Below are 72,089 nucleotides of genomic sequence, written 5' to 3' on the forward strand. Positions count from 1 at the left end.
CATCATCATCTTTGCTTTCGATGGTTGCCATGCGCTCTACAGTCGAGCATCTTCAATTGCTTGCATGTGCCTGACCGCCTCCTGACGCTGCCCAGGGTTTGCAAAGCATGGAGGCACTTCCTGTAGGACAAGCCCATTCCTACGAGGGCAAGTTGGAGGACTCGTAAGGTATTCGAGTACTTCAGATGCCATATAGTTTATAAGTAACGAAAGAGTGTCTGCGGAAGGTCGCTCTATGCTTGTCTCACCTTTACTCATCCTCTTCACGATTTGGACGACCCTTCCCATGGCAACAAACTCCTCTGACTACACGATCTTGGTGGCCACCCTAAATTACCATTTCTCACTACCACACCTTCACCATGGCGAAAACTGATAAGTTCGGTAAGGTTTATGGACATATGGAAAGAATGCTTTGTGAAGATTGTACTGACCACAACTGAAGATTGAAGGCTATAAAGAACGTGAGAAATCTGATCAACACGATGTGATGTGCGAGTAAAGGCAACGGTGGACGGTGTTATGGGCTATGGAGATCATCTAATCTTGGGAGAACACTCTAATGAAGCACCATGAACAACTGCAAAAAGTGAATGATAGATTTATCTTGGAGGTGATGCCTACTACAAAGTGACACTAGACTATGGTTTAATGAAGCTATATACTATAGTTAAAATATAGGAGATGAAGATGGCAGATGACAACACTGACATGATGTAGAAATCAAGGAAAGATGGCTAGGATTGAATGAGGTCTATGTTAAACTTAAACTATCCTTCTAGAACCAGGACATGATACATTAGTACTTAACTTGTATGAAAAGGATGATAAAGGAAGATTAGCTCTACATGTGCCATTGCAAGGTGGTGACAATGTCAGCTTGTTTGTGAGAAAGATGTTCTAAAGAAAAGTTGACGGTATGCTAAGAGACATAATCAATATGTCTTAAGAAAGAAGTCAATCTCAACCTTGGAACTTTATCAACATTAATACTTAGACTTTCAATTCGCTTCTCTTTCATGTATATCCATGACATATGATGGTCTCTTGTGATCAAACTTTGAAGATCTCTTGTGATTTGATTCATTGAACTTAACCATTCTTTTATTACAAGTATTTATCTTGACTCTCATCTCAAAGAGTCCATGCAGCGAGCGACTTTCATGAACCCCCGTGCAATCCCATGAGACATCTGGTGAACCCGTCGTGAAATAGTTGCTTCTAATTGTCGAGATGGGAGACTCCTTGAATACTCCATCTACTTCATCATCAAGTGCTTCTTCCTTTTTGACCGATGAGATGAAGAATTTATTGCAAACTCTTTCTTTGACTATTATGATGTAGAATCAACAGATGCAGCAGCAGCAATAGTTACACCAACAACAATTGGATCAACAATGAATGTTACATCAAGAACAAGAGCATACGCATGGTGCAACCAAAGCGATCGAGGCCGAGGTAAGTGAGCACAAATTATTTTATGGCCACAATGTCTCAGCCTATCTTAAAGGTTTTGAAAGCCAATGCGCTTCTTCAGAGTTCCGACCAATTGGAGTAATTATTTCTTACGACTTGTCATGCTGCTTCGATGGTTAGAGTGACTGATTTATTTGTGCAAGACTCAAACTAGAATAATTTCAAGAAGGCACTCAAAGATGAATATTTCTTGGAGGATTATGGTATTGCTATGCAGAAGACGTTTGGGGAGTGGGTCTATCAACCCAATAAAGGACTTGTTGCTTCCGAGTTATTACGCGAGTTTGAAGAACGTTACAACCAGTTGGATGCACTTGAGCAAAGAGCCCTAAACTCAAAGAAAGTGGAGTTGTTTTTACAGGCGGTTGATCTTGCACTTCATGACGATTTGGGAGAGTTTCTTGAAGACCGTACGCAGCCTATGGGATTGAAGACGGATTGGCAAGATGCTATTTATGCAGTTTCCACATTGACGAAGAGGTGAAGATGGAAGGCTCGCTTGCAGAATGGTATGCAAACACCTCTAGCGATGTCTTCTCCTACATGGACTTCTCCTACTTCTCATCCTGTGTGTATGCATACTCCTATGCCTATTCTTGATGCGATTGTCAAAGCATCTGCCAAACCGACTGTCGAAGGTATGGTGGAGGAAATTTCAAAGAACTTGAAAGATCTTCAAATTAACATGACCAGAAGAGAACAACAACCACTTAACCTAGCTCCAACTTCTATCCCAACCTCTTATAATCCTATGAATTCTTTTAGAAATGATCGTGTTTGCTGTTGCATATGGTGTGATAGTCCAGCCCATGAGTGGAAGGATTGTCAAGACTTTGAAGAGGCGAAAAGACTGAAGTTGGTGGTCTGTAATGACAGGAAGATATGTTTCGGAGATACAAAGCAACCGCTTAAAACAAATTTTAACAAAGGAGGAATGAAGACATTATTGGAGAAATCTCTTTTACGTTCTTCTTATGTGAAGCAAGAGAGGTAGCAAGAGAAGTTGCTGCCTATGATCTTCAATTGGAGCAATTGCCGAAAGATAAGTCTCCTTTATGGTCCTATGCACTACATGCAGAAAAGAAAGGTAAAGCTTCATCATTCGAACTTTCATCTATAAGATATGGAATTGGAAGAGGGACTGGATGGAATGATTGAGTAGATGTCTTTTCTATCTATGCTTACATTGCAAAATCTCAAGGATTTGAAGCACTTGTTGAAGAAAAGCGGAAAAGAGATAATGATCAACTTGAAGGATTAAAGAGGGCAACTAGAAGGAGTAAACAAGTTCTTCAGCCTTCTTCTTCAGGACACCAGAGCAAAGTATGGCTGGAGTACAAAAGACAAAAGTACAAGAAGATTAAAAGGCCCTAAAGATAAAAGGATCTAAAGCCGAAAAAGCAACTTGGATTCAAGCTACTATCCAACATGGAGACATCCATGGACTTGAAAAAGGTACTTGAGGATCGAATTCTTAATTGTAAAATTGAATTTACTCTTGGGGAAGTTTTGGAGATTTCCAAAAGAGAGTTTCATGATGTTATCATTGACATCATAAAAAGAAAATGATAGGTTATTGAAGAGCCAACATAGGATATGATCCATTGAGAGGTTTTAGTTGTTGCTGAGGCTATTCTCTATGGGTTGAAGATTGAGAAAGTTGATTTTGATGAGGAGACTATTGAGGAGTCTACAAATAAAGCTATATGTATGCAGTCCAAGAAGTATCTTCATCCTTTGCTTCAACCCCGTACAGTATGATGAGAGCCGCAAATGCACCTAGATTGGTGCCTCATAGCCATTTTTCTCGTAGTCACTGGGCTCATGCGACTACAGAGACTGTAGTCAAGCTTGGCGAGACAGAGACTCCTTGTGTTGCTCTTTTGGATCATGGCTCCGAGATTAATATTATTGTGCAAGGTTTATGTGAGATTGGTAGATGGCTAGTTGATATGGATCATGGTTGGCGCATGTGTGCAGCCAACAACATTGTAGGAGATTTGTATGTTGCTTGTCCAAACCTGAAGATTTCTATTGGAGATGTGGGTGAGTCTTATCATTTCTTTGTGCAAAACTCTTGTTCTTATCCTATTCTTTTGGGGAAACCATTTATTGCTGAGTCTCGGATGGAGACTAAGGTTATGGATGATGGGTTTGCCGATGCATGGATCCGAAGCAAGGATGAAAAGAGAGCTATCCAGTTCATGACTGTTTGTATCAACCATCAACAAAATAAAGATTCTTTGAGGGATTACCTGTAGGAGAGCCGGATTTCGGTTAGGTACCATTGTCTTGTGAGATGATTGTGATACAATTCAAGGAAAGCTTTTGCGTTGTCGAAGGGTTTTCGAAAGCAAAGTCACGACCATAGAGGACCTTGACTAATTTCAGGATAGAAGATCAATCAAGCATATTCAAACTTCATTCAATGTACCCTCAAGTCAGAAGTGAACTATTCTTATTTACTGTTGTCTATTGTTGTTAAAACAGAGTAGCCAAAAACAGTGTCTCTGTGTGATTTTCTTTTAATAAAGAATTACAGTCCTGTCTGTGTTATGAAACAGTCCTTCTTTTGAACACTCCTTCAGCAGGCCACCTTCTTTTCTCTGTTGTATTATGCTCCAGAAAAGTTATGATGTTGAAATTCTTCTGTAATTCTTGAATGAACACAAATATTAGTAGTGGAAACATGGAATATTGCAAAGAGGAAGCTTGCAGCCCATTGGGACAGTTGGCATCTTCCCTCATTATATAGCAATGATTATGAAAAGTCCACCTCAAACAGCTCAATTTCACCCCTGATCCATGGTAGAAGAGTCATTTTGAGGTGATTTATCTGCAGGCTCTTCCATCATGACCACATCCTCTTTGCTGCTGCCCATTGGTACTGCTTCTGTACCACTTGACATATTTGAAGCACCATCATCATCAACTATCTTTACTTCCGCTGGTAGTTGCCCTGATTTAAGTGCCTTTTCAAGCCTGGTAACTTCCTCCAATGTTTGAGAGTTTGCAATAGCAGCCTTGATAGACAGAATCTGCTCCTTGGTTAGACCAGTTTGTTTAACTTCTTCAACTTTAGGAGGAGATTTTTCGTCAGGTATTTCCCCAGGCACAAATGTCTTTGCAGGAGGCGGTTTCACGTTTAGAGGTTTTGCATCCTTCCTACTTGAGAAGAATCATTATCAGGTTGCTGATCATGCAGTTCGTAAGGTCCCTGCTCATAGTAATTTCTACTATAATAACCTGACGGTCCAAAACCCCTAGATGATACACTCTCAAAATCTACTGAGTCATCCAATTGCTTCATTATCCCTTGACTACGGCTTCTTTCTGGTTCAAATTCTCTCGAAAATTCGCCATCTTCTTTTTGGAGAGAGTGATCTGATTCATCATCAGCATAATCAGGAGGTATATTATTCCATTCCCCAGCTGTCATTGAACCATTCTGCTTCCTATCTTCTCGCGCTAAACTTTGCAGCAATCTCTTATCAGCAAGCTGAACCTGCTGCAGCACCTCGTCCTCAAGTCTTTGCTTTCTTTCACCCTGCCATGACGTATTATTTAATTCCAGTGCCAGATGCAGTTTACTCCCTTGATCAGTACTTTTCCTTCCTTTCCCATCTTCAACTGTACTCTCCACCTTCCTGGATCTCTCTGTATTGTTCTGGACTATTTGATGCAATTTCAAAAATGCATTTGACTGTGGATTCAGAGGTTGAGAGTGAGAGACAGTTTTCCTTTGGGAAGGAGCCTGCACCTCCTCCTCCTTTCGTCACATCCCTTTACTCCAGGAACGTTCAGCACAGTTTCTTTGAAAGAAGCAAGCACAGAATCTGGAACTTTTCCCCATCCTTCTGGCGTGATCGCTGTGCAGTGCATGTCTCTGAATTTCCTCCACGCTCACAGGGCGCCATCATTCTTTTTTTTCCCTCCAAAAATCCCCCATTTGAAAATAGTCATCCCCTTCTTGCTTTTTTTTTTCCTTCGGCTCCTCTCACAATAGCCTCAGAAAAGCGGCCTTCTCCCAAATTTTTACATGTCCTTCAGGAGGTGGTTGTAAGATTCCAGTTGGATGTGCATTGTCCCAATGAGCAGACTGTCCACTGGCACTGTTGTATGTGAATGAACCTCTTGAAGGACCCAATCTGCGAAGTGGTACCACAAACTGTGAGAGAGTCTCGTAGCTTGACAACCACTCCTTTTGCGAGTACTTAGGAATCACCACCAGTAGTGTAGTTAAATGTTCAGTAACGATAATGTCTTCAGGCTTTACCACAGAAGATATGTCATGAACTGCCAGTCTTCCAGTTTGTTTTCGAAGTATCGCATTCAGCTGACTTTTGACATTGTTGTATTCAGCAACCCTGACCTTGAGATCATCTTCGAGCTTTGTAACATTGTCCTGTATTGTATCAACAATCTCCCTTAATGGGGTCATTAGAGTGTTTATGTTTGATCCCATGTATCCAAATCCCAAATGTTTGAATCCACCAAGGGTTTCTTATAGCCTAGCTTCATTAGTGGTGTCATCCAACTAAAAGAATCCTTGAAGAGCTTCAAGATCTAAAGTAATCAGGTTAATGATATAGCCAGAAGCAAATTTCTTCTTTCCCTCATGAGTCAACCGCAATGTTTTACGGAATACAGCAGCAATCATAGAAGATCTAATGCGGAAGCTAACATGCATGACATTCTGAAAATATTGAGCTTCACAAAGAACTCCACCAACCACACCTACGAATATCAAAGCACCACATACATAACCAATCTCAGAGTTTGTGCTAGTCTCAGCCACATCTCCCGAAGCTCCTGTGAGCTGTTGATCAAAACCTCCTCGTCTAGGTTGACTGACCACTTGGCAAGACATGCCAACTAGAGCATTACAGACAAGTTCCTCTTGCTCCAAACCCCTCTTCACTATACTACACACACATAACAAAAATGCAAACACGACGACTAAGTATGTACAAAATATCAACTCCCACACACACAACTTTTGGGTGAATTTCACACCTCGGATGCGCAGCAGTACGACATCCACCCCCTCTAATCTTGCGCATCCTCTGGATGGGCCAACTACCCATGATCGTTATCATCAAGATCCACAAACAGATCAATCTCTTCATTGTGCATTTCCGGTATATGAACAAGATTATATGTCATATCATCTATCTCTTCCATTGGAGTTTCTTCTCGTTGCTCTTCTCTTGCAAATTCTTCCAATGCATAATCCTCATCATCTCTTTTCTTAAAAATCTTGATTCTTTTTCCTGCAATAGGCACTCTAAGCACTGTCCCATCCAATTCGGTCAGCTCATATGTTGCATTGTCAAGGACATGTCTGACTATGTACGGCCCAAACCATCTTTTCACCATCTTCTGAAGTGCAGTATGCTGATTTTCAAGGTTACTATCAAAGACTAATACCCAGTCTCCCTCTTCTATTGCTCTAGGTTGCAAGCGATGCCTGCTGTCAAACCTGTCCTTATTTCTTAGTCTAGCAACCTTCAGCATGTGAATAGCTACCTGAATATCCTCTGGTCTTCTCTCCAACTGCCAAATCCGAAGAGCTAAGAGCTCCTCTCTTGTCAAATCCTCTTGCCAAGGTAAAACTGACCAAGTTAAAACACAAGTCTTAGTCGGCATAACCGGTTTCTAACCATACATCAACTCTGCAGGCATATATCCTGTGGTAACACTGTGAGTCGTACGATCAGCCCACAAAGCAAATGGTAGAAGTCTTGGCCATTCACCAATCCGTCCTCTGCATGCTTTGGCTAATGCTTTCACTATCGGTGGATGCCCTCTTTCACTCTTCCCATTTCCCTCTGGATTGTATGCTGTGGTTAGAGCCAACTTGATTCCTAGTTGAGAGAAAAACTCCCTAGCTTCATCTACATCCAATTCACCACGATCCGCAGTGATCTTACCCACACAGCCATATCTCCAGAAAATTTCTTCCAATAAGAACTTACACACTGCACTACTGGTCTTCGTTCTCAAAGATCTGCCTTCAACATGATTGGTAAGATCCTCTCTAGCCAAAACAATATACCTCATCTGCCATAGACCCATAGGCATAGTAACCAAGTCAACTACCCACTTATAATGAATGCATAGCGGATAGGTCGGATGAAGCTCATCTCGATGATGCACTACCGAATACATCTGGCAGTCTCTGCAAGTCTCTACAAAGTGAGAAACATCTCTATACATGCCTTTCCACCAATATTTCTCCTTGATTTTCTCATAAGTAGCCCACACTCCTCTATGACCAGTCCAAGGACTCTCATTTAACTCCCTCATCACCTGTAATTGTGTCTCTCTATCGCAAACAACCCGCAAAGGTAATCCGCCTCTTTTCTTTGGATGCTTCCAAAGAAATCTGTCCTTGAGAAAATAACCATAGGCTTTCCTTCTGATCTTCTTGAACTCTTCATCTGTCCATTCATCTCTTTTGCTTAGTGTACTAAGGTACTTGCCAATCTACAACCAATCTCCAACATAGAGTTCTTCTATGAAAGCCACAATATCATAGACATGACAAACATGATCAACCATAGCGGCTGAAATTTCTGCATTATCCTCTTCTGCAAGTAGTATTTCCTCATCATCATATCTGGCTCTAGACAACATATCTGCCACTGGATTATCCTTCCCTGCTATGTGTTTAAATTCGGTATTTAATGACTTGATGTATGCAATCCATCTCAGCTATATCCGGAGTAGAGCAACTCGTAATCATACCAATCAATGGCAAGCAATCTGTCTCTACCACAACTGAAGCTCCAATAAAGTACTCCTTGTCACATTTGAGAGCCGTAACAATCCCCAGTAACTCCCTCTTGATTTGCGGATATCTCCTCTGTCTCTCATTTAGGACTTTCGCCCCAAACCGAATAGCATACATGTTTCCATCTGCATCATCTTGACCCACAGCCCAACCTATGCCAATTGGACTAGTGTCAACTGTCAATACAATAGGCCTTCTGCAATTATAATCCGCTTTTCTGAGAGTAGGAGCAATCTGCAATAACTTCTTCAATTTCTGCATGGCTCTAGTGTGGCTCTCATCCCAATAGAATTTCTGCCCCTTTCGAAGCAGCTGATATAAACAATCTGCTATGTGTGCAAAATGGGGTATCCAAATCATATAAAACACACAAGCTCCAATGAATCTCCATACCTCTGAAGTGGTAGAACAATACTCCGTAATCTTGCCTATAGCATCCACCTTACCAGGTGAGGGTTTCCTGCCATAATATCCACACATATGTCCAACAATGACAACCTCATTTACTCCAAAAACAAATTTTTGCCCTGATAGTGTTAAGTTCACTTCTTCTAACCTGGCCAAAATCTTCTCACAAGCTGAAATATGATTAGCCACAAAGTATCTGCATCCCCGCTCATTTAGACTCTCATTCTTCTCTTCTTCTGCACACCCCTTAATGGGCACATCATCCAAGAAAGGCATGGTAAGCTGAGGTATGTAATCACGAAGGACCTTATGCATGGCATTCATCATATGCACAACAGAATTAGTGGCACCTTGAGGCAAGGTACACATCTTGACAAGCCCAATAGGAGTTCTCATAGTGGTTATGTCCCTGCTTTCCAAAAATGCTTCTGCAAACTCATCCACAACTGGACCTATACCAACATTCCTGATAGTAACTCTGTTTACTGGATGCATGTCCTGTATAAATCGGAGAGTACCATCCTTCTTTGGAACTGTAAACCACCTGTTTGAGTATGGTGCAGATGAAGGCTCGAGAATTCCCATCCTGATTTTCTCATTCAACAAATCAATCAGCTTTGGTAGGTGTGCCTTAGGCACTGGAATAGGTCGGAGGTTCCATGGAATATGAGGAATAGTAAAGATCACCATAGGAGCAACAATATCTGGATTCACACATCCAATCTCATGCGAGAAAAAAGCAAACCCCCTTCCATATCGCTCAAGCATCTCCTGAAAGCATTGCTTCTCTGTGGCTAGCAAGAAATCACCATTTCCAATTTTCAATTCAGCAAGAGTCTCTGCTGAAAATTTATGGCCTATATGTTCCGGATTTCTCAAAATTTGCTGTTTGGCATCCCTCTCTATTTGCTGATCACTGTCAGGTGGAAGCGGTACAGCTACCGGCTTCACCTTCTTATCCACAGTCTTGTATTTCGTGTCAACCCTGGCTTCATTATGATCCTCTGCATTACTCAAATCTTGCTGTAAATCAGTAATTCTGCACTCCATTGGGGCTGACTATCCTTAGCCCCCTGCTCTATGGACTGCATAGGAACAGCCATAAACTCTGGATGCTGAAATATTTCAGCAGTAAACTTTGTTGGCTGAAAGTTTTCAGCCCTCTGTGTCTCTGTAAGTTGATCATTATCAGCCGGAAACTTTGTTTGCTGAATTTCTTAAGCACTCAACACTTTTTGCTGAGCCACCTCAGCCTCTGACTCAATCTGTGACACAAAATGTGCAATTTCATGAAACATGTCCAGGGATTGCACTAATACATTACTGTGACAACTCTGCATATCAGTTTTCAGCATATTTTCCATCTCTATCATCGTATCTGCACAAATCATACTGTCATACATCTCATCTATATGCTCATCATCCTCTAAAATTCATGCATTTTTCAAATTTTTCTCCTTCCTGCATATGTACTAGCTGGCAGCTCTAGGCAACTTAGAAGTCTTCTAATAACTCATCGAACTGTTTGCTGAAATCCTAACAAAAATGGAGGAGAAAACACTATTCCCAGGAGGCGAGAACTCCAATCTCCTCTCCTCTGTACCGCCGTCGTCTCGCGAAACGGCGGTACCTAATGAAAACCCGAATCCCTCACAGTGGGCAAAGGTGCATCTCTGAGAGTATCCATGTTTCTAACATGGTTCACACACACAGTCATAAACTGAACTGCTCTCATGCCATCTTTACTGTGAATCTGTGCATAAGCAGATCCATCGTCCATTACCTTTGTTTCCATGCGCATCTCTGTGATGAATGGCTGTCCAAGAATAATGGAATAAGAGCATGAATCCTGCACAAAGAAATGGAAATCCTCCTCTACATCTCCAATAGAAACCCTGACACTGGGACAAGCAGCATACAAATCACCTGCAGTGTTATTGGCGGCTCTCATACGCCACCCATGCTCTACATCCATAGGCCATCTGTTACTCTCATAAACTCCACAAACTATGAGATTAATCTCTGAACCATGATCCACTAAAGCAACATAAGGCACCTGTTTCTCTCCAATTTTTACCATCGTCTCTGTAGTTGCCCTAGCCCAATGACTCCGCGAAAAGTGACTACGCGGTATCAAGACAGGCTCATCAGTTTCAGCATAATGCATAGGCTGAACCCTCTTCTCTATCTGTGGAAAAATAGAAGCATTCTCAACCAAAACCTCATTCTCATCCTCATCCAACTCCCCAATCAAAACTCCCTGTGTATCAGTAGTAGGCAATGCATGTCTTTTCCTCTTCAGAACCTCTTGAAACTGATCTTGAAACTCTCTTTTCGAGATGCCCAAAACCTCAGAAATAGTAAAAGTCACCTCACTGCCAAGTATCTTGTCATTAAAGATTTTCTTCATGTCTATAGATGTCTCAATATCGGACATCAATCTAAACCCTGGCTGCTTTCTCTCTCTAGGCTCTTGCCTCTTTTCTCTCTTTTGAGCATCTTCCATCTGTCGTTCTGGCCCTGGTCTCAAAGACGGTCCTGCAGTAGGTGGAGTAACAAACTCACCCCCTCTAGTCTTCTTAGCTGCACTTGGATTTTCTTCATCCCTCTTACGCTTCTCCTCAACAAGTACATTTGCTCCCTGAGACTTAGCCAAGTAGGCATAAATAGAGTACCTGTCAACAGGCGAATCCCAACCTGTCTCAGATCTGATGCTAGAGCCTGCACTAGTCAAAACAGTTTGCTGAATTTTTCCCTTGTTTGCAGTCTCCATAGCATAAGTCCATAGTGCTGACTGATTCTCTGATCCCTTCTCAATCTGGACTCTATATGCAGAAGCATCTCCTCTAGCTGTCACATAAGAAGTACGCGCAGCCATGTCATCCACTAACTTCTTCATTCCGCCTTTCCCAAAGTTGGTAGCAAGCGAAGCTCCTGTTTCAGTCAACCAAATCTTACCATCTTGTCCCCAATATACCAAATTCTTCCTCCTTGCATCCTGAAAAGATTCACAATCCCTACAATGCTGATGGTCCATACTATCGCACCAAATACATCTTCGATCTCTCCTAGGTGCACTAGGAGCACTCCTAGGTGCACTAGGAGCACTAGAAGAAATAGTAGGCGCAGTCAAAGAAAACTGCTCTTTCAATTTTCCCATCAACTCTGCTTTAACTGACTCCAGTGTCAAATCTGTTATGCCTTTAATTATATCATCAAGAGAGGTAGGCACCGACGGAGTGGATGGTTTTGGAGCAGAAGGAGCCGACATCGCTCTTGGAGCAGGAGGAATAGGAGGAATAGAAACAGTAGGCACTGGCATAGGCCAAGAAACTGGCTGAGGAGGAGAAGAAATAATAGAGATAGAAGCAGGCATAGGAGCAAAAGACGGTGACGGTGTCATAAAGCCATTTTGTAGGCGGGTCTTCCATATCCTCCTCTTGGTCAAAGTCGAGATTGCATCCTGAGCATCTTGCCAATCCGTTTTAAGACCCATAGGCTTCGTGCAATCCTCAAGAAGCTATCCCAATTCTTCCTGAAGAGTAGGATCTGCAGCTTGTAAGAAAATCTCAACTTTTTCAACATCCAATGCTCTTTGTTCAATGGCATCAAGCTGACTATACCTCTCTTCAAATTCTCGAATCAACTCTGAAGCAGCTAGACCTTTGTTTGGCATGTAGACCCACTCTCGGAATGACCGCCGTGTAGCCATCCCAAAGTCCTCAAGGAAATACTCTTCTTTCAGGGCCTTTTTAAAATCTTGCCAATGTGAATTTTGAATAAAAAGATCAATCACTTTTGCCCTCAAGGCGGGTGTGACAAGACGAAGGAAATACTTACTCATAAGTCCAGTTGGAACTCCAAAAAACCCCATCTTGATCTCATATGTCTTCAAATATGCTGAAACATTACGGCCATCAAATAGCTTCTTCTCATTCTCAACTGCTTCAATCGCCTTAGTCGCGCTGATTGCATTCTCCTGCTCCAAACATAGTTGCCTTTGCTGAGACAACTGTTGTTGATGCAATTGCTGCTGTTGCTGCATATACAATTGTGTCTGCTGATTTTGAAGCTGCATATACATGGACATATTCTACAAAATCTGCTTTAGATCATGTGTTGAAGTACTTGACGTAGCAGTCAATGATGGAGCTGAAGTAGAGGATGCAGCTGGAATTGTAGAAGAGGCTGAAATGGATGCTGAAGTATCTCCCATCCTGAAATTTCTACGACGCTTTCACATCGGGTTCACCAAAGATGTCAAAGGGTTTTCGAAAGCAAAGTCGCGACCATAAAGGACCTTGACTAATTTCAAGATAGAAGATCAATCAAGCATATTCAAACTTCATTCAATGTACCCTCAAGTCATGAGTGAACTGTTCTTATTTACTGTTGTCTATTGTTGTTAAAACAGAGTAGCCAAAAACAATGTCTCTGTGTGATTTTCTTTTAATAAAGAATTACAGTCCTGTCTGTGTTATGAAACAGTCCTTCTTTTGAACACTCCTTCAGCAGGCCACCTTCTTTTCTCTATTGTATTATGCTCCAGAAAAGTTATGATGTTGAAATTCTACTGCAATTCTTGAATGAACACAAATATTAGTGGTGCAAACATGGGATATTGCAAAGAGGAAGCTTGCAGCCCATTGGGACAGTTGGCATCTTCCCTCACTATATAGCAGTGATTATGAAAAGTCCACCTCAAACAGCTCAATTTCACCCTTGATCCATGGCAGAAGAGTCATTTTGAGGTGATTTATCTGCAGGCTCTTCCATCATGACCACATCCTCTTTGTTGCTGCCCATTGGTACTACTTCTGTACCACTTGACATATTTGAAGCACCATCATCATCAACTATCTTTACTTCCGCTGGTAGTTGCCCTGATTTAAGTGCCTTTTCAAGCCTGGTAACTTCCTCCAATGTTTGAGAGTTTGCAATAGCAGCCTTGATAGCCAGAATCTGCTCCTTGGTTAGACCAGTTTGTTTAACTTCTTCAGCTTTAGGAGGAGATTTTTCATCAGGTATTTCACCAGGCACAAATGTCTTTGCAAGAGGCAGTTTCACGTTTAGAGATTTTGCATCCTTCCTACTTGAGAAGAATCATTATCAGGTTGCTGATCATGCGGTTCGTAAGGTCCCTGCTCATAGTAATTTCTACTATAATAACCTGACAGTCCAAAACCCCTAGATGATACACTCTCAAAATCTACTAAGTCATCCAACTGCTTCATTCTCCCTTGACTACGGCTTCTTTTTGGTTCAAATTCTCTCGAAAATTCGCCATCTTCTTTTTGGAGAGAGTGATCTGATTCATCATCAGCATAATCAGGAGGTATATTATTCCATTCCCCAGCTGTCCTTGAACCATTCTGCTTCCTATCTTCTCGCGCTAAACTTTGCAGCAATCTCTTATCAGCAAGCTGAACCTGCTGCAGCATGTCATCCTCAAGTCTTTGCTTTCTTTCACCCTGCCATGACGTATTATTTAATTCCAGTGCCAGATGTAGTTTACTCCCTTGATCAGTACTTTTCCTTCCTTTCCCATCTTCAACTGTACTCTCCACCTTCCTGGATCTCTCTGTATTGTTCTGGACTATTTTATGCAATTCCAGAAATGCATTTGACTGTGGATTCAGAGGTTGAGAGTGAGAGACAGTTTTCCTTTGGGAAGGAGCCTGCACCTCCTCCTCCTTTCATCACATCCCTTTACTTCAGGAACGTTCAGCACAGTTTCTTTGAAAGAAGCAAGCACAGAATCTGGAACTTTTCCCCATCCTTTTGGCATGATCGCTGGGCAGTGCACGTCTCTGAATTTCCTCCACGCTCACAGGGCACCATCATTCTTTTTTTTCCCTCCAAAAATCCCCCCATTTGAAAATAGTCATCCCCTTCTTGCTTTTTTTTTCCCTTCGGCTCCTCTCACAATAGCCTCAGAAAAGCGGCCTTCTCCCAAATTTTCACATGTCCTTCAGGAGGTGGTTGTAAGATTCCAGTTGGATGTGCATTGTCCCAATGAGCAGACTGTCCACTGGCACTGTTGTATGTGAATGAACCTCTTGAAGGACCCAATCTGCGAAGTGGTACCACAAACTGTGAGAGAGTCTCGTAGCTTGCGAGTACTTAGGAATCACCACCAGTAGTGTAGTTAAATGTTCAGTAACGATAATGTCTTCAGGCTTTACCACAGAAGATATGTCACGAACTGCCAGTCTTCCAGTTTGTTTTCGAAGTATCGCATTCAGCTGACTTTTGACATTGTTGTATTCAGCAACCCTGACCTTGAGATCATCTTCGAGCTTTGTAACATTGTCCTGTATTGTATCAACAATCTCCCTTAATGGGGTCATTAGAGTGTTTATGTTTGATCCCATGTATCCAAATCCCAAATGTTTGAATCCACCAAGGGTTTCTTATAGCCTAGCTTCATTAGTGGTGTCATCCAACTAAAAGAATCCTTGAAGAGCTTCAACATCTGAAGTAATCAGGTTAATGATATGGCCAGAAGCAAATTTCTTCTTTCCCTCATGAGTCAACCGCAATGTTTTATGGAATACAGCAGCAATCATAGAAGATCTAATGCGGAAGCTAACATGCATGACATTCTGAAAATATTGAGCTTCACAAAGAACTCCACCAACCACACCTACGAATATCAAAGCACCATCTCCTTTGAGCTGTTGATCAAAACCTCCTCGTCTAGGTTGACTGACCACTTGGCAAGACATGCCAACTAGAGCATTACAGACAAATTCCTCTTGCTCCAAACCCCTCTTCACTATACTACACACACAGAACAAAAATGCAAACACGATGACTAAGTATGTACAAAATATCAACTCCCACACACACAACTTTTGGGTGAATTTCACACCTCGGATACGCAGCAGTACGACAACGTCCTGGGAGTAATAGTTTTTTCTCATATGTTTTTACGGTGTATCCATTGAAAATACTTTGTGTTTTTAGTATATTTCATATATGCCTAGAGTTGCTAGGAAATATGTAAAAAGAAAAGAAAAAGAATTGATGATTGCATGTGTTTTGCAGGAAGAAGACCGGATAGATGGTCTCTATGATGGCCTTTCATGCTCAAATACCATGGAATAACTTTTGGTATTGCTAAATGCTAACAATCAAGAGTTGTCATATGTCTTCCATTCTTAGGTGATTTATTGTGAAATTGTTGATTTCGTGCTTCAAAAGAATTTGGGTGCTCAGGATTCTTTGCTGACATATTTCAAGGAAAAGATTTGGGTGTTGCTGTTTATACATAGCAAAATTTGTGTTTACTAGGGTATTTTCATCGAGGGTTGAAATTTGCAGGTTGTAGCAATGAAGCCAGAGTTCAGAAAAAATATAAGACAATTGACAAGAAGGTTAGACCAGTTGCAGGACCGCTTCCTTTTTGGACAGTGATGAGATAATTAGGAGAGCTGCTATACAACCTCCTTTGTGAGATCCTACAGGTATCCAACATAAGTTTTCAACTGATACATTGAAAGAGATGAAGATTGGGACCAAAGATTTTTTGCTTTCCGAAGAGGTAACATGTTTTGAAGAGATGTTATGCAGACATGAAATTTTCTTTCTTTCTTTCCACATGAGATTGGATGCATTGATTCTAGGGTTGTGACACCTATGGTTATTTTTACCATTCCGCATGTCCCTTGGAATCTACGGCCTATTCGTATGTCGAGGGCTCACTTTCCCAAATTAGTAGAGCTTTTGAATGAGCGAATTAGGATGTGGATTCTAGAGCTATCTTCAGCTCCATATTCCAATAGATGGTTCACAGTTTCTAAGAAGAATGGAAAACTCAAATTCATATAAGACCTACAGCCAATAAACAATGTCACTATTCGAAATGTTGGTGTATGACCTATTGTGGATGAGTTTGCTGAAGCTTTTCCTGTGGATGTGCTATCTATTCACTCCGTGATCTTTATTCCGGATATGATCAGTTCTAGCTCACCCTTGAGAGCGGAGATTTGACTACGATGAAGACACCTCTAGGCCTTGTCCAAATGTGTACACTTCCACAAGGAACTACTAATTCGGTTGGCCATATGATGAATGGGATGAACAAGGTTCTATGAAATTTTATTCCTGAGCTTACTATGCCTTTCATTGATGATTTACCTATAAAGTGTTGCTTAGAAGAAGGAAAATATGATTCTTTAGATGACCATGGATGTAGATTCTTTGTGACTTCACATATTAGAGATGTTGAGAAGATTCTTTGAAAACTAGAGGAAGTAAATTTGACCTTGTTAGGGTGAAAGTTTATTTTTGGAGCAAGAGAAGTTTTGATTGTTGGTTATATGTGTGGATATTATGGCAGGAAACCTTCTCCTACGAAGGTTGATGCCATAGAGAAGATTGCGGAGACTCGCTCTTCCACTGTGGAGGTTCGCAGGTTTCTTTGAGCTTGTGTGTTTTATCTTATTTGGACTCCTCATTTTGCTCATATTGCAAATGATCTCTACCATCTCTTGAGGAAAGAGCAACGTTTTTCTTAGGAGATAAAATATACTAAAGCCATGCAAAAATTGAAGAAATTATTGAGATCTTCTCCGACTCTTCGAAAGGCAGATTATGAGTGTGGAAGACCTATTTTTCTTATCGTTGATACTAGTCCTATCGGCATTGGATGGGCTGTTGGCCTAGACGATGCAAGTGGGAATAGGTATGCTATTCAGTTTGGTGCGAAAGTCCTAAATGGGTGGCAATGTAGGTATTCACAGATTAAGAGAGAGCTCTTGGGAGTTGTCACAGCTCTCAAGAATGACAAAGAGTACTTCATTGGAGCTGTTGTAGTGGTTGAGACTGATTGTTTGCCTCTTCGGTATGATCACGAGTTGTTCTACTCCAAATATTGCCATGCTTAGGTGGATTGGATATATAAAATCCATGAATCTTGAGTTTAAGCACATAGCAGGTAAAGAAAACCCAAAAGCCGATATGCTTTCACGAGCAAGATATGATGATATGGATTTTTCTTGCATTGATGATGTTGATGGTTGATCTTTCAGCCATGCATGCTGATCATATTTGTCATGTGTTTGCTTTGGAAGGCTTTGATGAGTCTTTGTATATAAGAGAGTATTTATATATTGGATCTTATTTGAGTACCATGTCTAGAAACGATGGATGGACTGATGCAGACTTCAAAAAAATTAGAAGAAAAGCTTATGGTTTCTTCTTGCAAAGTGGGCTACTTTGGAATCATCCACAAAAGTGAGGAGGTCAGCCATTGAGAGTTTTCTGTGTGATAGAGCTTCACATGTACAGATCATGAAAGAATCCCATGAAAGTCTTTGGGCTGGGCGACCTATGAGAAGATCAAAGAGCGCTATTGGTGGAGAGACATGTATAGAGATATCTCATAGTTTGTTAAGATATGCCCTGATTGTCAATTGTTCTCTTCAGTGAGACATAGAGATGAGCTTCATCCTACCTACCTGTTATGTATTCATTACAAGTGGGTTCTTGATTTGATTACTATGCCTGTTGATTTATGGTAGATGCGCTACATTGTTTTGGCACGAGAAGGTCTCACAAATCAAGTGGAAGGAAGAGCATTACAAACGAAATCTACTTCAGTAGTTTGAAAGTTTCTATTGGAGGATGTTATTTGCAGATATGGATGTATTGGAAAAGTTACTGCAGATAGAGATAATTTGGATGCTGATGACGCTAGTGAGTTTTTCTCTCGCCTTGGCATTAAACTTTCTTTGAATTCGGCATATAATCTGGAAGGCAACGGGAAGAGCGAAAGAGGCCATCCGCCAATCGTGAAAGCCTTGGCCAAAGCATGCGGTGGATGGGTTGGGGAGTGTTCTATGTTATTGCCTTATGCCTTATGGCTTGATCACACTATTCACAGTGTGACTACAGGTTATATGCCAATTGAGTTGATGTATGGACAGGAGCCAATAATGCCTACAGAGACTTGCACACTTACTTGGAGTGCTTTACCGTGGCAGCAAGAAGAGATGACTAGAGAAGATCTTTTGGCTCTTTGTATTCGTTAGTTGGAGAGAAGACCTGAAGATATTGAGAGAGAAATTCAAAATCTCAAAGAGGCCAAGATTTGGAACAAAGACCACTTTGATAGTAGATACAGATTGAGACCTAAAGAGATTAAGGAAGGAGATTAGGTGTTGGTCTATGACAAAAGTCTGGACAACCAGTATAATGCTATCCACAAGGTTTCTAGACGATGGTTTAGGCCCTATTTAGTGTAGCATGTCCATGACAATGCTACATATTCCTTAGCAGAGCTTGATGGTACAGACTTGCGAATTCCGATTACAGGGAAGAAAATCAAACTATTCAAGAGAAGAGTTGATGAATCCTATGCAGTTGGGGAGTTGGATGAAGTGATTTATAATGGACTTGAGCCAAGAGATGATGAAGATGAAGATGTGAACATTGCATATGCTTTTATAGAAGATGAAGAGATTGCAATGACCATTGAGCTTGGCAGCGATGAGGATGGTAGCTGTTGCCCATCCGCAGGATGTGTAGGTTTGGAGGGGGGGAAATATCGTGATGCTACGCATCCACCACTACAAATCTGAGGATGGAGTTTTATGCCAAGAATTTGAAAACATTAGTTAGTATCATTAGGAGTTTATTTTCCATTGTGTGTATCTTTTGTGTTTGTGTTTGCATGAGGCACGAGCACATGTAGTTAGGTTAGGCACAATTTCTTCAATGCATTCACAAAAAAAAATTGTGGGAGCATCGCTCGATTGATTGCATTGCATGGATCCAACATTGTAAACTTTCTCGAATCATGAGTGGATGAGCACAAAGATTTGTTTCAAAGCATATTTTCTTGTAAGGGCACAATGCATGACTCAAGGCAAGAAGTGATGACATTGTAGCTTCTTTGGATACATAATCTCCCATTTACTGTAGACAAAGATGCTATAACTTGTGGAATCTCATCAAGCTCAAATGCAACAAATGTTTCCGCAATAAGTCTCCAAAATGCTAGGAACATAACACCTCGCTACAAGATGCTCCCTTCATAAACCATCTTAAACACCCTTCTCTTGTCATGGAAATTCATGGGAAATTATGTTTTGAAGAAAAGCAATGCTAGTGACTCAAGAAAAAGCTAGAATGCAAGAAGACGAGGCTCTTTTGGCAAGATCATGAATATGGATCTCTATCCTTGAGAAGTAATATTGACTTCAACAAAAGTGTTTGTCACATCAACAAGATCCTCAATTCTAAAGAAAACTTGGACCAATGTTGATTTTTCACTCCCAGCTCTTCCTATCTTATTCTCATCAAACTTCCTTTTAGAATTCAGAAAGGCCTTGATGGAAATCGAAATAAAGTTCAGAGTAGAGCAAGATGAAATGAAAGGGCACATGAAAATGTAGTGGATGGAAACTTCACCCAAGGCACCTAACCACTTTGATTTTCACTACTAATTACTGTGGCACCGAAAATGATGCAGGGACAATCTTGGCATTGTGAAGGGAACTCATAGTTATTCCCAAACTAATACATCTTTTGCGCATCTTGCCATTATGTCAAAACAAAGACATCAATAGATGATCACTTGGAAGACACATGAATGCAGGAGCTAAATATTCAAAGTCCACCTACCCTACCTCTGGGCTGACTTCAACCTCCTGATGATCGTGGATTACTAGCATGGATAAGAATAAACTCTTGGTATTTTTGCTGTAAAGCATTACGGGCAGATTGATGATGAAAGCCTTGATGCAACTAAGCTTCAGAAAAAACGACAACACTACAGCAACAAATAGAGGAAATTTTATTGAATGCTTTTGAAGGCGATGTGAGTAATATACTTATCGACGTCAAATAAAGTTTCTCTGAAGCCTTCATGTGGAAAAAGCTATGAGCTTTTATGTAGCCGCGTGAAGGCGACACTATTCATGGAGGTATAACCAGTATAAAATGACCAACTTGTTTACTGCAACGGGGGGGGAATGGAAGAGATGAATCAGAGAAGACTGCAATGAAATGAGGCCGTGAGGAGAAACGACAACGAAGGAGGAGGGAGGAAGACAGATGTTGAAGGTGGCGAGTTGACAACGCCTGTAGAAGACTGCAACGATGACAACAACGGGGTGAGCTAAGAAGACACTGCGGTGATGGACGTGTTGAAGGGCCGACCTCCAATTGTATAAGCCACTGCAATGATAAATGAAGCTTTGCAAAAGACGATGCCATCATCTTCAGTTTCGGTGGTTGCCATGCGCTCTACTACCGAGCATCTTCAAACACTTGCATGTTCGTGACCGCCTCCTCACTGTCTAGGGTTTGCAAAGCATGGAGGCGCTTCCCGCAGGGAATGAGCCCAGGCCGGAGGACTAGTAAGGTATTCGAGTACTTTAGATGCCGTATAGTTTAGAAGTAACCAAAGAGTGTTTGCGGAAGGTCGCTCTATGCCTGTCTGACCTTTACCCATCCTCTTCACCATTTGGATGACCCTTCCCATGGGAACAAACTCCTCCGACTGTGCGATCCTAGTGGCCACCTTGAATTACCGTTTCTCACTACCATCCCTTCAGCATGGCGACACAACTGATAAGTTGGGTAAGGTTTATGGACATATGGAAAGAATGCTTTGTGAAGATTGTAATGGCCACAACTGAAGATTGAAGGCTGCAAAGAACGTGAGAAATCTGATCAACAAGACAAGAAACTCTAATCCACTTACTATATAGGAAAAAAAAGAGAATTTGCTAGTTATATTTCCACATAACTAGAAAGAGTCTAATATAGGAAAAATCAAACTTTACCAGATTGCCAATCTAGAAAGATAGTTTCCAATATAGAAAGATTTTTCTAGTTAATTTACTATATAGAAAGCTTTTTTGGTTAGCTTACTATATAGGAGTTTTATCATAACTATCTATATAGTAACTTTTTTAAAACATTACTACATAGTAACTTCATAAATAGAAATAATCTATATAGTAACTTCATCAAAAAAGTTACCATATAAGAAATTATAACATATAACATCTATGTAGTAACTTTATCATACAACTTAGCATATAGGAGGGATATAATGATATAACAAAATCTCATAGAATGACATTTTTATATCTTTGATATAAATAACAATAGAAGAATACTTTATTTAAAAAGTGATTTTAATAAAGTAAAAGTGAATAATAGATTTTTTGCCAATGTCCACAATACAAAAGTGGCATACTATAATGTGAAATCCAAATCGTCCCTATTCTACTACATTAACATCATCTAGGCTTAAACTTCCAACGACTGTATCTTTGATTATAACTCGTTTTTGAACCACTAGCCACTGTACTATAGCCTTTCTCATGGCATCCACATTATGCTCTGTACGATTTGTAGTGAAAGTGGGATCTCTCTTAATGATGTTAAAAGTGGATTTTAATGATGTATATAGCTCATCCACCGTAGCAATATCCAAGTACTTTTTTAAGATTGTTTCTTCATCCACCTCACTCAACATACTCTGCAATTCCAAAAAAATGATTTTAGCAAAAACAATTTATATTTACATATTTAGCAATACACACGTATACTAAATAAACACAACACATATAACTTGAGAGGATTGGCATTTATCAAGTGTCTTAGCATGGCTCCTAGCTAGCCGCACATTGGAGTTTTCAATCCCCTATTAAGCATCATAAAAGGGTTAAATTACCAAAATAAAGACATCCATATTTATCTTAAGATACACTCAAAATACCTTGGATTTATTATGATTCTCTATATCCCTTGAAGCTTTTTTCTTCATTTCCTTCATGTTATCTTTCATCTTTTCACTCCACTATAAGATAAAAATAAATTGATTAAACAAAGATAATATTTAGTACAAACTATAGAGATAAAAAGAATGAGAAATATCTTAGTACCTTTGGGATTCGCTTGCTTTTTCGATTTACAGCTATAACATTATTTGCCAACATAGTGTTCTCCTCAATCTATAATTTAAAAAAATATTATTAAATTATAATATGATATATATTAATATTTAATTTTTACAAAGCATTGAAGATAACTAACCTATGTAGCCTGTATAAGAAGGTCGGTAAATGATTTATAATTCTTGAGCATGTCATCCTTAAAAGAAAATGAAACATGTTAGTAAAATTATCCAAAGATTTTATTAAAAATAATTATGAATATCATGCTCACCGTATCAAAATTCTCATCATTTTTTTTGTGATTTGAATCATCTTGTGTATGTGACGGTAGTTCTGGACGATAAGCATCCTCTACCTCCATCTTGTTTGAATGAAAACTCAGTAATCAAATAAAAAACATAAATATTCCAAAAAGTAGTGATCAGTGAGGTGCATTATAGTTTTATTGACAAACCTCTATTGTGCCACATGCATTATGATCCAAACCCTCATTTTCTTCATTGTTAAAAGCTTGGGATTGCTGCAATGTTTTTTTTTTAATATAACAAAAAAGCGCAATTTATGTCAGTACAGTTATATAAATCAAATCATAATTCAAAAAAACATTATTCTAAAATGAAAATAAAGTATTATTTGAAATAAACCAGTTGAACTTCTTGATCATCTTTAGCATCTTCTCCAACTATAGAAGTAGTTGATTTCTATAGTTTTATTGACAAACCTCTATTGTGCCACATGCATTATGATCCAAACCCTCATTTTCTTCATTGTTAAAAGCTTGGGATTGCTACAATGTTTTTTTTTTAATATAACAAAAAAGCGCAATTTATGTCAGTACAGTTATATAAATCAAATCATAATTTAAAAAAACATTATTCTAAAATGAAAATAAAGTATTATTTGAAATAAACCAGTTGAACTTCTTGATCATCTTTAGCATCTTCTCCAACTATAGAAGTAGTTGATTTCTATAAAAAAAAGTTGATTTGTAAGGAGCATAAAAAGTAAAGTAAGTTCTAATACATATTAAAGAGAGTACCATAGAGGAGCTCTCTGATAAGTGTCTCATCTTTTGTTTCTTGAATTTTCTATTTGTTTGCATATTTCAAAGGAAATATAGATAGATGTCTTCTTTTCTCCAAATATAAGTTGCCCCTAGAAACTCAAGTGGCTTAATCTCATGATGCTTAGACTCAATGTAATCTTTTATCTCTTGTTGCAAGTCAAGCTTATGTCGCAAATCTTTATACTTTTCTTCCACATATTTCACCCAACGTCTTACAGTAGCTTGATTTGCACAATAAATTTGGTTTTGTGTACTACGATAATATGTTATGAGATATTTTCTTCCATTATTCTTATCAGGATTGCGATTGTTTGATGGTGGAGGCAAAAATATCTGCTCATATGTTGGTGTATCTATAGCCATGACCTCATTAGAGGCCATCGTAAAATATAACCTGAAAAAAAAAACATACAAGTCAAATAAACATAATATTTAAGATAGTAATCATTCACAAAATGGTAAATATTAGTTGTAAAGATATATGAAACTTGGATTGATCTAATAAAATAAATGTTTTTAAAAATACTTACATTTATAAGCATGTATATAGTCTATAAAGACATGTCTTTTTTGCATAAATTTAGGATATCCATGACACTGGAAAATCACATAATTCTCTAGAGGATAATATTGCTCTCCTGCTTTTCCTTATCAACCATCCATGTATTATTGTGATACAACAAATCGAGTCCCTCGTGCAGTTGTGCTCCATAAAAACTTTCCATAAGTTATTTTGATTGTGATCTTTCTCCAACCATGCTAATTTGCATTCTTTTTTTTCTCTATCCACTTCACGTACCACCGCATGTTTGGTTAAATTGTTATTCATATCCATATATGCCAACACAATATCATTTTTCTCTAGCCATGGAGAAATACATCCAACTTCACCTACTTGAAGGTGTCTCATCCTTGGTGAGAGATCTTTTATTTCATAAGCAATAAGCTTATTAGTGAAAGGGAGAAGCATACACTTGTGCAATAGTGAGCTTACAAGCCTTACACAATCCCAATCAAATGAAAAACGTTCTCTCTGTAACACACTCATTCCTATAGTTGGTTCAATAAGTAAGCACTCTTTATTATCTTTTACTGTGATACACTGTTTATAATACTCTGCCCCAAAGAAAAGCATGATCTCTCTATTCCATTGAACTCTATAGTTTCAATTAATTGTTCCTCATCTTGGGCCATAGTCAAGTTTGGATTTTGTAAACCAATCCTCCTATGCATATTACCAAGTAAATCTTGGCGGCTATGATGGTAGAAAGTACTTCTACTAACCATCTGCCATCCTTGATTAGTTTTTGAGCACTTGTATAAGCATGAGCATCTTCTCATATCACTTGAGGAACTTGCCATCTGTGCCACAAGAATACCATTCAATTAAAACTTTATATAATCTCTTAACAAATTTAGTTTTCAAGCTTACTTTTCTAAGCATGGTTAAACATCTCCTCAAACAAGAGATTACAAAATCCTAGTTAGATAGAACAAGAATGTATGTCCTAGTAGAGGTGTTTGTACAAAAAGGAAGGCCCATCACAACAGTTATCCTTTCCCAAAGCATGGTTAGACATCTCCTCAAACAAGCAAAGGAGATATTACAAAACCCTGCTTGGATAGAAAGATTGTGTCCCTAGGGCCAAAAAGACCCATCACGATAGTTATCCTTTCCCAAGCATGGTTAGACATCTCCTCAAACAAGTCATTTTAGGATGATTACTATAGGAAAATCATGAGAATTCCTCATTCCAAAATATCATAGAATTTTCATGAACATACCCTTAAGTAGAGTGCATTAACATTCCATGAACATACCCTTAAACATGCTAAATAATCATATTATCAACGTTTTCAATGCATCAAGATGAATATATTGTGAAATTTTCACAAAATTAAATGGAATCTATGATTAACATAGCACTGATCTCAACATTATTGAAGGTGTTGGTTCTCAAGCTACTTATTGGTCCTATTATCCTTGATTAGGATTGCAACCATCAAATTCCTCAAGTTTTGTAAAAGAAAAGTAGGGGATCTTTATGTGGTTCTAAAAATTTTTAATTCCTAGAAATATTAAGATACTAAGATAGTCAATGGTCTTTGTATTTATTCCATGCAATGAGGATTATTTTTTTAGGCTAGATGACCTTGGTTATCTATTCATAGGACCAATAATTTCTCATGATAAACTTCCCTTCTATAAACTTTTTCTAATCATATTGTAAATCACCAAATATAAACATTTTGATGAACTTAAGTTCTTTTGTCCTCTTTGACATCTTGAGATCAATGGCAAGTTAGTTAATTTGGCTAAAGTTTTATAAAGAGATGGGGGTCCCATCATCCCCATTTTGGGCTCCAACAACTTCCGCTTTAGATCCAAATATACTCTAGATATCTACATCTTTTCTAGGAAATTCATTGTGTCTCCTCTATATATTTGGGATGGATATTGGCAAATACTGGCATATAACGACCAATCTAATACGATATGCCCCATTATTCCTATGTCATCAAAACACCTTATAGTCAATATATACAAACTTGACTTAGGCACAAGGCTCTAGTCATTAACACTATATCTAATCAATATTACTGACTCCCATAGTACTCTTATATTACTTTTCTTATAAGTCAAACGCTCTTCGGAGATGTAACACAACATAAAATAACTTGATACTTTGGGACAACCCCATACTCCAAATCTAGCAGGTGGGATCCTTGGCATTAAGGAAACTCTCTCGAGTGAAATTATTTGGGTTACATGTCTATAAACCATAAGGTTAAGTGTACTCGTTCATTTGAAAGCAAGGAATCTTCATGGATGTTATAGAAAAGAAGTAGGTAGACTAAATCCCTTCTACCCCATGTATTCTCTATAGTATGAAGGTAACATATTGTATTCTATTGGTTTTCAAGATGAGATTTCTTTCTAGATGCAAATTTATATTGGGACCAACCCCTTATAATTTGTGGGTATAAAATATGTTGGGGGATGCAACTAGTATCAAAGTAGGCATTCAAGGAGCTTCTTCACTCCTTGCTTCAACCTCAGAAGAAGAGCTTGACTTGAAGCTTTCATGGTAGCCCACTCTTCATCATTCCAAGGTGTGCATTGACCTTTCTCGTCAAATCTTGTTTGAGGGCTTCAAGGAGATCTATTGAGCATTGATTGATGGTCATTGAGCTTAGGAGCAATAGTAGAATGACTGAGCAGCTAGTGCACTTTGCGTTGATTTTCAATGCATCAAGACGAATATCTATCGTGAAATTTTCACAAAATTGAATGGAATCTATGATTAACATAGCACTAATCTCAACATTATTGAAGGTGTTGGTTCTTAAGCTACTTATTGATCCTAGTAGAGGTGTTTCTATGAAAAAGGAGTTACAAGAAAAATATCAAGGACATACATTGATGGGCTCATTTTCCAAGCAAGGACATACATTGGTGGTTAGACATCACCTCAAACAAGTGATACTTGGAGCTTGCTATAATAAACTTATGCTCAAGAGAAAACCTTGCATAAAAAGCAAACAAGAGAACCCTAAACCCTACTTGGATAGGAAGATCGTGTCCCTAGGGCCAAAAAGGCCCATCACAACAGTTATCCTTTCCCAAGCATGGTTAGACTCCCTCCTCAAACAAGCAAAGGTCACTAATTAAGAGACATGTAATCTTCAATTTTAAATTCTCTTATGCAACAAAAGTGTACCATTGAAAAAAGTTAAATTCTCTTATGCAACAAAAGTGTAATACTATCTAAGGAATCTTGGAGATTTCACTTATCAAATGTTTTGCATTTCTATTCTTAGTTGTTTCATAAGATCCATCCCATAACCATACCTTAAAAAAGACCAGTATCACTCCATAATTAGCTCTTTAGAAAAAAAACAATTTCAATATCATTGTAAGACATAGAGGAATTTAATTGAATAGATAGTGAACCATGGAAATCTACATGAATTGATGTACAAAAGTGAACCTATTATATACATTAGTATACAATGCATGCGAATGCTCAAGCAAAATAATTGCCATAATTATTTTTTTCATATTGCAATTGATGAAATCACATCCTATTATCCTTCGTGTTAGGTAATTCAAAAACTCCCCTATTATTATCCTTAATACCATAACATTAAAACACTTTAGTTAAAAAAACATTTCAAACTATATATTTTTTAATTATCCTTAGTCAAGTTTGGTTATACATGGCTGGAGTTGGAGGCATAATGAGCGGTCGAGAGACGCAAGACGTCAAGAGCTAGGCCTTCGTTGGGAGGAGCTGGCCGTTGGTAGGAGTTACTTTCGGGAGGAGATCAATTCTTTCCTGAATTGGCAACACAAGAACCCCCAAAATTAGGCAGGTGTGTTAGAGAAAATATAAAGACCTTACAAATCAAGCAATCACGCGCGTGACCAAGTGTATAATAATGAGGAAGACGAGTATAAAGTCCTTACAAAGTTTCTCTAGTTCGAATGCCTCTGCCAAACTGGCTCCCCTGGATGTTCTCGTGCCGTTTCTTCAGGACAATGCCGATAACTCCCGCGACTACCATGCCCAGACTTTGACGGGGGAGGACAGTAGAACGATGGTATTTATGCGCCCAGACTTTGATCACGGGGGAGGGCCACGCCACGCCCAGATTTTGGCGGGGGAGGGCGCCCAGACTTTCACGGGGGAGGGCCACGCCACGTCGACGATGGCCGTGAGCTGCGCCCAGACTTTGATCGACAGGGGAGGGCCACGCCACGCCGACGATGGCCGTGAGCTGCCAGACTCATAGCTGCAATGCTGCAAGCTCAAAGAAAGGGAAGACAGCAATGCTTCAAACCGTAGAAACTCGGATCCGCTTACCTGCTTTGGTTATGCCAATACCGCTATCGATAATGGTTAACGTATTAGAGGCCTCATCGGGAACAATGTGGATAAAGAGCTCCGGCTGGGAATCAAGTTTGCTCTTATCCGTCAGGCTCTCAAACCTGATCTTGTCAAGCGCTTGACAAGACAATGCATGTAAGGAGCTTTGCGCATTATTCAGAAATAGCATGGCACAACACAGACCAAAACTACACAGGAAAAAACAATGCTTACATCTGATGCATTGCTGATAAGCTCGCGCAGGAACATCTCTTTGGTGCTGTAGAATGTGTTGATAATAAGGCTTTACTTTGATCGACGGGGGAGGGCCACGCCACGCCATGCCACAACGATAGGGCCACGCCGACGAATATGGTAATCAGCTGCTACACTTGACGAGGGAGGGCAGTAGGTCGATGGAGTCCCGACGGGCGGAGAGCTTATATACCGAACGATGGCAAAGAGTAGGAGAACGACAGCGAAGTACTACCGGGGGAATATGGTGGAGAGTAAGAGGACGAATATGGCCGTGAGCTACCAGACTTTCACGGTGGAGGGCAGTAGGTCGGTGGAGTAGTCCCAATGGGATCAGAGCTACCGAACGATGGAGGAGTGTAGGAGTACGTCGGGCTGGGAGAGCTGCTGGCTGACGATCAGTGCAATTCGCTCTTACGATCAGCTATCGCGCGGCACTTGCTGGCAGGTGGGGCGCCACTTATAACAAGGCCGCCTGCTAGCCGGCGACGCCGACAGCGCGCGCCTAGTAGCATGCGTCGCGCGCCCAATCAAACCAGGCCGATAGATGTATATATTGGGTGCCAAGCTGATGATCACTGTTGAGGAGAGAGCGCGCGCAGGTCACTGATCACAGTGCTAGTGCACAGGGCGCGCTATATTTGGGCACTACAATATTGATTGCGAGAGCGAAGCTGGAGGGCGGGAATATGCATGAGAGCTCAAGGCGGTTCAAACCAGCTCCAGATCAATTAAAAAAAGAGGAAGAAGACAGATCAATTAAAAAAAGAGGAAGAAGAGGAGGTGGAGAATTAATTTGGCGCCAACGTTCCTCTTGCAGGTCAATATTAATGTCATTAAAGTCATTAATGACCTTGCAAATAATAGTAGTGTGACTTGCAACTAGACCTAGCGATGAAGAGGACTTTAACATGTTTTTATTTATCAATGTGGGGAACTAATGAAGAAAAACCCATGTTAAGGACCCATTTTCATCAAATTTTGTACTAGATAATACTAGATACTCCTAGCTCCATTATTCATAGATTTTTGAAAGAAATATTTATATTGTCCATGGTTACATGAGATAATTAATCTAAAGTCACACACACACACGTGTATATATAGACATGCAAAAAGAATTTATAAATGTGATGAGTTTTTCCAATGAGGTATTGTAAAAATTTCATAGCCATAAAACTACATTTGTTTTCAATTTAAATGTGCATTCAAAATCTTGATTTATTAAAACTTCCCTTTTAAGTGCTTATGCAGATTAAGATATGCTATCCTGAATTAAGAGACTTGAAGCATTGCATAATAAATTTCCATATCCACAAGGACACTCACAACATTTGAGATAAAATATAAAAAACCTTTGAGAATGAGGTAGAAGGAAACTTTGTGTTATAGTTGGGGGTTAGATCCAATTGTATCACATTGGGGTAGATGGTTGAAGTAGGGGCCACAAATGTTGGAGGTTTCTCACAGGCTAGGGTCCTTAAGTACTAGTAATTGTGTATGCTCCTTGGGGGTGTGTCTCCCTATCTGTGATGTGATTTGTGTGTATGTTGGTATAATCAGAAGCCAATCTTCACGGGGTGTATATAGCCATCAAAAAAGTTTTACTAGCGGTTGTAGATACTTGCGTATTATGATGAATGATGGATTAGGAAAGTTTCTTAAATTTCTTACCAAATCAGTTGATTGAAGGCAAAAGGTCTCTAGCATGAAACATATATTGATCCAGTGGGACTTCCATGGCCTACTACATATACTTGTGTCACAAGTATCTACAACACTCCCTAGTCATTATCCATGTCGCCCTTACAAGTAGAAGTTATACCTTGTTCAATTCCATTTCCATAAATAAGATTCAATGCATATTATGATCTTGCATTGAATTTACAAGAACTTGGGATAAGCATGAGGAAGACTCCTTCAACAAGCCTCTGGCAAAAAGGCTTCTACATAGCAGGCCTATGGTAAAAGGGCTACTTGCTCTACGACCTAATCAAGATAGGAAAGTCAACATGTGGCTACCTTATCCAACTTTCTACACTTTGATAGAGCTATCAAAAGTGACAAGCAATTCGGAGCTCAAGTTGCTACTAAGGATGTGGACTATAGCACCCCTAATTTATAAATATGTTTTCTTGCATTGAACCGTCAAGGTTGCACCATTCAAAGCTTGACTACTGATGGTGTCATGTATGCTAACATCCTTGCCTGTTGCATGCTTGTGTGCCTTACCAAGTGGACTTTGGTGAGCCAAGGTTCATATGCCATGTCAAAATTGGAACTTAATTTCTTGATGTGTTTGAGAGATTGGTGCAAAATTATCATTTTGAAAGACTCTTACACTATAATCATGGCAATGTAATATGGGGTATAGAGAGATTTTCTTGGATGCCATTATAATAGTGTATCTAAAATTGATTGCACACATAAGGACTTGGATTGTGCACTTGTAGGTGATTGTAGATCACACTACACGAGTGATTCAAAGCACTACACCATTGATTTCCCAACCTTTGCTTGCCAATCAATGGCATAGCAGGATAGTGCAAGGGATTAGGTACCTAAGTTTTCTTTTGCGTACATAGTCAATAATTTGACAATATCCATAATTACTCTTAAGATTATGATGTGGTATACTATAATAGAGAGTGGTGGTTATATATGTGGTATACTATCTCTTGCTTATTTAGTGTAATGAAGTAGTTTATATGTGCAATGTATAACTTTTGAAGTTAATGGGTACTAATGGCTAGACAATCTAAACATTCATAACTTGGTCAAGTGCAAATATGCAAATGAGGTGAGGATCAAATAATTGCAACTAAACCACATAAGGGTATTTCTCATATTTATACTTAGAGGGGTTTGATCTACTTAAATATGGCTTCTTTAAACATAAATTTGTTGGAATATTTGTATGCTTAAGATTTTCCATATTAGCATAAGATATCCCATAACTTATGTAAGGATAGCTAGAGTTGCTTCTTGCAATCTTATTAGGCAAGATTGTTTGCATGACTTACAATACTCTTCTACATGGTATTTACATGGCATTTCCAAAATTTAAAAAGAATACCATGTGCTCATTTGTGCTTCCGAAATATTAGGTATAATATAGTAAATAGTTGCCTCGGTAAGGAAAAGTTCTTTTAATTAGAAGCACTTGGCCTCCTAGATAAGGTCATATAGAATGGATATTGCATGCTAGATGCCTTTGCTTTCAACTCTATACTTCATAGCCTTTGAGAGAGAGAGAGAGAGAGAGAGATTATAATTCTGGCAATGGTAGGTTATCTTCATAGATGAAGACGAGTGTTTCATAGTTAGATAGCTTAATATCCCATTTTTTAAATATTTTCTTTGACTCAAATTATGTATATAAAGAGCTCATCTCATTGATGTTTCAATATATGGAGAAAGGTGGAGGGAGAGAGAAACTTTCTTATTAAGATAATTCATCGTATGATAGAATTGACTCAATGTGTGTGTGCACGCATGCGTACATTTGTGTCTCTGTGTATAAAATAGTTTAAAAAACATTATTGAAATGTAGCTTGAAATCTACGATGCAATTTCTAAGACATATATTTTAATATGTGGTTTAAAATATGAGGTCATGAAAGGCTGCTTAACGTTATATTTATTTTCCTTTTGTTTATGTGAAGAATATGTATACATGACACAAAAGCTTCTTGATGCTTGATTGACATTATTGTAAAAGTATGATATTACACACATGGTTTAGTGAAATTATTGTAAAAAGAATGCACTACATATATGGTGTTTTCTAACTTTTGTGCGATTAGTGTTACAATCATTTTACTGTTTGAGCCATAAAACCCAAAAATGATGTTTATGTGTGAACCCTCTAGCACTAGTTGTGCCTAGAATTATCATTATGGGCTTAGGTGTGTGGGTGTGGGTGTGTTATTTAGGTATACATGTATTTGTATTTTGAAATTGAACTTAATATAAAGATATGTACACGTGCATGTATGTCCATAATATGTTTGGATACATATGTGTATGTATGTGGATCGTTTGTATAGACATGTATGAGTGGCATTGTATGGATGTGTATGCATGTACCTATAAACATGCACATATACTTGTGTATACATGCATGTGTAAGCAAGTATACAAGAAAGGTTATGTTAGTAAAATAATCCATTGCCTAGTTGAAGATACAGCCATAACCAATGTAGCACGTTCATAATCTTTTTTATTTACCGAATGTTATAGGAAAATAATTTTCTAGTCAAAGGGCAAGATAAGTTTCTAGTCAAAGGACATCAATTTACTAGTTATATCTAGGAAAATCCTATATTCTTAATTGACTAGAAAGATTGTATGTAATTTGCTAGTTACAGAATAGTAATTTACTAGTTATAAGTAGTGAAACATGAAATTTCCTAGTTATCTTGGTATTGTTACTAGTTTTACAACAAGTTACTATATAATGTTACTAGGTAGGGCTCCAATTTTCTAGATAGTAACTAGAAAAAGGGACTTACTAGTTCGAAGAACCTCATGGCCCCCAAAATTTCTAGTTATAACTAGGAAATGTTGCATCCTTACTAGTTTGGTTGAGGTTCTTACTAGTTATAATATGAATTTTCTATATAGGAAGTGATTTAGAGTTCCTTGTGCAAGATGCGATGTGCTAGTAAAGGCAACGGTGGACTGTGTTATGGGCTGTGGAGATAATCTAATCTTGGGAGAACAGCGTAATGAAGCACCATGGACAACTGCAAAAAGTGAATGACGGATTTATCTTGGAGGTGATGCTGCCTACCACAATTGACACTAGACTATGGTTTAATGAAGCTATATACTATAGTCGAAATATAGGAGACGAAGCATGGCAGATGACAACACTGACACGATGGAGAAATCAAGGAAAGATGGCTAGGATTGAATGAGGGCTACGTTAACCTTAAACTATCCTTCTAGAACCACGATGTGATGCATTAGTCCTTAGCTTGTATGAAAAAGGATGATAAAGGAAGATTAGCTCTACATGTGACATTGCAAGGTGGTGACAATATCAGCTTGTTTCTGAGAAAGATGTTCTAAAGAAAAGTTGACGGTATGCTAAGAGACATAATTGACAGATGATTTTTGACATCGAGAAGTGCTTAAAAATACCAAAAATTCCGAATTTCAAGGGAAAAATAGACTTCATCAAAGGCGGCAGCTATAATCAGTATGATTTTAAGCGGCAATGTCCAAAAGTGCTTTAAAGACCCACGGGATGACGGTTGGTGAATTTTCATAAATTTTCAGCATGTCAAACGGGATTTCTGGAGATGTCCGGCAGTATGGGACTTGTCAAGATTGTGGGAGAGAAGGAAGGAGTCTCACTTGTAGCTTTCTTGCTTGCACAATGGGGGAATACACACACAAGTGGAGGCTGAAAACAGTTTTCCTCTTCTTAGTTGTGTAAGCCAAAAAGAACTCTAGTATATAGAAATAGAAGAACCCTATATATGGGTCTCAAACAAAACTCAACTAACTAAGGTGGCATACTAACTGAGTCACGAACTAGAGTAGATAAGGATAGCTGTCATCTAGCTATTATTCATGGGCAGTGTACCAACCGCATCTACAGCTAACAAGTCTGTGACATAAATGCACAACAGTCACCCTGGCATATAATGAGTGGAGCTCGATATCTCAACACTCCCCCTCGAGCTCAATCCCAATTCTTGGACACCAAGCAGGTCTCTGAACTTACACAGCTTCTCTACGCCCAATGCCTTCGTGAATATGTCAGCTACCTGATCCTCTGTGCTGACATAAACTAGATCAATAAGACCTAGTAAAACCCTCTCCCGCACATAGTGATAATGCACCTCAATGTGCTTTGTTCTAGCATGATAGATTGGGTTATTTGCCAAGTGTATACTGCTCATGCTGTCACAATAAATGACAACTGGCCCATCTCTAGGCTGATGCATATCATAAAGTAGCTTATGCAACCAAGCTACCTCACATGCAGCCATTGTTGCACCCCTGTACTCAGCCTCTGTGCTCGACAAGGCAACTGTAGGCTGTTTCTTGCTGCTCCAAGTGACTGCAGCACTCCCAAAAGAGAACACATATCCACTGGTAGATCGTCTATCAGAAATACTACCAGCCCAATCAGCATTAGTGTATCCATGCAACTGTATCTAAACCCCAGTCTCATAAAATAGTCCATACTGCAATGTGGACTTCACATACCTGAGTATGCGTCTAGCCGCATCCAAATGCGGTTTCCTTGGAGCTTGCATAAACTGACTTACCAATCCAACAACATAGCTCAAATCTGGCCTGGTAATAGTCATATAAATCAAACTTCCTACTATACGTCTGTACATAGTAGGGTCTTCGAGAAGCTCACCTGCATCTGCACTCAGCTTCACATTCTGCTCCAAAGGAACTGAAATAGGCTTACAGCCTGTCATCCCATATTTGGACAGCATGTCCAATCCATACTGCCTCTGCAAGAGCCATATCCCACTTGGTGATCTAATCATCTCAATGCCCAACAAATAACGCAGCTCTCCCAAATCCTTCACCTCAAACTTCTACTTCAATACCATTTTCACATGAAGGATATCTTCATCACTATCACCTGTGATAATCAAATCATCAACATAAATGACAAGCATCATATACATTTCTCTGTTTTTCTTACATAAAGTGAGAAATCTACCTTGGAAATCTGAAAGCCAATAGTGACAAGATACTGTCCTATCCTGTCAGACCATGCTTTAGGTGCTTGCTTCAAGCCATACAAGGCTTTCTTCAACCTGCAAACAAACTCAGGATGAACAGCATGCACATAACGTGGTGGCTACTCCATATATACCTCTTCTTGCAAATCACCATGCAAGAAGGCATTCTTTACATCCATCTGATGTAAAGACCATTCCTTTGATACAGCCATAGCAATGACTGCTCTTACGGTTGCCATCCTTGCAATCAGAATGAATGTTTCTTCATAATGAATGCCATATGTTTGTGCATACCCCTTGACTACTAATCTTGCCTTGTATCTGTTCACAGAACCATCTGCATTGTGCTTCACCTTATAAACCCACTTACAATCAATTGCATTCTTATCTTTAGGCAAAGGTACCAATTCCCATGTAGCATTTGCTTCCAAGGCATCCATTTCTTCATCCATGGCTTTCTTCCATTTTTCTTTTCCCATGGCTTGCTCAAAAGAAGTGGGTTCTGGTTCCTGTATCACTTTGACCATATAGGCATAGTGAATGGCTGTAAATCCATCATATTTCAGCCTATCCACAGGATACCTAGCTCTGGTAGACCTGTGCAAAGTAGGTTCACTCCCAGGTGTTCTCAAAATATCCATGGTCTTCCTTACTGCTAGAAGACACTCCAGGTCCACTAATATTTTGTGACTGCACTGCTGTGAATTCTGTGCAGCATTACCATTTTGTGCATCTACATCATCAATCACATTTACTGGTTTATACCGGCTACTCATCTCATCAAAAACAGCATCTCTGCTCACTGTAAACTTACGAGTAGAAGGGTTATAGCATCTATACCCTTTTTGCTGCTGCAGAGAGTAACCAATCAAGATGCACTTCTCAGCTTTTAGATCCAACTTGGATCTCAACTCATCTGGCACATGAACATAGGCAATGCAACAAAAAATCTTCAAATGAGAAATATCTGGTTTCCTGCCAGTATACCTCTCCTCTGGAGTCATCCCATGTATTGCTGCAATGGGAGTCCTATTCATTATGTAGACTACTGTAGCAGCTGCTTTAGCCCAGTAAAAATCTGGCAAGTCTTTTTTGTTGAGCATGGCACGAGATACCTCTCCAATATGCATATTTTTCCTTTCTGCAATTCCATTTTGTTGTGGGGTATGACTGCATGAATATTGTTGTTTTATGCCATGCTCCTGCAGGAACCTTGCAAACTCATTTGAGAGGTACTCTCCCCCTCCATCTGACCTTAGGCATTTTATTTGTAGGCCTATTTCTCTTTCAACCATAGCTTTAAGAGTTTTGAAATGCCCAAATACTTCACTTTTCTTTTTTATAAAATACACCCAAACTTTTCTGCTATAGTCATCAATAAAAGTGACAAAATAATGAAAGCCTCCAATAGATGCAGCTTTAGTAGTCCACACATCAGAGTGGATTAATTCCAATGGCTTCTTACTCTCTTCAACATGTCTAGGAAATGGTTTCCTTACCTGTTTTTTAAATTGACAGGCTTCACATACCTTATGCATTTCTGCAACCTTGAATTTAGGCAATCCTGCAACAATATTTTGGGCCTGCATTGATTTAAGTCGTTGTATATTAACATGACCAATGCGTTTATGCCAGATATCAATATCTACAACTACACCGGTCCCATGTGCAAACATGCACTCAATTCAAGCATGTTTGCATCTAACGTAAACATTCTGCCCTTTTTCTTTCCTTTTGCTATCAAGCGACCTTTATTTTTCATATCCTCAACAAAGCATCCATGAGAATTAAATCTGACCTGCAAGCCCTGCTCAACCATTTGACCAACAGAAACCAGGTTCTTGGTGATATTCGGGACATGAAATACATCCGACAGGTATTTCTTTTTTCCATCCTGCATAGACAAATGAATTTTTTCAAACTGCACAATAGGATGTGCAATATCATCACCAGTCTCCACAAATTCTGGTTTTTCCATTTTCCTTGCATCCTGCATCCATTCTGCATAACCTGTATTCCCTTTTTCCTGGGTCGCGAGGACGCTTCCTTATTAAGTGTGGGGATATGTTGAGTGTTGAAATGACTTGTTTTTTGGCTGATTTTTGTTGTTTTTGAGAGCTGAATGGTTGATTTTATGAGATGATTGATTGGTTTGGAAGTGGTTTGAGAGTGTTTTGGATGATATTGATTGAGTTTTGGAAGTTCATGATGTTTATTAGTGGTTCTATGATGTTTTGATAGGTTCTGATTGGTTTTGTATACCTTCTGTTTTGTTCTGTTTTGTTCTGATTGTCTTCTGTAAGGAGGGATGGAGTATTGATTGATGAAGATTGAGATCTTGAGAAAGCTTATTGAATGGTTTGTGAGAGTTTGGAATGGTTTGAGTATGAGTTATGTGGTTTTGATGACCTTTTGTAACCTTCTGTAGGTCTTCTGTAGAGCTTCTGTTTCTGTTCTGTTCTGTTCTGTACTGTAGCTGTTCTGGTACTGTTCTGTATGTGTTCTGATGGATGAGAGTGTAGCTTGGGAAAGTTTTCTAGCCTTGGAAAGAGGTGAATACAAGTGTAAAAGAGCTGAAAGAAGTGAAAGAAGTAGCTGCTGAAGACTCAAGTGAAGACTAGAGTGAAGTGACAGTAGTGAGCTATGAAAGGACACTGTAGTGGCTCTGGTGACTCTTCATATCAGACATACCTCTTGGGAGGGGTATCCACGACCTAAGAAGGATTATTGAGGGTGATTTTGAGAGATTGTAGTGAGAATATGATGTATTATTGATGGAGTGAGAGAGAGAGAGAGCCAGAGATAGTCAATTCTACTCAAACAGAGTGATTGTATATGAGAAATTGAGAGAGAAGACTATGAAGATATTGAAGATGAATACCATGTGATGTATTTCCATTCAAAGATGGTGTTTTCCTTGGCTTTCTTTGTTCTATTGATGGATTTTGTGAAGATATTCAAGAATATGGTTGATTCTATCAAATCCGTGGGAGATCTACATGATGCTGCATAAAGATTTGTTGTGCCTTGTGTTCTTTTCTTCATTGTGATCATATGAAACATAATAAACAAGCTTGTTGATGTTACAAGATAGATTTTCTTGCAAGAGAATTCCCTTTTTCTTGGTGTTCCTCTTGGGGCTCCATGTTTTTGGTGCGCAGCCGGGGAAACTTGCCATCAACAAGCACCAGAAGAGGCTGAAAATAAAGGAAATGGCATTGCCAAGAAGAGAAGAATTCAATGGATGTTTGTAAAGTTCCTTCTTCCACTGAAGAGTTGGAATTTCTCATAATCAAAGACACTTTCCACAAGAAGTTCATCCCACAATGGCGAAAACACATCACCATCATGATGCATGCTCTATGTAGTGGACAGTTTCCTCTTCCTGTTGAAGCAGCAGAAACTTGCATCTTGGTGGCCAACTGTTTGGGAATAAACTGAAGAGTAGAAACAGAGAGAATGACCATCAATGGAAGATTTGGCATTCATTGAGAAGTTTCTAGACAACATCAAGTGGGAGATTGTGAAGAAGCTTCAGGAGTCTTGGTCTGTAGAGGTTCACAAAGACAAGAAGGAAAAGAGTTGGAATTTGTTCGTGGATGCTCAACAGCAAGATACATGGGATGCTTGGTGTATTGATAATCTTCTGTTTGTTCAATTAGCAACCCACTGGAAGTTGGTAGACAGAGTGTTTTTCACAACATACACTATTGAAACCATCAGAAGCTGGCATTACTATGATGATGGCACCACCACAATGCTCAGACGTATGCATTTTGACACCTTCAGAACCGAATACCTTCCTCTGTGCAGTGGAATGAAAGCAAAATTCAGAGACGTTGAAAAGGAAGAAGTAGAAGAAATGTTGGCAAGACAGTCCTCCAGAGACTGAAGCCTTCTGTTAACCCTCTGTGGAGCACTAACAACATAGTGGAGCCAACCCCCTAATGAATGACGCAATAAAGAGGCAAGCGTTAGAACGAGTCCAGAGGTACGTGAGAAGAGAGAAAGTAAAAATCAAGGCTGAGAATGAGCTCGCAGCAGAAGCCGCCTTTGATGCCCTTGCGGAACTCTTTACAGAAGTCCCAATGGCACATGAAGCCCTTCCTCCTCCGGCTAGAGGTCCACTTCCAAGCCAGATCCGTCCTGTAAATATTGATGACAGGCCAGCGAATGTAGTTCCATTGCCAGTTTTTAAGGGAGAGTACAATGAAGACCCCGATCTTCATGTAGCAGAGTTTATGGTAGCATGTGTGGCTAATAATGCCAGAACCCTTGAGCATTGGTTAGCAATATTCCCCGCCACTTTCAAGGACGCGGCGTTTCAGTGGTATGAGAGATAAGTAGCAGGAACTTTTGGCACATGGGACGACCTGAAGTTGGCCTTCCTCACTAAATTCAGGCGTGAAGGTTTTGAAGAGTGGATGGAGAGGAATTTATGAACCTAAGTCAGTCTTCTGGAGAAAGAGTGGAAGCTTATGTCTCACGAATGGAATCCATCCTGAAGAGATGGACTAACCATAATCTAGATGATGGCATTCAGAAGGGGGTGTTTCTCAGAGGATTACAACCAGAAGTCCGTAAGTTTGTGGAGCTGCAAAGACCAGCCACCCTGCAAGCTGCAACAGAAGGTGCAAGTCTGTACGATGAAGTGGAAGCTAGATTAGCGATGAATACAGGAAGAGGAGTCCTACCTCCTCTGATGCCAGGAATGATGTATCCACCAAATGCAGTTCCAGGGACTGTTCCCTATCCCTACCAACAGATGCCCCCGGTATCACAAAAAAAGTGCACCAAATCCACAGTGGCCACAATCCATGCCTCAAATGGTGGTTCAACCACAACAACAATGGTCCCAACCAATTTCCTCCATGCCAAATCAACAGCAACAGTGGAATCCTACGAACTAGAGCCAACAGCCAATAGTTCAAATAGGAGCTCTGAATCAGAACCAGAACAGAGACCCCTCTGTACCAGCCCAATCGATTTATGCAGTGATTACAGAGACTCCTCAAAAACCTCCTTCTAGTACCTCCGGAGGAGAAAGCTTGAAGGATTACTTATCCAACTCAGTTGCAAACATCAAAAAGGAGTTGATGGATGTGATTACAGAACAACTACAGACGTTGAAAGTGAATACTACTAGCATATCCAACGTTGTAGGAGCAGGAAGAGATGTGATGCGGTCAAATACTTGGTGTGGTAAGTGTCATCAAGCAGGCCATTTAGCCACTGAATGTACACGAAAACCAACCATTCCTGGGGCCTTATGTTCCTACTGTTTGCGGAAGAACCATACAGAGGACATTTGCTCTCTGAAAGAGATGCATGATAAGAGAAGGAAGGAAGAAGACGCAAGATTTAACTTGCTGGAATCCAAAATGACAACACAAGATATTGGACCCAAGCCTAGAGAGTTTGGTCCTAATTTCGGACCCAGAAGATTTCCCTCCCAAAGTTACAGAGGAAGACAGTCTGGCGATGGTCAGAGAACAGAAGTGGAGTGTTACAGATGCGGAGAAAAGGGACACATCTCACCAAATTGTCCAAATCCCAGAAGGTCAGTGGATTACAAGCCCTTATGCAGTCGATGCAAAGGAGAAGGCCACACTGCAAAGGACTGTCCAAGCCTAGCCCCAGTGAAAAACAGTGCTACTGATAGTCCGGCCAAGGCCCAAGAGCCTACCTCCAATTTACTGGAATTGGAAGTTGCTGTCATCATGCATGCAAAGTAGAAGGAACCACCTATCCAGAAAGAAAGTAACCCTCCTACCAGAACAATGAAGTTCAACCTTTCACCAGAAGAACAGATCAGAACAGAGCCTGACAGTGCCGCACAAAGCCCTACAGTGCCACAGAGAGTTACAGAGACAGTTCCAGAGACAGGACCAGAGGTCCAGGAGACAGAAGAGGAGGAAGTGCCACAAGTGGCAGAAGACGTTCCCATGATGCCTCTTTTGGAAGAAAGAGGGAAAATGAAAATGGGTGTTGCCCCATTCCCTAACCGATTAGAGAAGCCAGTGGATCCTATTAAGGAATACGATCTGGTCAGAGATCTAGATATCTTTAGACCAAATCTCACATTCCGACAATTATTGATGTTGTCTCCCAGTTGCCGGAAAAGGTTCAAAAGTATATTGACAAGAAGATGTGATTTAAGGATTGCTCCCTCAACAGTGACAAAGTCCAACAAAGCTCCAGAGCCTGTCAAAGAAGTGGACGTAGCTAACGCCTTTCTAGATCCGGGTACTCCAGAGACTGGCGCGTGGATAGAAGGCTGCTTCATTGCAAATGCACTGATTGATGGAGGCTCATCAGTAAACATTATGACGGATGTGACAATGAAGGATCTAGGCCTACAAGGTGTGCAACCCACCCAATGGCTCATCAGACTGGCGGATCAGAGTAGAATCAAGCATTTGGGCATTCTCCCATATGTGAAGACTACAGTGGCTGGAAAATATTATTGGCTAACCTATCTGGTGGTGAAGCCAAATTCTTATGGTACATCCTACCCTCTGTTTTTACTGGGCAGACCATGGCTTTTTGAAGCCCGAGCAAGGACGGATTGGTTTAAAGGAACCTTGACCTTGGGTAGAGGGCCCAATAAAGTGGTGCTAAAACTGTATGGTTCTCAAAAAGAACATGGATCCACTTCCTTGGAGTTATCTTCTGACTCCCCTAATGAGGCTACAGATGGAACATCAGCAGACGAAGATGCTATCAAACAGATCCTTCCTAAGAAAACAGTGGTACGTTCCTTAATAGTGGATACTGTAAGCCGACTTCCAAAAGATGCAAAGCCATTATCAATGGGTGAATACTTCCTGCATGAACCAGGAATGACTTCTGAAATCACTTCTGACAGTGAGATAGAAGCATGGATGTACTGCTCTCCCTGTTACATGGCCATAGCAGAGACAAAGACAGAGGCCGAAGAGGAAATAGAGAATCTGTTCTTCTGTTACAGAGCGCCTACAGAGACAGAAGCAGAGACAGAAACAGAAGCAGAGACAGAAGCAGAAGCAGAAGCAGAGACAGAGACAGAAGAGGATGGATATGATATGGACGAAGAAGGTTATGAAAGTGAGCTAGAAAAGTCTATTCCACCTGAAGAGGATACATTTGAGGAAGAAGTTCCAGAAGCATCAAAAGTAGACGAGCTCATGCTATGGGACAGAATGGTGATGGTACCATTTGGTCAGGTAAATGGATCTTCTCATATGCAAAGCCTTTATAAGAAATGGATTAAGAAGAACAAGATATTTTTCAGCAGTGGCTCATGCTGCCCTCACCCATCCTTGCCAAAGAAAGATGATGATGATGCACCGTGCCAACGAGCACTAGTCCCACAAACCCAACAGGCATCAGAGGGTCCCTGTTATGTGACGTTCTTGGATGTGTCATCTTCAGAAGAGGAGTCTTCAAGCCAAGAGGTAATTAATTTGGAAACCAAACCCGAAACGGCCCTAATCCCATTTCAACATCTTAAGGAGCAACCTAAGTCTCCACCAAAAGAAGAAGTTGATTCTAGTGGGACATCAGAAGAGGATACCACTCCTTTGAAGGAGTCGCAGATCTGTACCCAGAAGCAGTCCGTGGGACCTTCATCCGTGAAGTAGAAGGTGAAAGGCAGTTAACCTTTGTGGATGCAGATGGCATTGAATGCCACTTGAAGGTGGGTAGCAGTCTCCCAGAAGAGGAGTTGTCAACCTTGTACAACTTGTTGAAAGAAAATTTGGATGTGTTTGCATGGTCCTATAAAGACCTAAAAGGGATTGATCCCACAATATGTCAGCATCACATTGACTTGGAGCCTGATGCCAAGCCAGTACGGCAACGATAGAGGTGAATGAACCCGAATTATTCCACATTGGTGAAAGCGGAGCTGCTGAAGCTTCTGGAAAAAACGAGTTCATCTATCCAGTGGCAAATAGTGAATGGGTTTCACCATTGTGGTTCTACCCAAGAAGAATGGCAAATTGCGAATTTGTGTGGATTTCCGAAAGCTCAATTCCAAGACGAAGAAGGATCACTTTCCTATCCCTTTCACAGACCAACTGTTGGACACAGTGGCAGGACATGAGCTTTATTCCCTTCTGGATGGATTCAGCGGATACAACCAAGTGCAGATAGCACAAGAGGACCAATCCAAAACAACCTTCACCATAGAATGGGGGACCTACGCTTACCGAGTGATGCCATTTGGGCTCTGCAATGCCCCTGCTACTTTTCAACGAGTCATGATGGCCGCATTCCAAAATCATCTGCATGACTTTATTGAGGTATATTTGGATGACTTCTGTGTCTATAGTTTGATCCGTGAACACTGGGAACACCTGGAACAATGCTTTGCGGGAGTATGGGATTTCCCTTAACCCCGACAAATGCATCTTTGGGGTCTCTTCTGGAGTTCTGTTGGGCCACATTGTCTCTGCACAAGGGATATCAATAGACCCTGCAAAGATCGAAAAGATCGCAGCTCTGACCGCACCCACCAACCTCAAACAGTTGAGGGAATTCCTAGGCCATGTGGGTTACTACAGAAGGTTCATAGCCTATTTTGCAACAAAGGCAACCTCCTTGCACAAGCTTCTGAGGAAAGATACAGAGTTTACTTGGACGGAAGAATGTGACAAAGCCTTCCACACTCTGAAGCAGTGTCTGATTGAGGCACCCATTCTGCAACCTCCTGATTGGACGAAAGAGTTCCATGTACACACTGATGCATCAATTGAAGGCTTAGGTGATGTCCTTTGCCAGAAGGGCTCCTCGAAGCTGGATCAACCGATCTATTACGCAAGCTGAAAAGTCACTGATAGGGAACGGAACTATACAGTGACAGAGCTGGAGTGCTTGGCAATGGTGTTTGCCCTGGAAAAGTTTCGCCATTACCTCCTATCTACCCACTTTAAATTTTATGTGGATCATGAGGCCCTGTCCTTCCTGATGAACAAAGCAGATGTGAAAGGACGAATGATGAGATGGCTCCTTCTATTCCAGGAGTTCGACTTTGAGGTGATTACTAAGCCCGGTCGTTCCCATGTTCTGGCTGATCATCTGTCGCGTATTCCACAAACTGCCGACGAGGAGCAGGATGACCCAGACCTCTCTGATGCTTTCCTATTCTTGGTAGAAACTGTAACTCCCTAGTATGCAGACATTGCCAATCTGCTGGCAACCCAACAGTATCCTCCTGGTATTTCTAGTCAGGAGAGGAAGAAGCTTATGCTAGAATCAGCCCCCTACACCCTGCTAGGCGGGGCACTGTACAAGAAAGGCAAAGATGAAGTGCTCAGAAGATGTGTTGCAGGAAATGAGATTGGGATTGTTCTGAAGGCTTGCCATGACGAGCCATATGGAGGCCACTTTGCAGGAGAAGCTACAGCCAGGAAGGCTTTGCTTAGCAGGATATTGGTGGCCTACCATCCACAAGGATGCCTATGATTACTGTAAAAGATGTGATGCTTGTCAAAGATTGGGGAAACCCACGAAGACAAGTGCCATGCCACTGCAACCTATCCTTCCTTTGAAGCCGTTTGAGAAGTGGGGCATCGACTTCGTAGGCCCAATCGATCCTCCTACCAAAAGGAAACAGAACCGATACATCCTCGTATGTACGGATTATGTCACAAAGTGGTGTGAAGCTAAAGCCCTCAAGCGGGACGATGGTAACAGCGTGGCCCTGTTCATGTAGGAGAATATCATCACCCGTTTTGGCAGTCCCTTAGAGTTGGTAAGTGACAGAGGCACTCATTTCCTTAATAAAGTCATGGAAGAGTTGACAGAGTTGTATAAGATCCGCCATCGCAAGTCCACTCCTTATTACCCCAGAGCCAACGGCCAAGTCGAAGTCACCAATCACATCTTCTGCTCGATTCTGACAAGAATGATTCCCGCACATTGTCGTGATTGGGATGATCGACTTACAGAGGCCCTCTGGGCGTATAGAACCTCCCATAAAGCAGCAACAGGACAGATACCTTTCCAGCTGGTGTATGGTACAGAATTTGTTTTCCCTGTTGAACTGGAATTACCCTCTTTGAGAGTGGCTATCAAAGAGCGTTTGGGGGACGATGATTCACTACAACGCCGTCTCCTGCACCTGGAATGTTTGGACAAAATTCGTAGGATGGCTCTCTAGTGCATGGAAGCCACGCAAGCTCGACGTAAGGCTTACCATGATAGCTTCATCAAGCACAAGGAGTTCAAAGAAGGTGATTTGGTCCTAGCCTATGATTCATGATTTGGCAAGTTTCCTGGCAAGCTCCAACAGCGGTGGATGGGCCCATATAAGGTACTTACTGCTAACCCTAATGGCTCTGTCCAAGTGCAGACCGTTGATGCCTCTAATGATCCCTTCTTGATCAATGGATATCGCCTGAAGAAGTACTTCCCTCCTTGGGGATCTTGACAATCACGGTCACTTGATCCTTTCCCTCGTTGGCGCGGCACTCTACTTCTTATGATGCTACTTCTGATAGCCATTCTTCAGTCACTCCTGATAAAGTGGACACAACCCTCTGTCCCCTCAACCCTACCTTCCAGCCTTGATCTCTTATCCTCTATTTTCCACCAACGACAGTGGCGAGGTTGGTTCTGACAAATGGTCTTTCTACCATTCCCTTGCTTAATTCGAAAAGAAAAACAAACAAACAAAAGAAAAAAAAAAATATACATATCAGTCAATGGGAGAAAAGGACTTAGGTCCCTGCTGTCATGCCGACCTATTCTTCGAGAAAAGGTGGAAACGCCCTCGGAAATAGGGGAAAATAAGAAAAAAAGAAGAAGAAAAAAAACAAGAAAAAAATCTGTTATGAGAGAAAAGGAAGCAATTACCTGTCATAGCAGTGTTGAGATATCGAGCTCCACTCGTGATACGCCAGGGTGACCGTTGTGTATTTATGTCACCGACTTGTCAGTTGCAGACGCGGTTGGTACACCGCCCATGAATAATAGCTACATGATAGCTATCCTTATCTACTCTAGTTCGTGGCTCAGTTAGTATGCCACCTTAGTTAGTTGAGTTTGGTTTGAGACCCATATATAGGGTTCTTCTATTTCTTTGTACTTGAGTTCTTTTGGCTTACACAACTAAGAAGATGAAAACTGTTTTTCAGCCTCCACCCTTGTGTGTATTCCCCCATTGTGCAAGCAAGAAAGCTTCAAGTGAGACTCCTTCCTTCTCTCTCACAATCTTGACATGGTATCAGAGCCTTGTTCGTGGTAAGGAGCTCAAGAAAGCAAGCCAAGCTCGCGGTGGTCTGGTTGAGACGCTCTTCGTAGTGAAGCAAGAGGGTAGTATATGCTGCGGGCAAGCCCTCGCCGACCTTGTTTTTTTTATTTGAGGCCATTTCGGGGCCTGTTTTGGAGGCCGAAGTTTTCTGCACGCACTCAAGAAAAGGCCCAGTTTTACGTTGTGCAGCCACTATTCTACAGGTCGATGAAAAGTTTCTGTAGAAATTGCATCGTATGCTTGTGCGCAGAGACATTGGGAGTTACAGAATCATCCCTGTTGCCTGTTGATGCAAAATCGTCACTAGGAAGTGACTGTGTGGTCAAATACCACTTTCGTCAGTGTTGCAGATTTGCCTTTGTGAGGCTGAAGCTGTGCTGTTTGCAGTGACATAATTTTTTGCAGTGTTCTGTAATGGCGTCTAATTCTCTCTCACAGATTGTCACTGAAAAGCTTGACAAGAACAACTTCCAAGCATGGAAGTTTAGAATGACGAATTTCCTTATGGGAAAAGGATATTGGGAATTTGTTGCAGGAAATGAAGAAGAACCAGTTCTTTCTGATGTTCCCAATCAACAGCAAATGCAGGCATTTAAAGCATGGCATGAGAGAGCCAGGAAAGTTATGTACTGGCTGTCTATCAGCATTTCAGACTCTATGATTGTGCATATTCAAGATGCAAGTACGCCAAAGGAGGCATGGGATACTCTGTCAAAGATGTATAGCACAAATACACAAGCCAGGAAAATGCAGCTCAAGCAAGAGTTGCACAATGTGCAAAGAGAAAATATGAGCATCAATGACTACCACATGAAGGTGAAGAAGATTGCAGATGCACTTGCTTCCATTGGGTCGCCAGTGGAAGATGATGATTTAGTTTCTGTGACCTTGAATGGTCTAGGAAAGGATTATGCACAGTTTCGGACATCCATTTCAGTTCGTGAAAGATTTCCTGATTTTGAGGAGTTGATTGCTCTTCTAATTTCTGAGGAGCAGAGAAATGGTGGTGCATCTTCTTCAGGAGGAACTTCAAAAGAAACTGTCTTCTACTCAAATGCTGGAAGAGGTAGAGGCAGAGGTAGAGGAGGCCGATTTGGAGGCCGTGGTAGAAATCAGAATATGCAGCAAACTCAAGAAAACCAGTCCTATGGAGGAGGACGTGGTAACTCTAGAGGCAGGGGGAGCCAAAGAGGTCGTGGTGGATGGCAAAGAGGCCAAAATGCAAACAGTAATGTTGAATGCTACTATTGTGGTAAAATGGGTCATATGGCTAAAGACTACTATAAAAAGTAAAATGACATCATGAATGGAAAACTGCAACAAGGAAATTATGCATCTTCTAGTAGACAGGGTGATGACAGAAATGAGCATTTGTTTATGGTGCAGCACATGAACAATTCTGTGACAAGTGCAGAAGAAAGCAACGATGTGTTGTATGTTGACTCAGGTGCATCAAACCACATGACAGGTCATGCAAAATGGATGGAGGATGCAAGGAAAATGGAAAAACCAGGATTTGTGGAGACTGGTGATGATACTGCACATCCGATTGTGCAGATTGGAAAAATTCCTTTGTCTATGCAGGATGGGAAAAAGAAATACCTGTCCGATGTATTTCATGTCCCGAATATCAGCAAGAATCTGGTTTCTGTTGGTCAAATGGTTGAACAGGGCTTGCAGGTCAGATTTAATCCTCATGGATGCTTTGTTGAGGATATGAAAAATAAAGGTCGCTTGATAGCAAAAGGAAAGAAGAAGGGCAGAATGTTTACGTTGGATGCAGACATGTCTGAATTGAGTGCAGCAATGTTTGCACATGGGACTAGTGTAGTTGCAGATATTGATATCTGGCATAAACGCATTGGTCATGTTAATGTACAGCGACTTAAATCAATGCAGGCCCAAAATATTGTTGCAGGATTGCCTAAATTCAAGGTTGCAGAAATGCATAAGGTATGTGAAGCCTGTCAGTTTGGAAAACAGGCAAGGAAACCATTTCCTAGACATGTTCAAGAGAGTAAGAAGCCATTGGAATTAATCCACTCTGATGTGTGGACTACTAAAGCTGCGTCTCTTGGAGGCTGTCATTATTTTGTCACTTTTATTGATGACTATAGCAGAAAAGTTTGGGTGTATTTTATGAAGAAGAAAAGTGAAGTGTTTGGGCATTTCAAAACTCTTAAAGCTATGGTTGAAAAAGAAACAGGTCTGCAAATAAAATGCCTAAGGTCAGATGGAGGGGGAGAGTACCTCTCAAATGAGTTTGCAAGGTTCTTGCAGGAGCATGGCATAAAGCAGCAATATTCATGCAGTCACACCCCACAGCAAAATGGAATTGCAGAAAGAAAAAACAGACATATTGGAGAGGTGTCTCGTGCCATGCTCAATGAAAAAGACCTACCAGATTTTTATTGGGCTGAAGCAGTTGCTACAGCAGTCTACATAATGAACAGGACTCCCACTGCAGCAATACATGGAATGACTCCAGAGGAGAGGTATACTGGTAGGAAACCAGATATTTCTCATTTGAAAATTTTTTGTTGCATTGCCTATGTACATGTGCCAGATGAGTTGAGATCCAAGTTGGATCCAAAAGCTGAGAAGTGCATCTTTATTGGTTACTCTCTGCAACAAAAAGGGTATAGATACTATAACCCTTCTACTCATAAGTTTACAGTGAGCAGAGATGTTGTTTTTTATGAGATGAGTAGCTGGTATAAACCAGTAAATGTGATTGATGATGTAGATGCACAAAATGGTAATGCTGCACAGAATTCACAGCAGCAGTCACAAAATATTAGTGGACTTGGAGCGTCCTCTAGCAGTGGTTCACATTCTTCACCATGGACAGGCAAATTGAGATCAGGAGAATCTTCTCAAAGGAATGCAGATAGTGGTATGCAGGTATCACGAAAAGGAAAAGAGAAGGTTGATCAGCCCATGTTTGATGTGAATGCAGGTCACTCTTATGTGGATGGTGAATCCAGTGGCTCAGAACAGAGCATTGATGATGAGTTGGGAATTCCTTCTATTGTTACACATGGAGTAAGGAAGACCAGGGATGTTTTGAGAGCACCTGGGAGTGAACCCACTTTGCGCAGGTCTACCAGAGTTAGGTATCCTGTGGATAGGCTGAAATATGATGGATTTACAGCCATTCACTATGCATATATGGTCAAGGTGATACAGGAACCAAAACCCACTTCTTTTGAGCAAGCCATGGGAAAAGAAAAATGGGAGAAAGCCATGGATGAAGAAATGGATGCCTTGGAAGCAAATGCTACATGGGAATTGGTACCTTTGCCTAAAGGTAAGAATGCAATTGGCTGTAAGTGGGTTTATAAGGTGAAGCACAATGCAGATGGTTCTATGAACAGATACAAGGCAAGATTAGTAGTCAAGGGGTATGCACAAACATATGGCATTGACTATGAAGAAACATTCAGTCCGGTTGCAAGGATGGCAACCGTAAGAGCAGTCATTGCTATGACTGCATCAAAGGGATGGTCTTTACATCAGATGGATGTAAAGAATGCCTTCTTGCATGGTGATTTGCAAGAAGAGGTCTATATGGAGCAGCCACCAGGTTATGTGCATGCTGTTCATCTTGAGTTTGTTTGCAGGTTGAAGAAAGCTTTGTATGGCTTGAAGCAAGCACCTAGAGCATGGTCTGACAAGATAGGACAATATCTTGTCACTATTGGCTTTCAGATTTCCAAGGCAGATTTCTCACTTTATGTGAGAAAAACAGAGAAAGGTATTATGCTACTTGTCATTTATGTTGATGATTTGATTATGACAGGTGACAGTGATGAAGATATCCTTCATGTGAAAATGCTATTGAAGCAGAAGTTTGAAATGAAGGATTTGGGAGAGCTGCGTTATTTCTTGGGCATTGAGGTGATTAGATCACCAAGTGGGATACAGCTCTTACAGAGGCAGTATGGATTGGACATGCTGTCCAAATATGGGATGACAGGCTGTAAGCCTATTTCAGTTCCTTTGGAGCAGAATGTGAAGCTGAGTGCAGATGCAGGTGAGCTTCTGGAAGACCCTACTATGTACAAACGCATAGTAGGAAGCATGATTTATATGACTATTACCAGGCCAGATTTGAGCTATGCTGTTGGATTGGTAAGTCAGTTTATGCAGGCTTCAAGGAAATCGCATTAGGATGCGGCTAGACGCATACTCAGGTATGTGAAGTCCACATTGCAGTATGGACTATTTTATGAGACTGGGGTTCAGATACAGTTGCATGGATACACTGATGCTGATGGGGCTGGTAACATTTCTGATAGACGATCTACCAGTGGATATGTGTTCTCTTTTGGGAGTGCTGCAGTCACTTGGAGCAGCAAGAAACAGCCTACAGTTGCCTTGTCGAGCACAGAGGCTAAGTACAGGGGTGCAGCAATGGCTGTATGTGAGGTAGCTTGGTTGCATAAGCTACTTTATGATATGCATCAGTCTACAGATGGGTCAGTTGTCATTTATTGTGGCAACATGAGTAGTATACACTTGGCAAATAACCCAGTCTATCATGTTAGAACAAAGCACATTGAGGTGCATTATCACTATGTGCGAGAGAGGGTTTTACTAGGTCTTATTGATCTAGTTTATGTCAGCACAGAGGATCAGGTAGCTGACATATTCACGAAGGCATTGGGCGCAGAGAAGCTGCGCAAGTTTAGAGACCTACTTGGTGTGCAGGAATTGGGATTGAGCTCGAGGGGGAGTGTTGAGATATCGAGCTCCACTCGTGATACGCCAGGGTGACCGTTGTGTATTTATGTCACCGACTTGTCAGTTGCAGACGCGGTTGGTACACCGCCCATGAATAATAGCTACATGATAGCTATCCTTATCTACTCTAGTTCGTGGCTCAGTTAGTATGCCACCTTAGTTAGTTGAGTTTGGTTTGAGACCCATATATAGGGTTCTTCTATTTCTTTGTACTTGAGTTCTTTTGGCTTACACAACTAAGAAGAGGAAAACTGTTTTTCAGCCTCCACCCTTGTGTGTATTCCCCCATTGTGCAAGCAAGAAAGCTTCAAGTGAGACTCCTTCCTTCTCTCCCACAATCTTGACAAGCAGGCCTCGTTTCAAGAAAATGTGATAAACACCCTTGGGCGAGAAGCTGGCTGTGGAAAAGGTGGTAACACCCAGTAGTCCAGAAAGTGGATTCATCACTTGAAAATTTCAGGAGCCAATTCCGAAGCTACCTCCCTTGGTATGCTGTGTCCTGGGTCTTTCTGCAGAGTGACTAACTGTCCTCTAGCAGAGGACATGTTCCTGTCCAACACAACGTTCAATTTGATGGCTACCTCCCTGGGTACGCCTCTTCAACAACTGATGACACGATCTTCATCGACAAATAATCGGGTGACGTGAGCTTTCATCATAACCGGATGGGGAAGTAAGTATGGTTGCCCTCTGTAACTTTCAACAATGCGTGAGACAGAGGGTGGGGCGAGAGACCAGTCTTTTCCCTTCAAATCAAATGAGAGGTGAGAAGTGTGAATGAAGCGTTGCATGCACGGGATGGGCCTCTCAATGCACAAAGCACAATTTGTTTATGTGCACTGCACCATAAGGCTCCCTGGCCTTCCTTCTCGCACCGTATGCCGGCACAGGGAGGGATGCACCGTTGCACCATCGAATGCGCACAAGGCATACAACCTTTGCACAAGTGACCGTGAGGATTACATCAATGGGTTTCAAGAAAAGGCTGCCCTTTTGTATTTATCAATAGAGCGTGAGACAGAGGGTGGGTTGAGTGTGACTGGAGTTTCTTTAATCAATTACCGAGAGGTGAGATTGAGGGACGTTACGACACTTGGAGTAAGGTATGTTTCCATTTCCCCATGCACCCATGGGATGGGTCTTTGCCATCATCACAAGACACATCACCCTGTTCTGTACACTGCACTATAAGGCTCCCTTGCCTTCCTTCTTGCACCTATGCCAGACGGGTTGGACGCACTAATGCACCATCAACTGTGAACCTTGGCATACTCCTTCTGCACCATTCCCCCCTTGTCGATTCCTCAACCGGGTATGCGATATGGGCTTTAATCATTCTTCCTCGAGTGATATTAGTCATGGGACGAGTGACTGTTCTTTCATTCCATTGGAGTGACTGTGAGTTGAGTGTAGTATCCCTCATCATCGACGAATTTCCTGCGATTTCTTCCATCAGCTACCTCCATGGGTGCTGCCGCGTGGTCCCTTCTATGATGGACGTGTGCCGCGAAGATGCCTTGGTACCTCCACAAGCCGACAACAACACAGGAAGTGCCATCGACAATTGACCTTGATCCTCAACAAAATGGGCCAAGTTTTTCTAACCCTACAACTTCTGTTTCTCAGTGACGTTCATGTTTTAAGTGTGGGGAAGTTAGTGGATGGTCTGTGGCATGGTCCTAGGTCCCTATTGCTCGGTTAACCCTATCCATTAAGGTCTTAAGTGTGGGGACGCGTCCCTGCGCGTCTACATTGTCTATTCTCTGCATATGCCTTAACCTGCTCATGCATGTATGCCATGCCTTGCTGTTACCCTAATGGGGTCCCTTCCCACCCATCCGTTCATGTTCCACCCACCCTTAGGGCTGTTCCCTTGCAGTTTTTTGTTATTCATTGATTTTGAGATCCTGCCATGTGAACGCACCCTACGTTCACCGAAGTCCACATCCAACCTTATAGCCCTGTTCCTCCCTTTGAAATGACTATTTTTTCTTTTTACCTACCCCTGTTCCGGTGTACGGTTTTCGCGTTATTAATTTTTGAAGCATTTTGCGTAAATTAGCCGGTTTTCCATGTGAACATGCTTTGCTTGCTTCGGAACCGTGATCTGACATCATTGCCCTGACAACCACTTTTTCCTTGACATTTTCTCTTTTTACTCCGAGTCATTCCGATACACGGTTTGTCCAATATTAATTTTTTGGTTTTTTTAAGACTCTTTCGTGCGTCTTTTTGACCTTTTTCCATGTGAAACTGCCCTATTTGCATCGGAATTCCGATTTGAGGTGCCAGCCGTGTCCCCTGTGTCTTCCCCTACCTTTTTTCTTTTTCCTCCACCCTTTTTTGACTTTTGGATTTTTACTTATTAATTTTTAAATGAGTTTTCAAGCGTATTTTTAGAGTTTTTTGCATGTGAACCCCTCCTACTTCCACCGGAACTGCGGTTTAATGTGACCATCCTGTGCCATTCTTTCCTGCGGAAATTTTTCCTTCTTACTGCATGTCATTCCGGTGAACGGTTCGTCCGATATTAATTTTCGATCCCATTTTCGGGTTTGTTTTTTGGGTTTTTCCCACGTGAACGCATCTTACCTCCGTTGGAATTATGTTTTGATGTGATAGGATTGTTGGGCACGTCTTTTTGCGTAGTTTTTCTTTTTTCTACACCTCATTCCGATGCATGGATCTTCCGATATTAATTTTTACTTGCGTTTTTTTGTTCGTTTTTTGTGTTTTTTGTGCGTGACCATCCTTTACCCCCCCCGGAACCTCCGTCACATATTTTCCTTGTTGTCCCCCTGTCGTCCTGTCCACTTTTTGTTTTTACGCTATTTCGTTTTGACATCCGGATTGGGTGTTATTAATTTTTCTTTATTTTTATGAGTATTTACGCACTCCTTCCTGCGCGTGAACGCGCCTTTTTTCACTTTTACGCGTCTTAACGCACCCCGGTCGTGTCCACATGCTCCGTCCCTGCATCCAGATGCTTTTTCACTCCGGTCACCGCAAATTTTTTTTACCCCTGCCCCGCGCATGCGCGCGGGACAGGGGCGTCTCCCTTTTCCTTTTTAATTCATTAATTACTTAATTACTTCTTTTTTTTAAAAAAATTACAAACCTACCCCTCCCCCCAATGGCCACCCTCTCTCCCCTCCCCGACCCTCAACTGCCCTCCCCTCTCTTCCCTCTTTCTCTCTCTCTCTCTTCTTCTTCCTCTCCCCTCTTTCTCTCTCCCCGACCCTTCCCCCCATCTCCCCCACCTGCAGTTCCTCCCTCCCTCCTCTCCTGCCTGTCCTCCTTTTTTTCCTCCCTCACGCCATCCTCCCTCCTCCTACTCATCTTCTTCTCCCTCTCCTTCCCTTCTCCTCTTCTCCTACCCTTCTTCCCCTCCCTACAGCGCCCTGTCGTCCCTATGCCTCGCTCCTTGCCGACGAAGCCGCTCGCGCCGCCATTTTGCCTCCATTCTGCCTCCTGCACCCTTTGCTCGCCGTGGAGCCCACCTCTGTGCGCCCTCTGCACCCGCGTCCCCGCCCCTCTGGCCGTTCCTCCTCGCCGTGACGTGCCGTTGTGGCGTCGTTGCGATGACGTTTCCCCGCCACCGACGTTCTCCCTGCCGTGCCACTGCTGGTCGCCTTGTGGCCCCCGCCCGCGCCGCCTCCTCACCTGGACGCCGTCACAGTCGCCCACGTCGCCTTCACGCCGTTGCAGCCCGTCGCAGCGGCCGTGAACCCTACAGCCGCTGCCTCCTCGTCGTCAGTCGGCCGCCCTGCCTGCGTCGGAGCCGCCTCGCCTGGCGTCCGCCACCTGCCGCCTCGTCGTAAACCACCCTGCCGCAGAGCCCGCCATTCGCCGCCTCTCCTCGTTGTCGGCCGCCTTTGCCACCTGCTCTCGCCCGTGGCGCCGTCTCCCCAGCCGCCGAACGACTGCCTCGCCGCGCGCAGTCGAAGTTGCCGCCGAACGTCGCCGCCCGCCGCCGCCGCCTTCGCAGGATCGCTGACGTCGCCGCCCGACGCTGCCGCATTCGCCGGATCGCTGCCGAGCGCCGCCCGACGCCGCCACCTTCCTCCTCCTCCTCCTCCTCCTCCTCCTCACTAACCATTAGGTTAGTTACACTAACTTCTAACCAGTTAACCTAACTTGATTTAATTTAATGCACTTAATTCACTAACCTAACTAACCCTAGTTAGGTTAGTCCTAACTAACCCTAGTTAGGTTAGTAACCCTAACCCTAACCCTAACCCAACTTAGGTTAACTAACCCCCTTTAGGTTAGTCTCCACTGACTTAGTCCCCCTAACTGACTTATCTGACTTCACCTAGACTACCCTAGTTCCCTTTGACTAACCTGACTTGACTTAGCCCGACTTACATGACTTACACAGACTAACATGCCTTAGTTGACTTAATTTGACCTTACTTACCAGACTAAGCTGATTTTCCTGATTTAACTGATTTACTTAATTTATAAATTTATTTCCACCTCATAAAAATTTCGAAAAATTTCTAACAATTCCCTTCGCTTTTTGCCCATTTTTGGAAATTTGTCAGCTGGCAATTTCCACCCCCTAAATTCCTGAAAATTCAATATTTCCTCATTTATCCCAAAAATTACCAACAAATGTAAAAAAATTCATTTGAAATTAGTAAAAAGATACCCAAAAAAAATTCTAACAAATTCTAAAAAATTCCCCTCACTCCCCTTGACCATTTTCCATTTATTTTTCACTTTAAAATATTATCATACATGGCACCCCTATTTAATTTTTTTAATAAAAAAACTAAAAACAAAACAAAACAAAAAACAAACACCAAACCCAAAACAAACCATCCATAATAGTCAATTAAAATTCAAATTTAACTTTAAAAAAAAACAAAAAAACAAACACAAATAAACCAAATAAACGAAACCACCCTATAACCCCACCATACCCACACCTAAAATATAACCCCCCTCCCCTCCACAATAACAACTTAAACTTACATTTTACATCAACACACCCACTAAGGTGTTGTTTTTGTTGTTTCGTCAGTGGTCTTTACTTTTCTTTTACTGGATTCACTTCTTTTGGGGGACTCTTCCGTGCGCATTTCTGCATTACATACACACCCCTTCCATGTATTTATTTTATGTGCTTTATTTATTTTCATTTCCCCCTTTTTTTTAAATTAAAATAAACCCGCCGTTCACTTCGCACGCGCTACGTGCGCTACAGAGGCACTTTAATTTTTAATTAAAATGAACCATCCGTCACAAGAGCACGCGCTGGCAAAAAAGCGCTCCACATCACCTTAATTTGTAATCGATGAACTTGCATTTAGAGACCCAGTCTGGGTATCGCAGTCCGGGATTCGAATTAAAGCACCGTTTTCACCTAATAATTGGTAATTAAATTTATAATAAGGAACCACCGTTTTCTTGCTAAGGTTTATCACCTAATAACAATTCACCCATTTCTTAATAATTTCTTAAAATAAACCCTTCATTAAATTAATTCCCCCTCACTGCACTTAATTCCCCTTTTTAACGAACCGTTTCGTGGGATGGGTATGCACAGTCATTGGAGTTATTTCCATGGTCCAGTCTTGGTTTATCAACGATGTAGTCTTGATATGTGTCGGATGTGGTATTGTTTTGGTTTACTGTCTTTGTTACGATTAAGGGTACGGTATGCAGTTTTTTTTTCTTTTATTGCCTGCTACGGGGTTCTGGGTGTTTGTCTGATGCATAGCATGAAGCTTTCGGTCGCATTTATCTCGAGGTCATGTCGAATTTTTTCTAGGTTGTGGTTTGCTTGGGGTTAGTTGGTCGAGTCACGTTTTATTGTTTTGGTTGTTCTCTTATCCTTGGATTTTTGTCTGTTGCTTTACAGGCATTCTCCTTGATTGTCTGTGTTTGTGGTGTGTGTGTAACCATCTGAATGGCGCCTTCTCATGTTCCTCCCCCTATCCAGTACGTCCCATTAGTCAGTAGGGATTACTCTTCCCTACTTACTTTTGAGCCTCTCACGAAGGCGGGACTCGCTGCTTTTGTGGCTACTTCTTTTCCATTGCTTCCAGAGGATCCGTCGTTATGAGATGAGTTTCTGGCCTTTTATAGCAAGAAGACCGGACTAGTCCAGGGAATTTCTATGACTTTGACACCTCAAGGCTTAAGGAAGGCTCTGTCTCCTCCCTCCAAAGGTGAACCTTTTGTTACCACTCGTCAGCTTTTCTCTAATGAAGAGATTCTGAAGCTGTTGCAAAAGCAGACAAGGGAAATGCTGGATGTTAAGAAGGTGATCAACTCTTCAGGAGTTTCCTTTTCTATGATCACTAATCCCGTATGGAAGATGATCTGTGAGTTTCTCTAGGACAGGTTTATGCCTACCAAAACGCCATCCCAGTACTTGTCCAAAGAGCTTTTTACAGCTTCCAGGATGGTGTTGAAAGGAGTTGCTATTGATTGGAGCACTTACCTCCTCACTAAAATGGATCAACATTTCGTCAAAGTCACCAGGGGTAATGTTACCAATGTCACATATGGATCATATTTGTCTGCCTTCTTGACCTATTCAGGTTTACAGAAGACTATGCCTCCACCTCCTCCATCAGATCCCGTACCTCCTCCTCCACCTTCAGATGAGTCAGAACCCATTGATATAGAGGATGATGATTCTCCGCCTCCCCTGGTCATCCAGCGCAAACACTTGAAGCAGGTAGCGGATAAAGCTCCTTCCGTACTTCCTTCAGTGCCCATTCCTGCTACCTCTGGTAGTGAACTCCCTGGATATCTCACTTGTAATAATCTATTCAGAGCACATCGAGAAGGATCATTGGACATATCAGTTCCCTCCCTGCAGAGTCTAGTCTCAGGAGATGCAATTCCTTTCCTCTATAAATATATTCAGAGCTCCATTGAATTGTCAGTGAGACAGTCTGTGTTCAACAGCTGTACGCATCCTTTTATGAAGAACTCATGCAGTCTAAGGACCAGTTGCATAAGGCAACTTCCGAGTTAGCTTCTGCTAAGGATACCCTAGCAGATTTGTTTAAGCAAATGGAACAACAAACCCAACTGGTTGCCACCCAAAGAGATGAGATCTCTTCTTTGAAGATCCAGTTACTAGAGGCTCAATCACAAGTTACTAGCTTTTCAGAGGAGAAGGAGCGGATGTCTAGAGAAGCGCAGGAGTTCCAAGCTATCTTAAATGACAAACTTTCAGCGTTACAGATTGCTAATGACACAGTGGCATTCCAAGCCTCCCAAATCAAGCAGTTGCAAGATCAACTCGCAAAGTCACGCTCTGTTCCTCCAAGCCCTAATGTTCCCTTGATTCCTTCTCTTTCACAGCAGGACTTGGCTGCTCTTCAGAGACAGGCTACTTTGTGTCCTCTATTCCAAGATAAAGTGGAAAGATTGCAGTCCAGAATGGACTTGTTATGGTCTACATTTGAGCAGTTTCAGGAATATGTTCCACCAGACCATTCTTTCTTTGTCCACTATCACTTACAGAAGTTGGGTTTCTACATGAAGCTTTCCATGATGGATTTACCTCTTCCAGAGGATGGATGGAGTGGGGCTTGGTCTGCTGAGTTGTTGACAGAGGTAGTAAGGATGGTGTTTGAAGATTCTGTCATGCCAGATACCATGTTGATGTCATACATGTATCTACGAGGAGACTTGTTAATTCCAGATGAGGTGGATATGGCATGGTATGTGGGGGATGTGGTTCTACAAGCTGTTTTGTATGTCAACCATTTGGAGTTGCGCATAGCTGACATGTTCCAGAGTTACTCCTCCAAAGTGGCTGATTGTCATGATAATTCGTGGTATCCCATGATTGATTCTGTGGTCCTGAATCAACGACAAAACACAGCTCCTACCTCTGCCCAGAGTACTAATCAACTGAGGACGGATCTCTTCGCCTATCTTTCAAAACATAATCCGTTTGATGCTACCTTCTTTGATGCCTATCATCGATGATCTCTCTTAGGACCTTCTGTTCCTACCCTCCTCTATTACCAACAAATGGCTCACCGATATGCTCTATATCTTTCCCTTTGTCAATCTAATTCCACAATTATTTTACCCCTTCTTTTCCAACCTTCATCTTTCCCTCAAATTTCCATTTTTACATACTGTTCCTTTATTGAGGATAGGGTATTTTCCCCTTCTCCACCCTGTCCTTCTCCATCCATTCATGTACCCTCCACATTTCCTATTTATCAGTTAACACCCTTCCTTAGTGATTCCCTCCAAATTTCTACCACTCCTTCTTTAAACTTTTCTTCCTTTTATGATTTTGCCTATCCCTCCCTTCATCCACTTTTCCTTATTCCATTACCCTCTCCTAACACTTCTATATCTCAACCACCTCAGTTGGTTAGTGACTGTGACGGGTTTGATAATCAGATTTCCAGAAGAAGGAGATGGAGTTCGGATGATTCCCTTATAGGACCTCAGATCAATTGGCTAGTAATTCCAGGAGAATGGACAGCTTCCAGTCAAGCTTATCAGAACTATGTTCATTTTGCTCAGCAGTATTCACAGTCTGCGGACCCTTCAGTGAGATTAACTGCTCACTTTTCTTGGTACCTGGCGTATATGCATAGGCACTCTCATAATGATTCCAAGCCTATTCCAAAGTTGTGCATGAATGTCAATGTGAGCATTGATTCCCAACAGCTGGATATTTTGTATTTTCATGCCCTTTGTTTGCCTAGCAGATACCTGGTCCTGTTGGAAAGAATGTGCTGTCTTCAGTTTTTTCAAAATCCTCCCAAAACCTTTGTGGATGAATCCTTGTCTATGGATCGTTTCCGACAACATCAATCTTTTAAGAGGGATCATCTTCATTGATACCTTTCCAATGTATGGTGGATGCTTTTTAATGAAAATCTCTCTTTTTGGAGGAGTCATTCAGATGGTTGTGTTGTATTAGTGTTTGTGTTGTGAGTTCATTTATGTAAAACGAACGTGGTGGTTTCTTATTGGATTTCGTGTGCGAGCTACATTTTGGAGAATTGTGGTGATGGGGTCGTGGTTGGAGAGTTGAAGCCGATGCTGATGAAGAAGAAGAAAACTCTTATATCCTTTACAAGTTTGTTGTGATGTCCAGTTTGATAAGAAGTGTTAATGTATAAAGGGTTTTCCTTTCTTTGTATTTTTTATATCAGAAACAGGTTAGAAGTTGGGGTCGTAATGGATGGATTCTTTTTGAAAAGATATTAAAGATCAAAGTTGAGCTTTTTGAATAAACTTGTATTCCCTTTTTCCTGGGTCGCGAGGACGCTTCCTTATTAAGTGTGGGGATATGTTGAGTGTTGAAATGACTTGTTTTTTGGTTGATTTTTATTGTTTTTGAGAGCTGAATGGTTGATTTTATGAGATGATTGATTGGTTTGGAAGTGGTTTGAGAGTGTTTTGGATGATATTGATTGAGTTTTGGAAGTTCATGATGTTTATTAGAGGTTCTATGATGTTCTGATAGGTTCTGATTGGTTCTGTATACCTTCTGTTTTGTTCTGTTTTGGTCTGTTTTGTTCTGATTGTCTTCTGTAAGGAGGGATGGAGTATTGATTGATGAAGATTGAGATCTTGAGAAAGCTTATTGAATGGTTTGTGAGAGTTTGGAATGGTTTGAGTATGAGTTATGTGGTTTTGATGACCTTTTGTAACCTTCTGTAGGTCTTCTGTAGAGCTTCTGTTTCTGTTCTGTTCTGTTCTGTTCTGTACTGTAGCTGTTCTGGTACTGTTCTGTATGCTTCTGTATGTGTTCTGATGGATGAGAGTGTATCTTGGGAAAGTTTTCTAGCCTTGGAAAGAGGTGAATACAAGTGCAAAAGAGCTGAAAGAAGTGGAAGAAGTAGCTGCTGAAGACTCAAGTGAAGACTAGAGTGAAGTGACAGTAGTGAGCTATGAAAGGACACTGTAGTGGCTCTGGTGACTCTTCATATCAGACATACCTCTTGGGAGGGGTATCCACGACCTAAGAAGGATTATTGAGGGTGATTTTGAGAGATTGTAGTGAGGATATGATGTATTATTGATGGAGTGAGAGAGAGAGAGCCAGAGATAGTCAATTCTACTCAAATAGAGTGATTGTATATGAGAAATTGAGAGAGAAGACTATGAAGATATTGAAGATGAATACCATGTGATGTATTTCCATTCAAAGATGGTGTTTTCCTTGGCTTTCTTTGTTCTATTGATGGATTTTGTGAAGATATTGAAGAATATGGTTGATTCTATCAAATCCGTGGGAGATCTACATGATGCTGCATAAAGATTTGTTGTGCCTGGTGTTCTTTTCTTCATTGTGATCATATGAAACATAATAAACAAGCTTGTTGATGTTACAAGATAGATTTTCTTGCAAGAGAATTCCCTTTTCCTTGGTGTTCCTCTTGAGGCTCCATTCATGTGGTAGTCATTGATACTCATACTTTCTCTTTGCACATTGTGCAACTCTTGCTTGAGCTGCATCTTCCTGGCTTGTGTATTTGTGCTATACATTTTTTATAAAGTATCCCATGCCTCCTTTGGCGTACTTGCATCCTGAATATGCACAATCATAGAGTCTGAAATACTGATAGATAGCCAGTACATAACTTTTCTAGTTCTCTCATGCCCTCCTTTAAATGCCTGCATTTGCTGTTGATTGGGAACATCAGAAAGAACTGGTTCTTCTTCATTTCCTGCAATGAATTCCCAATATCCTTTTCCCATAAGAAAATTCGTCATTCTAAACTTCCATGCTTGGAAGTTGTTCTTGTCAAGCTTTTCAGTGAAAATCTGTGAAAGAGAATCAGAGGCCATTACAGAACACTGCAAAAAATTCTATCACTGCAAAGAACACAGCTTCAGTCTCACAAGGGCAAATCTGCAAAACTGACAAAAGTGGTATTTGACCACACAATCACTTCCTAGTGACGATTTTGCATCAACAGGCAACAAGGATGATTCTGTAACTCCCAATGCCTCTGCACACAGGCATACGATGCAATTTCTACAATAACTTTTCACCGACATGTAGAACAGTGGTCGCACAGCATAAAACAGGGCCTTTTCCTAAGTGTGTGCGGAAAACTTCCGCCTCCAAAACAAGCCCCGAAATGGTCGCAAATCAAAAAAACAAGGCAACCAAGTGCTAAAGCCGGATCCCGCAGCATATGCTGCCCTCTTGCTACACCGCGAAGGGCGTCTCAATCTGAGACAATGCACTCTTGCACTTTCCGGCTATGCTACCTGTAGAGACTTGCTCCCAAACTTGAAAAATGAAAGCAACACTGGTCCTCTTACCAGAACACCGCAAACTTGGTTTGCTTTCTTGAGCTCTTTACCACGAAATAGGCTTTGATACCATGTCAAGATTGCGGCAGAGAAGGAAGGAGTTTCACTTGTAGCTTTCTTGCTTGCACAATGGGGGATTCGATTCATTGAACTTAACCATTATTTTATTACAAGTATTTATCTTGACTCTCATTTCAAATCGTTCTTGCGGCGAGCGACTTTCACGAACCCCCATACAATCCCATGCGACATCATAAGTATCAAGATTACTATATCCATGGTTTTTCAAATCTGCCATTTCCATAGTATAGGTTTCTAGACATAGACGACAATTGGTCTACTTTCTTCTATATGAATGTAACTGATATCCATCCCTGAAAAAGAAAGATACAATGATATCTTGTTTTGGAAATTGTACGTATAGCATCTAGCCTAACCTATCAATGATGATGTATCTCTACTTGTAAACATCTGCCATTTGTGAATATCCCTTGTAAAAATCATAGCTTATGGCTACTAATAATAAAGTATAAGAGCAGCTAGATTTTGTAAAAATATTGTGCTCTTTGGCCCATCATTGTTTTACAAAACTAGTAAGATATGTTAATGTGGAAACGAAGTTGAAACGTTTAAGAACTAAACTAATTTGTGAAACTTATGATAACTCACGGTAATAAAGCTATTGTTAGTCCAATTGAAATTCAGGAGAAGAAGTATCTCCTTAAGCAGGTTAAGCCACCAAAATTTGATGGCAAGGGCAAAGACGTTGAAGTCGATGCAGAGATTTGGATTGCGACCATGGAGGACTACTTTACTACTATGGGAACTACCCCTACTAATTAAGCTATGATTGCCAAGTTGAAATTGACCGGTGAGGCACGTTTGTGGTGGAAATGCTGGTGTAAAGACCAGGGACTTGCTGAGATAGCTATTACTTGGGAAAAGCTGAAAGAAGTTGTGTATGGTCACTATTCGCCACCCACCAGCTTATAGCACACACTAAAAATGAATGAGTTCTTTAACTTAAGATAGCTAGGAATGAGCCTCAAGGCATATTACTCAAAGTTTATCTCATTGCTTAAATATGCACCTTCCATGACTATTTCTTAGCACAGCAGGTGACTAAGTTTTGTCACGGATTGAATGCTCCTCTGAACACATGCCTTGAATCTATGTGCCCAACTGATCTGCAAGATGCTTTGATTCACGCATCACCTCTTATTCAGGAGATTTAGTCTCAAAGCCAAGGAATAATAGGCTTTGGAATTAAAACAAAGGGACTTCACTAGGCTATGTTAAACAAGCCCAAGGTCAAGGTCCGCCTAATCAAGGAAAGAGGGTCCACTTGGTCAAGGAAAGAGGGCCAAAACAAATGCAGTGGGAAACTTCATACCTACAAGAAATAATTTAGGAGTACCTAGGTGTTTTCACTATAATGAGCGAAGCCACTTTAAAAGACAATGCCCAAAGCTTGGCCAAATTCCTCACCAAGGACAGTACAGAGGTCAGAACCAAGCTTCAATTGCAAAAGAAAAAGTGTATGTTGTAATTCTTAAAGAGCTTGAAGAAGAGGAAAATCCAACTATGGAAGCTGGTATGGAGAGGGCATCAATTCATGCCACCCTCCATAAGAAAGGCCTAAATTGCTAGTTTTCTGTGATTCAAACACCAGCAAAATATCAAGGTAAGTCCTTTAAAATTTTGATTGACTATGGAAGCACACACTCGTTCATGCCATCAAAGTGTGCCAAGAAATTATGTATAGACACAATACCTACATCTAGGTTGCTTGTGGAACTTGCCAATGGAAAAGAAATCTTGTCTACTCAACAAACTTGCAAAGTGACATTTAGCCTAGCAAGCAATCTCTCTGAAATGGGATTTAGGATCATGAATTAGGGGCTTACAAATGTCTATTGGGTATGGATTGGCTAATCCCCAATGACACACATATTCAGTGTAGAAAAGGCCAAAAGACTTTTCAAAACCTAAAGGGGGAAAAAGTGATGACCCAAGGTGAGGCAGGAAAACCCAAGGTTCAACTTGCCAAATCATCTCACATAATAAAAGGGTTAAGAAAAGGATTACCTGTGTATCTCATAAAATTATATAAGGTTGAGCAAAATAATCAATACGAGGGAGAGCCATATTGGCTAAAGGAATATGATGACATCTTCCCAAAAGAGCTGACTAAAACCACCTCGAAGAGAAGTCGATCACAAGATGAGACTTGAACCAGGAGCCGCTCCAATCGCTAAGAGTCCATATAAAATATATATCCCCGAAGCAATCGAGCAGAAAGAGCAACTCAAGCAGTTACTAGATCAAGGATACATCAGACCCACTAATTCACCATGGGGAGTCCAAGTACTATTCCAAAAGAAAAAGGATAGAATTATCCCCTTTGCATTGATTACCAAGGTCTAAACCAGGTAACAATCAAGATAAGTATCCAATCCCAAGAATAGATGAGCTACTTGATAGGCTATAGGGAGCAAAAATATTTTCCAAGGTTGATCTCTGATATGGTTATTGTTAGAATATCAAGCTCCCATTAGTCTCCTGTCAGTGTGTATGACCGACATTAGTTGTGTTCAGCTGTATCAGCAAGTGTGGGACATTAAATAAGTCGGTGGTCTTAGACCTAGTGTGAATGGTCCTACGGACCTTAGTACTATTGTATACACTTATGTTATGTTTGTAGTCTATGAAAATATGGAAATATGATGAACATCTTAAAGGTCAGGCAGCAGCTCCATTACGTTGTCTCTCCCCCTCTCTCTTCCAACATGGTATCAGAGCCATCATGGATGGGCTCTTGAAGACATGAAGCTGCGAGAAAGACCTGCAACCTAAAGACTCAAGGCAGAGGTTGAAGAGAAACAGGCTGTCGTTGTGCAGGCTGTCATTGTTTCTGCAGAGAGGTATGTGTCGAATGCATCTTTAGTATATTTGAAGGAGAGTGTGTCACGACCTATCTGGAGCCTTGTAAAGGCTTGGTTGATAATCGTTGAGTGGATCTACAGTAAAGGCGCCATCAGTGTGAAGCAAGAGAAGCTCAGAATAGTCCACACAAACTACGCCAGTTTGCTAATCTGCATATACTGGCTGAATAAGCACATTTGAATGAAATGGAGCACTTAAATGCTTGCCGAATCATCTCACTGGAAGATGGTTTATTGTCCTGGAATGCTAACCCATGATGTAGAGCTCATTTATGAGCTGTGACAGTTGATTACAGATATGAAAATAGTGAACACTTGCTGTAAATGAAGGCTGTCATGTTGCTACTGAAGACATAAATCATTACTTGAGTGATCCAGAGCTTGTATGCTTGCTTGGGAAGATATATTAATGATTTGACATGTCAATGCTTGGTCTGGAGCTGATGTATGAGCTGGAATACTAAAGTACAGATTTGAAATTGATGACAGGCTACTGTAAATTGAAACAGGGCAGCATACACTGGTCACTCTCTGAATATTTGAAGCCATTTGATGAGCATTTTGAGCTCTACTAAAGTGAGGACTCATTCAGGAAGCATATGTACTGAGTTTGATGCATTTGGATTGCATTTCACTGATAAAATATTCAGATCTGAAATTTTATGACAGGCTGAAAATTGTCATAAAACTGTCATCATCATGTACTCATTGCCTTGAAGAAATACATGCTTTTTGTTACCTACAGGGAGTTGTATGGTACAGGATATGATTGTTGAATGCTATGAGCATTGAAGGCTCTTAAAAACTAAAATCTGAATCAGAGAAAAAATTCTTTGACAGTGTATTGGCTAGTTATAAATAGTCCATGTGCTTTTTAACATTACTTCTTGAAGACAGAGAGTCTGCGAATGCCCGTATGGTCATGTATTGACCTGTACACACAGTGGCATATGTATGAAGTGGCTTGAGGATCTCTTGGGATGAAATACATCTTGGTTTGACAGTTCATTGACTGTATACAATCTGTGAGCAGATTTATGTCACTTGTACTTGTTGGATATGCACTCTTTTGTGCCCGTATGACTATGTCTAGTTGCCTACATATACTAGCAGATATTTGGGAAAGTTTGGAGCATGTATGACATATTTTAAAGTGGTTTTTGATAGTAAATTTACTGCTGGTTATTGAAAAATTGCAAGTTTCAGACTGCGTATTCTCTTTACTACAATAAGCCTGCATGACACAAAGATACAATACCTGCAAAGTCTATGTACTGAGACTGATGTACCTACGGGTTATACCACATGTTTATGGATGTTTTTGAGGTTGTAAAGGGCTGAAATACCCTGGTTTTTTGTAGAGAATAGTTGCAGAAAACTGTCATAAACAGTCAAGGACTGAGGTTGGTGAGAGTGACTTGTTGGCTTGCAGAAAGTCAGGTAGTCAGGCAGTGACTAAATAGTATCTGGCACAACATGGTAAATGCAGAAAGGACTGACAACATAACGGAGATAGTGGGGGAAAATCTTGACAGTAACAATTATGCCATATGGAAGTTTTGCATGGAGAACTTCTTAATAGGGAAAGGCTATTGGGAGTTGGTGACTGGAGCGGAAGCTGAACCTGAGCTCCCAGATCGACCTACGGCTGATCAGAGACGATTACACCGAGCTTGGATAGAAAGATCTCTTTATGTATATCAGATGCCATGGTAATGCAAATAATGAACTGCAGCTCTCCTAAGGATTCATGGGACATTTTGGTCAAGTATTGTGGCACAACCACAAGTGCCAGGAAGATACAGTTGAAGCAGAAGTTCAACAACATGGAGAGGAAGAGCAGATCTATATAGGATTATGTCACGGAGGTTAAGACCATTGCGGATCAGTTGGCATCTGTTGGTTCACAAGTTGAAGATGAAGACATGGTTGCTGTGACCTTGAACGGCTTGGGGCCTGAGTATAAGTCTTTTGATACTTCTGTGTCTGTGCGGGCTGAAATGCCTGATTTCAATGAGTTGGTTGCATTGCTTATCCATGAAGATATTAAGCTTGGTTTAGCTACAAGATCTAGCAGTTCTAAAAACAAGGATGCAGTTTTCTATTCCAATCAACGCAGCCGTGGAAACCGTGGTAGAGGCTATGGATTTGGCAGAGGAGGCCAGCAAAATGCATCCTATGGCAATAACTATCAACAGATATCAAATGGAAGAAGTGGTGGAAACTTTAGAGGCAGGGGGAGATCTAGCCCTAGAGGTAGAGGCTCGTGGCAATAGCAGCGTCCATCTGACAATCCGAACAAGGATAAGGATTGTCATTACTGTGGGAAGTATGGGCATATTGCCAAGGACTGATGGAAGAAGCAAGGCAATCAGAAAGGCAAACAACATGGGCATTTTGCTACATCTAGTCAGACAGACGATACTTCAGGAGATAGATTGTTTGCCATGCAGTATGTAAAAGACAGAGTTGTTGAAAAATCCACTGATAATGCAGTTTGGTATATTGATTCAAGGGCATCAAACCACATGACTCCTAACGGTGACTGGTTTAGAGATATGGTGCCTGAAAGACATGGCTATGTATGCACAAGGGATGACATGCAGCATAGCATTGAGCATAAAGGCAAAGTTCCTTTGGTAATTCATGATGGAAAGAAGAAGCACTTACATGATGTATTGCATGTCCCGTCAATTACTAAAAATCTATTGTCTGTGGGCCAGATGACCGAGCAAAACTTACAAGTTAGGTTTAATAAGCATGGATGCTTTATTGAGGAGTTTGGTAATGGCTGCAAATTGATTGCTCGCGGTCACAGGAATGGCAAAATGTCTACTCTTGAGGCTACCTTGCCAGAGCTGAATTCAGCCATGTTTGCCCATGGTTATGGCACTATCAGAGACTTGGAAATTTGGCACAAGAGAGTGGGGCATGTAAATTTGCAAAGGCTACAAATTATGCAGAAAAAATAGCTTGTTACAGGTTTACCCAAGTTTCAATATTCAGATATTGGTCATGTATGCGATGCTTGCCAGTTTGGTAAGTAGTCAAGGTTGCCATTTGTCAGGCATGTAAGGTAGAGTACACGTCCATTGCAGTTAGTGCACTCTGATGTTTGGGGGCCAGCCTATAATGCATCCATGGGAGGCTCGAAGTATTATGTTACATTCATTGATGATTACAATCGCTATACTTGGGTTTACATTCTGAAGACAAAGGATGAGGTGTTTTCTATTTTTCAGCAGTTTAAAAAGCAGGTTGAAAAGGAATTTGACTATTATATCTCTTGCTTGAGGTCAGATAGCGGTGGGGAGTATGTGTCAAATGAGTTTGAAAACTTTCTGGCTGAAAATAGCATACATAGGCAGCTTACCTGCAGCTACACTCCTCAGCAAAATGGGATAGCTGAAAGGAAGAATAGGGTCTTGATGGAAGCTGCTCGTGCCATGATGAATGAGAAGAAGATGCCACTCTATTATTGGGCTGAGGCTGTTATGACAACCATGTATATCTTGAATCGGACTCCCACTGCAAGTATTCATGAGATGACACCGTTTGAGAAGCTGTATGGCTATAAGCCGGATGTAAGTCACATGAAAGTCTTTGGCTGTCTTGCTTATGTGCATATTCCAGATGAAAAAAGGAAGAAGCTGGACCCAAAAGCCCATAAGTGTGTCTTCATTGGATATTTGCAAGAGAAGAATGCATACATCCCTCTACCAGGGAGACCTTGGTGAGAAGGGATGCTATTTTTTATGAGATGGGTTCTTGGTATGTATCACCGGCAACAGTGCCATCGGATATGCCTTCCACTCATGTATCTATAGTTGATATGCAGCAGGGCACTACTATGACAGGACCTAGTAGTCAGACAGTATCTCCATGGACAGGGAGATTGAGGAGCTCACCGTCCACTGACACCAGTATGTCAGTGAGGGGGAGATATGATGTCGCGGACAAAGGAAAAGAGAAAGTTACTGAGGATGTATATGGGATGATGACACTTGGTAGGATGACTTCTGGATATGAGTCTACTGACACTTTAGACAATGAACTTGGTATCCCGACTGGCTATACGCCTGGCGCAAGGCAGAGCAGGTACATTCCGCCTCATGAGAGAGGGGAATCGAGCAGTGCACCACAGCTTAGACGCTCACAGAGGGTTAGATACCCTGTTGATAGGTTGACATATAGTGGCTACACTGCAAAGCATTATGCTTATATAACAAAAGTGTTGGAGATCAAAGAACCAGGTACATATGCTGAAGCAGTGGAAAATGAGAACTGGTGTGCGGCTATGGATGAAGAAATGAATGCCTTGGCTGAAAATAAGACATGGGATCTTGTGCCACTACCTGAAGGAAAAAAGACCATTGGCTACAAATGGGTCTACAAAATCAAATGCAAGTCAGATGGCAGTGTGGAAAGGTATAAAGCTAGGCTAGTTGCTAAGGGGTATGCCCAACAGTATGGACTTGATTATAAGGAAACATTCATCCCGGTTGCCAAGATGGCAACCATACGCACTGTGATTGCCTTGGCTGCTGCTAGAGGCTGGAAATTACAGCAGATGGACGTTAAGAATGCATTTCTTAACGGTAACTTAGTAGAGGATGTCTATATGGTTCAGCCAGAAGGGTATGTTCACCCTGATTTTCAGCATTATGTATGCAAGCTGAAAAAGGCATTGTATGAGCTGAAGCAGGCTCCGAGAGCTTAGCATGCTAGGATCAGTAACTACTTGCAGAGGTTGGGTTTTACTGTTGGTAGGGCTGATCACAGCCTATTTACAAAGAAGACCGACAATGGCTTGGTAGTGCTGGTCATATATATTGATGATTTGATAATCACTAGTGATGATGACTTGGGCATACAGCATGTAATGAAGATGCTGAAATCTGAATTTGACATGAAAGATCTAGGTGAATTGAAATACTTTTTGGGTATTGAGGTAATCAAGGCTGAAAATGGTTTATGGCTGATGCAGAAACATTATGCCATGGAAATGATGAAAAAGTATGACATGGTTGAATCCAAACCATTGGATATACCCCTTGATCAGAATGTCAAGCTAGACATTAGCACTGGAGCTGAAATTCAGGATGTGACTATGTACAGGCAGATGGTTGAAAGTCTGATCTACTTGACCATCACAAGGCCGGATTTGAGTTATGCACTTGGGCTCATAAGTCAGTTTATGCAGAAGCCCAGGAAGCCACATTTGGATGCTGTTAGGTAGATTATGAGATATATTAAGTCCACTGTAGATTATGGGCTATTCTATATGAGAGATAAGCCCTTGAAACTAGTTGGATACACAGATGCAGATTGGGCAAGTTGCTCATATGATCGTAGATCTGAGAGTGGTTATGCTTTTGGCCTTGGAAGTGGCATGATCAGCTGGAGCAGCAAGAAGCAACCAACAGTTGCATTGTCTAGTACTGAGGCAGAGTACAGGGGTGCTGCATTGGCAGCATGTGAGATTTCATGGCTGCTCAAGCTTATGGCTGATTTGGATATTCAGGTGGATGCTCCAGTGACCTTATTATGTGACAATCTCAGTAGTGTACTCCTGGCAATGAATCCAGTTTACCATGCTAGGACAAAACACATAGAGGTACACTACCATTTTATCAGAGAGATGGTTCTTACAGGGAGAGTAGATCTCATGCATGTGAAGACTGATGAACAGGTTGCAGATATCTTTACCAAGTCTTTGGGTAAAGATAAGTTTAGTAGTTTTAGACATCTACTTGGAGTTCATCAGATGATTTGAGCTTGAGGGAGAGTGTTAGAATATCAAGTTCCCATTACTCTCCTATCAGTATGTATGACCGACATTAGCTGTGTTCAGCTGTATCAGCAAGTGTGGGACATTAAATAAGTTGGTGGTCTTAGACCCAGTGTGAATGGTCCTGCAGACCTTAGTACTATTGTATACACTTATGTTATGTTTGTAGTCTATGAAAATATGGAAATATGATGAACGACCTGAAGGTCAGGCAGCAGCTCCATTACGTTGTCTCTCCCCCTCTCTCTTCCAACAGTTATTACCAAATAAGGATCAAGGAAGAAGATATCCCCAAAACTACCTTCAATACCAAATATGGTCATTTTGAATTTCTTGTAATGTCTTTCGTTCTAACTAATGCCCTTGCTACATTTAACAAATTAATGCTATACATTTTTCAACCTTATCCTGATTAGTTTTTCCTAGTCATCTTTGATGACATCCTAACCTACTCCAAGAGAGATGAAGACCATGAGTTGTGATTGCACATTGTGCTGGACACAATGAGGATGCACAAGCTCTATGCGAAGAAAAAGAAGTGTGCCTTTTTCAAAAGACAGATGGAATATCTCGAATTCATAGTATCT

General features: G+C 41.1%; 2 protein-coding genes across 3 annotated transcripts; both read right to left on the reverse strand.

The window, feature by feature from the left end:
- Positions 1–21,834: 21,834 nt before the first annotated feature.
- Positions 21,835–23,004, reverse strand: LOC148020842 (uncharacterized). 2 transcript variants are annotated; one of them, XM_087699466.1, is made up of 5 exons: positions 22,871–23,004; positions 22,739–22,795; positions 22,588–22,656; positions 22,422–22,502; positions 21,835–22,181 (listed from the first exon to the last, which is right to left on the reverse strand). In XM_087699466.1, exons 3-5 carry the CDS (start codon positions 22,639–22,641, stop codon positions 21,921–21,923), a joined length of 396 nt encoding a protein of 131 aa, XP_087555592.1. In that variant the 5' UTR covers positions 22,642–22,656; positions 22,739–22,795; positions 22,871–23,004; the 3' UTR covers positions 21,835–21,920. The 2 variants fall into 2 exon arrangements, with proteins under 2 accessions (XP_087555592.1, XP_087555593.1); XM_087699467.1 differs by having other exon boundaries at positions 22,739–23,004.
- A 4,733-nt stretch (positions 23,005–27,737) lies between these two features.
- Positions 27,738–29,175, reverse strand: LOC148020843 (heat shock cognate protein 80-like). Its single transcript, XM_087699468.1, has 4 exons — positions 28,771–29,175; positions 28,534–28,658; positions 28,137–28,462; positions 27,738–28,005 (listed from the first exon to the last, which is right to left on the reverse strand). The coding sequence occupies exons 1-3, from the start codon at positions 28,779–28,781 to the stop codon at positions 28,350–28,352; spliced, it is 249 nt and encodes an 82-aa protein (XP_087555594.1). The 5' UTR covers positions 28,782–29,175; the 3' UTR covers positions 27,738–28,005; positions 28,137–28,349.
- Between the last annotated feature and the right edge of the window lie 42,914 nt (positions 29,176–72,089).

Source organism: Lygodium microphyllum, chromosome 18, assembly GCF_053477565.2.
Source record: "Lygodium microphyllum isolate KBCC chromosome 18, Lygodium_microphyllum_v1.1.10, whole genome shotgun sequence".
Taxonomy (NCBI): Eukaryota; Viridiplantae; Streptophyta; class Polypodiopsida; order Schizaeales; family Lygodiaceae; genus Lygodium; species Lygodium microphyllum.

Bases quoted from the DNA above. Each gene is read 5' to 3' on its own strand.
- LOC148020843 (XM_087699468.1), bottom strand. The intron at 28,463-28,533 runs GTAAGCGGATCC...GCAGCATTGCAG, and splicing joins TATTGGCATAACCAAAGCAG to CTATGAGTCTGGCAGCTCAC.
- LOC148020842 (XM_087699466.1), bottom strand. From the start codon at position 22,641: ATGTTGGCAAATAATGTTATAGCTGTAAATCGAAAAAGCAAGCGAATC. The intron at 22,503-22,587 runs GTACTAAGATAT...TTTATCTTATAG, and splicing joins AAAGCAAGCGAATCCCAAAG to TGGAGTGAAAAGATGAAAGA. The intron at 22,182-22,421 runs GTATTTTGAGTG...TTGGAATTGCAG, and splicing joins AGAATCATAATAAATCCAAG to AGTATGTTGAGTGAGGTGGA.